General features: G+C 38.0%; 1 protein-coding gene across 1 annotated transcript; it reads left to right on the top strand.

The window, feature by feature from the left end:
• Positions 1 to 20484: 20484 nt before the first annotated feature.
• QRFPR (pyroglutamylated RFamide peptide receptor) lies at positions 20485 to 65414 on the top strand. Its single transcript, XM_080796837.1, has 6 exons — positions 20485 to 20979; positions 55470 to 55628; positions 58363 to 58424; positions 62398 to 62633; positions 63809 to 63906; positions 64656 to 65414. The coding sequence occupies exons 1-6, from the start codon at positions 20640 to 20642 to the stop codon at positions 64994 to 64996; spliced, it is 1236 nt and encodes a 411-aa protein (XP_080652963.1). The 5' UTR covers positions 20485 to 20639; the 3' UTR covers positions 64997 to 65414.
• The last annotated feature ends 6675 nt before the right edge of the window (positions 65415 to 72089 follow it).

The following is a 72089-nucleotide window of genomic DNA, read 5'->3' as shown; positions in this document are numbered from 1 at the left end:
GGTCTTTTTCACCAGACCATGTAAGTGCTGTGCATATCATAAGATTGGCTGGTTCAGGTCATTTTGGGAATTTTCTACTAAAGAAATTTAAAGTCAAGATAAACTGTAAATGAAAGTAAGAAATGTCGAAGATAAGAACTCACCACAGTTTCTCTTTAAAAGTCAGTTATGTTGGAAGCATCTGTCTGCAGAATGAACTTCAAAGGAGTGTGCAGGATCAAGATATGAAATAGGTAGAACTGGGTGTTCTACTTTGCTGGGCTCTAGAGTTTTCTTGATGGTTTTGGGCATCCTTCAAGGCCAATACAATTGGGCTCTCTATGGTTGCTTAGAAATATGGAAAACACTGGCAGTGTTTGAAAATGCTCTAGTTTCTATACAGTCTATTCCTCATCTCATGAAGTTACTCAAAATTATCTCAAATTAGAATTGTACTATGTGTTCAGAATCAATTTCAGCCATAAACTAATTTAGACAGAAGTTAAAGAAGTTCAATACAATGCATCTGGTTATTTTCTTTGCCTACAGGGAATTCTTTTAGGGGCAGGGACGAGGCTGGAGAAAAGAATCTGTTTAGGTCACAGGGCCTGATCCTGCCTCTCCCACTTACTCCAAGAATCCCATGCTGATCAGAACCATCTGGGTTGACTCTGCTAGAGCTCAGGACAACAGAGAGCAAGTTAGGGGTCACTATGAAGGACCAGTCTTAGGTGGGTAAAAGGAAATAGAAAAGAAAGTTGAGAAAGGAGTAAATACACAGAGCCCTTGGGATTGTCATCCACAAAGGGACCTCATTGGCATCCTTAGTGACTGGAGATCTCCAGTGTGGAGGACTGGACACTGAGTGCTAAGAAAACTTATAGAACCGGTAATGTAATAGTAATAGCAAGAATTCACTTTACTATAACAGAAATTAAGATACCTTCATTTTTCCTGTGCTTGCCTGATTACTTTTTCTTACAAAGAGCTCAAAATCTGGTAATTTTGGGGGTGAGTGTAGATGTAGGTGCATGCGGGGTTTCTTAAGGATATAAACCTGGCCATGCCTTGACTTCCCAGATTGGACATCAAGAAACTTGAATTTTTCTGATTTGTATTCATCTTCAGAGATTCATTGGTCTGAACCCAGAACATTTCAAAGACTGATACCTTGGTGATCTAGAAATTCTAACCCCCTAGGACGATGTGGTCCCAATCACAATTTATTTTTCTTGGTGGTAGACACTGATCAAGACCTGTAATTGAAAGAACAGTTTCTGCCAAGAGCATTCCCAACACCAGAAAACTGAACAGCATAGGCTTCTGTAACTTCATGCCTCTTTTCCAGACTATAAAAAAGCTGAACAACAAACACAAAAAAGAGACAAGTAAACTAGCAAATCAGCCAAAGACTGAATAGAGTTTTGAGGATGAATTGCATGAATCTCAAAGTGCTGTATGGTATTCTGGAAAATCATGGGAGTTAATTTTATAGCTAATTTCCTGATAAGAGAATAATAGGCAAATTATGTCCTGAGAGTCTTAAATGACTTCACTTACATCCCAATATCCTCTGAGTGGCCGTTGTAATACAGTCCTAATTCAGGCAGAAATAATCCTAGCAAAACAGGTTTCTGAAAGAATCACTGCTTATCTTTTCTATTTCTGAAAGCCAGAATTGGAAATTTAATGATCAGATAGGATGTTCCTGGTTCAGGTGTCTCAATGTAAACCCAGAAGGGAATTTCTAATTTGAGGCTGGATGAAGATTTACTTATTTAAGAAGCAAGCAATTATGGCACTGTGAAGGCATTTTTCTAGGCAGCTTATAAATACAAATTTCTTTGATTTTCATAAGAGCTTTTTGAGAAAAGGTACTTTTACGGTTTCTTTTCACAGATGAAGTGAAACACAGATGCCCAAGTTTCCCCAGAGGGTACACACAGAGTCAGGGTCTGGGAAGTCTGATCAGCTGTGTTGGGCTGCCTCACCTGGACTTGCTGAGTGTAGAGGTGTTTTGTGGTGGGAATTATACATTTAATCATATACATGATATACAAGAAGGTTACACAGTAGGTGTGGGGGCCTCCACCACCTCATTAAAGAGCTTCACTAAATGCCACAGGTTTTTTGTTGCTGTTGGGTTTTTTTTTAGATTTTATTTGACAGAGATCACAAGCAGGCAGAGAGGCAGGCAGAGAGAGGAGGAAGCAGGCTCCCCACTGAGCAGAGAGCCCGATGCAGGGCTCCATCCAGGGCCCTGAGATCATGACCTGAGCCGAAGGCAGAGGCTTTAGCCCACTGAGCCATCCAGGCGCCCCAATGCCTCAGATTTTGACCAATGCCTCAGATTTTGACCAATGCAGTGGAAGGGTTTTCTTCTGACAGTGCCTGTCCTAAGCACTTCAGAGTTCCTCATATAAATCAGAGAACTTCTTGGCTTTCTGTTCCAGATTTGGTCTTGAAGCAGGATGTAATCTATTTCCTTGGAAAGTGTTGCTTCTTTCCAAAACACTCTACAAAATTCTGGGCTAGCTGCTTTGCTTGCCAAACTCAGTAATTCTGCAGCTTCCTAAGCCTCTAACCTGAGCATCGCATAACCATATGCTATTTCATGGCTGTGGTTACTTCGCAGTCATCAGGTTCTGCTGGGCTAATGGGTGACAAAGGCACTTCCATCTCCCTTCAACCAAAAGAACAATTTGCTATGCAGACTCTGAGATAGAAAGAGATTTCCCATTCCGTGACATGCAGACATTTCCTGGAAAAGGTAGCATGGGTAATGATTTTTAGAGAAGAGCCTCAGAAGTGGCCTTGGGGGGAGAATTTCTATTTAAACCAATAGTATATGGGCTACATGATCATTACACTCTTGTCAGAACACCAGCAAGTAGGTGTTACCCTCATCCCAAAACAACCCACAGGAGTAATAAAGGCTTCTGGGTATGGTCATTGTGTATAGTCTTTGCATGCGTACGCACACACAGGAGAGAGGGCTTTTCCCCTTTGTGGCTTCCCTGACAAAGCATCCGATTCAATGAATCCCTTGCTCCAACAATTTGACAGTTTATTGCTTTACATGATTTTTATGGTCATTCTCATAGTAGGAGAATCCATAAAACAAGCACTTGTGGACCCTGTGCTATCATGTCCCAAATTTGGGCCACAAGCTTCATAAGTTCCGGTTGGGTCTAGATCTATAGTTTGATTACCTATCATTCATGAATAGATTAGACTCATTTGCTGTAAGAGTGATTTAATTAAACACAACACTCACTACTTAAAGCAACAGAGTTCTGTAGATTAGTGGTTCTCCAAACCATCTAGCCATTAGAAACATCTAGGGAGCTTTTACACTAAGACCCATGCTGCCTCCAAATCACTTACACCAGTATCACAGGGGTTGGGATCCAGGTGTCGTACATTTTGAAGTCCCCCAGGAGATTCCAATATATGTAGTTGAGCTTGGGAACTACTGATTTACAGGGAGATTTTTAAAAATATTATTTAACAAAACTTACCATAATAGAGAACACTTGGTACATTGTACCTGATACATACTAGGCACTGCTGTAAGCATTTTATGAATATAAACTCAATTCTCATTGAGACCCTATGATTTTTATTACCTCTGTGTCAGTCGATGAAAAGAAGGGCCAGAAGTCAAGTGATTTGATCAAAGTCACCCACATCGTTAAGTGGCACAGTAATGATTTTTGCTCCGTCAAGTTGCCTCTTAACCCTTAAATTATTCTGCCTATTTTTTATATTTTTAAATAGAGCAGTTGTACAATGGAGGCAGCAAACACACATAGGCACACTCCTGAGTGCTTTTTACAGACAGAAACACATTGATGGTGATGAAAACTTCCTTCATGAATGCCAGCCTTATTAGTAACTGCCTGATCTAGTTTTTATTGTTCTAGTCCCAGAACAAACCTCTTTTCCCAATGTTTATGTAACTGAAATTAAATCCTATATCCCATACCAGGGTCTTCAGCTTAAAAATCATTTATTGATATTGGCAAACATGTATGGCCATGAAAATCTCATTCATATAGTCCCGCCTTTCATGCTCTTAAGCAAACAAGTGATTCTCCCCTCCCCCCCAACAAATAAATGAACTTCTTGCTCTCACTGGAGTCGCACTGTCACAGAACGTAATGAGTGTTCCCCCAGAAACTCCCGTGTTGTGGGGCATTCTTAAGCCATATTCATTGTCTCTCAAACATTCCTGATTTACCCCCTTTCAGCTTTCTGGACACCCAGGGGCAGCACAGAAACAAACTGCTCATGAACCCCCAAATCCAGGGAGAACTTACCTTCCTCTGGTGTACAGCAGCAGGAGGAAGAGAGGTGTTCTCGCAGCCTTAGGCCTCAAGAAGAGGGGGAAAGCCTCCTTCTCCCTGAAACCTATTTCTCCTCTGCCTTCTAACGATCAGCAGAGCCTTGCTGAGATGAGGCCCTTGAGGACTTGCAGCTGGAGCCACTTAAGAGCAGCTTCTGCCATCTGAGCCTGGGTGGGGGCCTGGAACCTTTCATCCATGAGGAGCGGCAGAAGGTCACTCAGAAGTTGCCATATCCACAGTCATTGATCATAGTCTGGCCTTAAATCCACCCTCAAATAGGCTGTTGACTTACTTCTGGGATCACATCTTTCTAAGTTTTTTTGTTTGTTTGTTTTTGTTTTGTTAGTTTTTTTGGTAAATGCTTGTGCTTATCTTTTTTTTTAAAGATTTTTTTTTATTTGACAGAGATCACAAGTAGGCAGAGAGGAATGCAGAGAGAGAGAGGAGGAAGCAGTTTTTTTTTTTTTTAATTTCTTTTCAGCGTAACAGTATTCATTGTTTTTGCACCACACCCAGTGCTCCATGCAATATGTGCCCTCCTTAACACCCACCACCTGGATCCCCCAACCTTCCACCCCCCGCCCCTTCAAAACCCTGAGGTTGTTTTTCAGAGTCCATAGTCTCTCATGGTTCACCTCCCCTTCCAGCTTCCCTCAACTCCCTTCTCCACTCCAACTCCCCACACCCTCCATGTTTTTTGTTGTGCTCCACAAATAAGTGAAACCATATGATACTTGACTCTCTCTGCTTGACTTATTTCACTCAGCATAATCTCTTCCAGTCCCGTCCATGGTGCTACAAAAGTTGCGTATTCATCCTTTCTGATGGAGGCATAATACTCCATAGTGTATATGGACCACATCTTCCTTATCCATTCGTCTGTTGAAGGGCATCTTGTTTCTTTCCACAGTTTGGCGACCGTGGCCATTGCTGCTATAAACATTGGGGTACAGATGGCCCTTCTTTTCACTACATCTGTATCTTTGGGGTAAATACCCAGTAGTGCAATTGCAGGGTCATAGGGTAGCTCTATTTTTAATTTCTTGAAGAATCTCCACACTGTTCTCCAAAGTGGCTGCACCAACTTGCATTCCCACCAACAGTGTAAGAGGGTTCCCCTTTCTCCACATCCTCTCCAACACACGTTGTTTCTATCTTAGTTTTAAGAACTGGGTCTCTGTTTTTCTGTTCTGTATACTTTCCTTCACATTCCAGTCTCTGATGCAGGCCCTGTCCTGAGATAATGGCCCTTTCTTATTCCTTTGCAGCTTTCCAGGTTTGTAGTCCATCCCGCAGCCTGGACTGGTCAGCCAGATATTGCTGATACCCACAGGCTGCTCTCACGGTCCTCGGCCTCTTGCCAGGCCCCTCCGAATGTATTTGCCAATCTCCACAGATGTTTTTTGCTTTCCTGCCAACTGCTGAGACTTGTCCCAGTGACTTTTTCTGCCCCTGAGGTTCTGGTGCGCTTCTGTTTGCTGATCTCCTTTTAGACTGACCCATCCCATGTGCCATTTGAGCTTGAGGTTTGGCAGGCTTCTTTCCCCCTGGAGATGGGGTTTCTGATAAATTATTTATACCCACATGGAATTTGTTTTTACTGAGCTATGTCGCAAGATCCTAGCAGTTTTTCCCACCTGTCTCAGGATGGCTGGCACAGATGGATCCTTAATGAATGGGGCCAGGTTCTTCTTAGTAAAACATTTAAAAACCACATCCAGGGATGCCTGGGTGGTTCAGTTGGTTAAGTATCTAACTCTTGATTTCAGCTCAGGTCATGATCTCTCAGGGTCATGAGATCAAGCCCCACTGGTGAACTCCATGCTGGGCGTGAAGCCTGCTTAAGATCCTCTCTGCCCCTCCCCATCCCCTGTTCTTGCATTCTCTCTCTCTCTCTCTTTAAAACAAAGACCAAAAAACCCACATCCAAACAGGACACTTCTGTAAGCAGGCGCCCAGTAGTTTCGTAGGGCATCATTCTTACCCACACACCATTCCTCAACCTCTCCTGCCATCATTGTCCAACCTCCACCCCAACCTCAGCCTCCCCTTACTCCTGTACCTCCCTCCTCATATCCACTATCCATCAGTTTCAATATCCATTCTTCAGGCTGTGGCTGTATATTAGATTCACCTGAATTACTTTAATTAAATCAGAATCTCTGCAGACAGGTCCTGGGCAGTGGAGGTTACAAGCTCCTCAGATGATTCTAAAGTATCTGTAAGCCTGGGCGCCTGGGTGGCTCAGTGGGTTAAAGCCTCTGCCTTCGGCTCAGGTCATGATCCTAGGGTCCTGGGATCGAGTCCCACATCGGGCTCTCTGCTCGGCAGGGAGCCTGCTTCCCCCTCCTCTCTCTGCCTGCCTCTCTGCCTACTTGTGATCTGTCTCTCTGTCAAATAAATAAAAAAAAAAAAAAAAAAGTATCTGTAAGCCTGACTTAGCAAAATTTAGGCTTCTGTTCTTTTACATGTATGAAGAACAAAACGCTCCGTCACCCAGAATTGCACTGTATCCAGTTTATAATTTTAGTCCTGATATATAACATAGCATATAGCATATCTTAGAAACAATGTATATTTGATGAATAAATAAATAAATATTCTGAAATGTGTTTGATGTTTTCCTATGGCTGAAGCTTATGATTCCTGTTCACTAAACCCAAGTGGCTAGAAAATTTAAACCAATACATTCTACACGTGTTTTCAACTAATTATAAAAATTTTAGATTTTGACATTCCTGATTGCTCTACTTTTTAAAATTTAATATATGTAAATATATATATATATTCATTGTAGTAAAAATTTAAAGATGCTTATAACCAAAACAACGTAACTAAAAAACACCTATACTTGTACAACCCAGAAATAACCACTGTTAATCCTTTATTCTCTCCCCACTTACTATGTACATACATTCCCGCATATATTAGACTGAATCATACCTTGCTCAATCCCTAATATATCGTGTTTAATCTTAGTTTTATTAAAATATAATTTATAGACAAGTGAGCTAAACATTAGGGAGGTTAAAACATAAATGTCAAAGTTCCCTAAAAAGCCCCTAAAACCTTTCTAGTATTCAGTTACTCTTGTGTTCCACTAGTCGTCAAATCCTTAAATAACTTTTGTGTTTGTAAAATCTAAAATGTTACTCTCCAGTAACTATAGATGGGAACAAAAAAAAAGGTTTTCATGAAAATGAAAATATTTCCTGAGGGTTTTGAGGCTTAAACTCATAACATTCCTTCAAACCTGTGCTTTTTAAACTTTGACAGAAAAAAATCACAATAATGTTTAGCAATCACTTTTTTAAGGGACTATATTAAACAATTTACATGAGCTATTTTGTTTTCTGGTTCTCCATAGAAGGGTTCAGTAGGTGTTAAAATCTCCAGATCATAGTCAAGAAAACAGGCTTAGTTTGGTTAAGAAAATCATGTGACTTCTGCAGCTCCTAAGCAACAGAGCTGAGACTCATGGATAAATAACGTCATTCTATGTCCCGTGTTCTGCTGTTACTAACCATACAAAAAAATATGTAGAGCTGTGACAAAATTGATTTTACTATAAACCCGTGCTGATTATCTCCCTACCTTTATTATCTCCCTCTAGAATTTAACTGGCCTCAAATTTATTGTTTAAAATCCCCATTTTCCTTCTGGAAAAGTTGAGAATTTACCCATGTGTAGTCTACACCATGTTTCTTTGTCTTCTGATTTCCTCAAGATCTTCAGTCCTTCTTCCACCACTCTGGTTGTCAGCTAGTCCTCCTTGTACTGTACGCATACAGATCTGTTGCTGACTCCATGCAGAATTGGATGGATCCACTCGAACAGTAGAACAACACAGCTGAGCCCTTTAACTTTTCATAACGAATTCACTAATTAGTGGATGCCTTGTATCCAGAGCACATGGATCTCTTTTCAATCAATAGCAGAGATTACCTCATTTATCTCAATTTAGAGCCATTTCCTGTAGAGCTGCTAGTTAAAGCCTGACAAATCAATTGATATTCAGGACTGATAGTTTATGAGTCAGGAGTGGTTACATATTCCTTAAGCTTTCTCTTATTGAGTCAAATCACCAGAAAGTAGCATACCTACATTCTGGCTCTCCATACAAATCACTTTATAGGACTGTGACTCGAATTATGCTATTAGCTTGCCTCAAGTTTGCTATTACAAACGGCTATGTGCAGAATGAGGAGGGCACGTATTGCATGGAGCACCGGGTGTGGTGCATAAACAATGAATCTTGGAACACTGAAAAAATAAAATTTAAAAAATAGGATAGCAAAAAAATAAAAATTAAAAATATTAAAAAAAAAGAATGATCACTGTTATTGAAGACACCGTGCATTATGTATGTTGATGTTTCTTATATAAAGACTAATATGGTAAATTTCTCCCAGTGTTCAGAGCCAGAAAAAGGTTGGTCTCTTCTGACATACCAATATGCTTCTTTTCTTTCTTAGGTAGTGAGGACTGCTGTACTCCTTTATATTTTTCATTTGGCCCTGACTCTCTAGTTGTCAGGAAGCTGACAGCTAAACATTTTATTCACCTGCTATAGCTTCCGATACTCTAGATTTGCTGGTATGAATAGCTGCTTGGCTTTTCTCGTTACCAGCCTCATGCCTCCATACCCTCCCTCTCCTTTTTCTTCTGTCTTAATAAGTTTTCAGCTTTTTGTTTGGTAGTAAAGGCAGTATGGGCTTAAGAGTCTGACCTCCAGGAATTTTGAAAAACAGACTAATAGTTTTTAACTGTGTGACCTTGAGCAAGCTTCATAATATTCTCTATGCCTCCCATTTTCACTATAAAATGAGGATAATAGAAACACTTGCCTCGTATGGTTGTGAAAATTCTTCAATGATAAAGTATGTTTCGAATGCTGTTATTAATGTGATTTTTTCCCTTTTTAAAAAAATCCTGGGGGTGCCTGGGTAGCTCAGTTGGTTAAGTGTCCGATTCTTGGTTTCAGCTCAGGTTGTGATCGTGAGATTGAGCCCTCCAGCCTCAGCATGGAGTTTGATTAAGATTCTCTCTCCCTTTCCCTCTGCCTCTCCCTGCTGCTCTCAGTCTCTCATTATCTCTCTCTCTCTCTCTCTCAAATAAATAAATATTTAAAAAATAAATAAAATAAAAATAAATAAATAAAATAAAACATTGTGATCAAATGTAAATAACATAAAATGTAGTATCTTAACCAATTTGAAGTGTACAATTTAATAGTGTTAAGTACATTCACATTGTTGTGCAACCAATCTCCAGAACTCCTTACTTCTTGTAAAACTGAAATTCTTACCCATTAAACAACAGTAATCGGTTCCCTCCTACCACTAACTGCTGGCAACCACCATTCTACCTTCCATCTTCACGAATTTAACTACTCTGAGTACCTCAGATAAGTGGAACCATACAGTATTCATCTTTTTGTAACTAGCTTATTTCACTAAGCATAATGTTTCCAGGTTCATTCATGTTGTAGCATGCATGTGCTTCCTTCTTTTTCAAGGCTGAATAATATTCCATGGCATGTATATACCACATTTTGTTTATTCTTCCATTGATGGGCACTTGAGTTGCTTCCGCCTTTTTGCTATAGTTTTTTTCATTCATCTGTTTGTGTTTTTTAAAGATTTTATTTATTTGACAGAGAGAGAACACAGTGGGGGAGCAGCAGAGGGAGAGAGAGAAGCAGGCTCCCTGTTGAGCAAGGAGCCCCAGGTGGGGCTGGATCCTGGGACCCTCAGATCATGACCTGAGCCGAAGGCAGACTTAACTGGGCCACCCAGGAGCCTACAACTTTTGGCTATTGTGAAAAATGCTGCTATAAACATGGGTGTATAAATATATTTTTGAGTCCCTGATTTTAATTCTTTGGGGTATAGACCCAGAAGTGGAATATCTGGATCATATGGTAATTCTATTTTTAATTTTTTGAGAATTATCATTCTGTTTTCTATAGTGTCTGCACCATTTTACACTTGCACCAACAGTGCACAAGGGTTCTGGTTTCTTTACATTCTTTGCCAATACCTGTTATCTCCTGTTTTTGTTTCTTTTTTTTTTTTTTTAAATAATAACCATTCTAATAAGTGTAAGGTGGTAGCTCATTGTGATTTTAATTGATTTCTCTAATGATTAGTGGTGTTGGGAATCTTTTCATGTGCTTTTTGGACATTCGTATATCTTCTTTGAAGAAATGTCCACTCAAATCTTTTGCCCATTTATTAATCAAGTTGTTTTTTTGTTGAGTTGTAGGAGTTCTTTATACATTCTGGATATGAACCACTTATCAGATATATGATTTAAAAATATTTCCTCTCATTCTGTACATTGATTGCATTTTCACTCTGTTGATTGTGTCCTCTGATGCACAGGTTTTGTTTTTTTTTGATGCACAGTTTTTAATTTTGTTGTAGTCTTATTTATTTTTATTTTTGATACATGTGCTTTTTGTGTCGTATCCAAGAAATTGTTGCCAAATCTAGTGTTCTTTAGATTTCTCCCTGTCTTCTTCTAAGAGTTCTATAGTTTTTGTTCTTATACTTTTGATTCATTTTAGTTAATTTTTATATATAGCATGAGTCTAGTCTTTGTCATGTGACATTCAGTTTTACCAGTTATTTTGTTGAAAAAATTTCCCTTTCCCCACTGAATGGTCTTGACATCCTTGTTGAAATTATTTGGCACATATGTGAGAGTTACTTCTGGGCTCTCTATTCTATCCCATTGGTCTATATGTCTGTCTTTATGCAAGTATAACCCTTTTTTGATTAATGTAGCTTCATACTAAATTTTCAAATTGGAGGTCTGAGACCTCTCACTTTGTTCTTCTTTTTCAGGATTGTTTCAGATATAGGGTCGATTTTTCTATTTCTCAAAACAAAAGAGGAATTTTGACAGGGTTTGCATAAAGTCTGTCAATCACTTTGGGTAGTATTGACATCTTAACAGTATTTAGTCCATGAACACAGGATGTTTTTCTATTTATTTGTGTCTTCTTTCATTGCTCTCAGCAACATTTTGTAGTTTTCAGTTTCCCTGGTTCAGTATATCCTTAAGTATTTTCTTCTTCTTGATGATCTTGTACATCAAATTTTTAATTGTTTTCTTAATTTCCTTTTAGATTGTTCATTACTAGTGTATAAGAATAGAACACAACTGGTTTTTGTGTATTGATTTTTTGTGTATGGAATGGTTAAGGACGATTTTTTTTTAAGGCATAAGGTATCTCTGATTTTCTTTTAAGATAGTTAATATGGATATAAAAATATCCAATATATATAATTAAATGATCTTATTTCCAAATTAGTGGACCTACCTTTTACTTACTCAACTTCTTGCTTTCAACTTAGAAAAAGCCCTTTCTCTGTTTCTGTCTTTCTGTTTCTCTTTTTCTTTTTTGCTGTAAACACTTTTTACAAAAATTAGTTTATTGTAGGCCTTCCCAAGACCACTTCTGTTAGGTATAATCAAATGAAATTCCTGCTCATAATCAAATGAATTTCAGCTCGGTAGTAGAGTTCAGCATATTGATAATATGAATCCGTATAATATTCTGGGCCTGCTTTTTTTGTTTTTTTTCTCATTGTGATACTCTGCTACTATGTTGTGAGAAATTTAAATTGTGGAGCTGCTCAGCCCTCTTTCATCAGTTTCTATTTTAAAAATTCAGACCAAGAGATCATAGGGATCTTTCTAAATATCATTAACTGGGTTCTAGAAGCCTAGAATTCCCCTCTGACTGTATGCAGCATGTCCTACCTCACCTCGTACTGGTAGTTGACAACAGCAATCTTCTGAGCAAGCTTTCTGTCTCTCTCACATCGCCATCAACTCTTTCCACATTGGCCAGAAGTAAGAACGGAATACCGGTTCTTCCAGATACCTCTTCCTTCTGGGTGACAAAATTCTCAGCCTGGTGAAGAAAACATTTACTACATATTATGCTTTTAGACTGCTTATACCTTTAACCTATGTCTAGTTAATCCCTCATCTCTAACAATTTTGTAATCTTTTCTAAAAAAGACTTGATTATTACACCCTCTGTCTGGTAAGATAAATTAGAACATTCCATGAAAGTGTTGCTTGCTTCTTCTTTTACATTTATCCAATTCCTTTCTGTTGTGGTTCCTACCCTAAAGGGGAGAGAGCTCTTCAATTCTTTCCCTTCACTGGGTCATCTGGTGTTTTTTGTTTGTTTATTTTTTAAGGGGACCTCTTTCACTACTATCTTCTAGTCATGGGTATCAGAAGCCAACCCTACATTTCCTGCTTTATATTTCTCAGCATTCCCTGTTTCTGGCATAATAATTTCTACATCAGTGCCTTTGCAGAGGCTGTTCTCTCAGTGTGAAATGAGTAGTCTTTCTTTCATCTCTACCTTTTCTTCTAGGCGCAAGTCACACTCTGTTTTCTCTATGCAGCATTTGTTGATCTGTCTTGCTTGAATTTCTAGAACGTTTCTTTTCTGTATATGGGTCTGACTTTTACAACCTTTCTTTGGGCTATGCATATTTGTGTCCATCCTGCCTCTTTAACAAAATCAGGGGTTGGCAAACTTTTTCTGCAAAGGGTCAGTTTGTAAATATCTGCTTTGAGGGCCGTACAGTCTCTATTGCAAATATGCAGTTCTTCCATTATAACATGAAATCAGCCATAGGCAATATGTAAACAATGAACATGGTTGTATTCCAGTTAAATTTATTTTTATAGACATTAAAATTTAAATTTCATACAGTTTACTGTCATGAAATATGTTCTTCTTATGATTATTTTTCAATCATTTGAAAATGTAAAAATCATTCTGTGCTAATGGGCTGTACAAAAGCAAGTAGTAAACCATGTTCGGCCTGGGCTGTAGTTTGCTGACCTCTGAACTAGATTGTGAGCTGCCCAAAGGGTGGCTATATTTTATGGCCCTGTGTGCAGATTACAATGCTCTCTGTCCATCAGGAGTTGCCTCCTTAGAACAGGGACTGGGTCTTTTTCTACACCACACTCTCAATGATAAGTTCAGTGCCTAGTATATCACAAACATCCAAAAAAGTTACTGAATAGAGGAATAAATATTAATTTACTTTTTCAGTTTTCTGGAAGTAAGCAGAGATCTGATAGAGTGGTCCACAAAGAGTTTGTGGGGTTAGGATGGAGAAGAAAGTGAGGAACACTGGGACTGCCTATGAGATCAGACTTGGGTTGCCTTAAATAAGGATAATTTCACATGGATGGGGACTGGAAGTGGATGGCTGAGATGGAGTGGGTTGAGAGGATGGGGTGTGAGGGTTGAAGAGGTGTGGATAAGTGATGGAAACGAAGGCTCGTGCAATATTAATAAAGAGAATAAAACAGAGAGAGAGTTTGATATTTTAAAGTTGAACTTTATCTTTCTCCATATTTAGCTCTAATTCAACTCTAACATCAATCATATATTATTTCAATTAAAATTCTTTGTGGGTCTTTTCAATACATCCCAGGGAGCCACTGAGAGAGTTAATCTTTCCTTTTCATACCCCTCTGATTCTCTACTACCCCTTCACCTATTTTGAAGAGTGCTGCATAGGCCTAGGGCTGAGGCAGCCAGGTCAGTACTACTGCTGTCCAGAGTAACATGTGTCTACATAGTATCAGGGATTGAATATGGTGACATCAGGCTCACTTCAGCCTCTAAGAGATCCTGAGACTTCTTCTATGAATCACCTAGAGTTAGAATTGGTGTGCAGCTGCGTTGCTAGCCTTCCTTGATCCCAACAACAAAGACCCAGGAGAGGGAGGGCTTATCCTCCATCTCTGCGGTTTCTGCACCATCTGAGGGCTGCCTGCTGTGACCCAAACCTTCAACCCACAGCCCAGAGAACCAGGCTCACAAATGTGGACTATTATTCCGATAAGAGGTTTAGGTGGGTTACAATCATCAGGACATCTTTTGGTATGCTTCCCTTCAATAGTTACAATGTTACCTTTCATTTATCATTGTATTTTTGAATTCCAGCCATTTTGTATATAATATCATAACATTGTTGCTTGTTTTTAAAAATTGGCATAACAACATTCCCAGACATTTGCATTAATATGTGGTAGATGCCAGGGCTGGGTTTAGATAATGCCAGGTGTGTGTCGGCATGTGGATTTCTGAATATTCATATTCTGAGTTTTTATATTTCTCAGTTTGTATGTTATCTTGAAAGTTAATGAGAGAGAACAATAACTACAAGATTTCTATCAAATGAAGGAAAGAATTGAGGCAAAATTAGAAAAATTGGAAGTGTCTTAGTCTGTTTATGCCATCATAACAAAATACCTAGACAATGTTACTTAAACAACAAGAATTTATTTCCTCAGATTTCTGGAGGCTAGAAAGTCCAAGATCAAGGTTTTAGCTAATTTAGTTTCTGGCGAAAACTCTCTTCCTGACTTTTAGATGACCACCTGCTCACTGTGTGCTCATCTGGTCTTGATGCATGCACATGAAGAGAAAGATATCTCTCTTTTTCTCCTCTTGTAAGACCACTAGTTCTATCGTATTAGGGCCTCATCTCTATGACCTCATTTAACCTAATTACCTCTAAATATTCTGTCTCCAAATATAGACACATTTCGGGGGGTGAGAGTAGGGAGAACACAATTTAGTCCATAACAATAAGTGTACATTATAATACTTATATTATTATTTGAATGTAAAAGATGGGAAGGCAGTGGTGTTGGGGGAGGGATATAATGAAACAAAATTTTCCATAAAATTTCATTACAGCTTTCTCAGTGTCTGGAGATATCACCTTGAATTGGCAAAACTTCTGTTGCAAAATGGGCAGGAGAGTACTCTAAAGCAAATTTATAAATTCTTATATTTCTGGACTTCCACCCTTGCCTGGAAGTAATGCAGGGTATCTTCTATTCCCCTGATAGATGGATGTTGGTAGATGTCAACAAAAAGAGAATTAAATTAGATTCAGAGTCTCATAACATAATACCTCCAATTTCCAGTTTTAAGGAAAAAAATAATCTTTATATCAATAACTGGCAATATTTCAACTTAATGCAAAAAGAATGACATGAACACTGAGCTGTTAGGGATGTTAGAATTATCTGATAAGAATTTTAGGGGCTCCTGACCGGTTCAGTTAATAGAGCATTCAATTCTTGATCTTAGGGTTGTGAGTTCAAGCCCCATGTTTGGTATAGAGATTGCTTGAAAATAAAACCTTAAAAAAAAAAAAAAAGAAATTTAAAGCAGTCATCATGAAAATGCTTCAACAAGCAATTATAAGCACATTTTAAGCAAGCAAAAGGAAAAAGAGAAAAAAAAAGAAAAAAGAAAAAGTGTCAGTAATGAAATAGAAGACACATTAAAAAAAATGGAAATTTTAGTACCAAAAATAACACAATAACCAAAAGGCAAAACTGAGTAAATGGGCTCAACAGCAGAATAGAGAGGGAAGAGGAAAGAATCAATGAACTTTTAGAAATGTAGAAATTATCCAATTTGAATAACAGAGAAAATAGACAACCCCCCCCCAAAAAAGATAAAGAAAAAAAAAGGATAAAACAGAACCTCAGGAACCTGTGGGATTATAACAAAAGATTTAGCCTTCATGTTATCCCAAGTCCTGGAAGAAGAGGAGAAAGAGGTCGGGGTTGAAAAAAAAAGTGAAGAAATAATGACTTAAAATTCCCCCAATATGGCAAAAGACATAAACTTACAGATTCAATAAGCTCAGCAAATCTCAAATAAAAGAGGTCTAAAGAAATCAATATCAAGACATAACTAAACTTCTGAAAACTCAAGATAGTAAAAAAGTTTTGAGAATAATGAGAGAGAAATGACAACTTACCTATTGGGAAAAACAATTTGAATGATAGTGAATTTTGCCAGAAACCATAAATGACAGAAGGAAGTGGCAAAGGCTTTGTCAATGCTGAATAAAACAAAAGAAAGCAAAAAACCCCCCAAAAACCAACCAACCAACCAACCAACAAACAAAAACACAAAAAAACCCCACACTAACAACAAAAATACTATCAATTTAAAATTCTGTAACCAGTAAAAATATTCTTCAAGAATGAATGAGAAATCAATACATTCTCAGAGAAAGGAAAAACTAAGAGAATTAATTGCTAGCAGACCTACCTGAAAAAGAATGGTTAAGGATGTTCTTTATACAGAAAGGAAAGGATAAATAAAGGGATCTGGGAATATCAATGAGAAAAAGAGATTGGTAGAAGGAGGAAAAATATGAGTAAAATAAAATAGATTTTTCTTCTCCAGAGTTTCCTAAATTATTTTTAATAGTTGAAGCTAAAATTAGAATACTGATTAATGTGTTTCTAAATTTATGTACAGGCAATACTTGAGATACCACCCCACACCAATCAGAAGGGCTGGAATTATCAAGTTAGGAAACAACAAATGTTGGGGAGGATGTAGAGAAAGGGGAACCCACTTACACTGTTGGTGGGAATGCCAGCTGGTACAGCCACTTTGGAAAACAGTATAAAGGTTCTGCAAGAAGTTAAAAATAGAACTACCCAGGACCCAACAATTGCACTACTAAGTATTTATCCCAAAGACACAAACGTAGTGATCCAAAGGGGCACCTGCACCCCAATGTTTATAATAGCAATGTCCATGATAGCCAAACTATGGAGTGAGCCTAGATGTCCATCAATGGATGAATGGACAAAGATGATGTGATATATATATATATATATGGAGAGAGACACAGAGAGAGAGGAATATTACTGTATTACTCAGCAATCAGAAAAGATGAAATCTTACCATTTTCATTGATGTGGATGGAACTGGAGGATATAAAGTTGAGTGAAATAAGTCAATCAGAGAAAGAATTATCATATGATTCACTCATATGAAGACTATATGAAACAGCCCAGAGGATCATAGGGGAAAGGAAGGAAAAAAAAAAAAGGAATGGGAAGAAATCAAGAGGGAGACAAATCATGAGAGACTCTTAACTATAAGAAAGAAACTGAGGGTTGCCGGAGGGGAGGTGGGTAGGGGGATGGCGTACTGGGTGACGGACATTAGGAGGAAATTTGATGTGATGAGCATAGGGTATTATATACAACTGATGAATTACTGAACTCTGCATCTGAAACTAATGATATTCTGTATGTTGGCTAATTGAATTTAAATTAAAAAAAAAAAAAAAGCTCTGTGTCAGGACCTAGAATCAAAGACCAAATATTAGAATAAAAAATGCTTCTAGTGCTCTTATCACTTAGGAAATTACAAGAATTTCAGGAGCTCTGTGCCAGGAACTGGAGGCAGAGAGCTATATATATTTTCTGTTATTTTAGAATACCAAAACCCAACAGAGATAGTGAAAAAAGGGAAAGTCATGGACCCGTATCACTCATGAAGATAGACATGAAAATTCTTCAAAAAATAGTAGAGTTCAACAATATGTAAACAATTATATACTGTGACAAAATAGGGTTTATTTCAGATATTCAAGGCTGGTTCAATACTCAGAGTCAACCAATGAGATCTACATTAACAGGATGAAAGAAAACAACAACAGAAAGACACGATCATTTTAACTGGTGCAGAAAAAATGTTTGACAGAATTCAACATCACTTATGATAAGGTCACTCAACAAATTAAGAATAGAGGGGAATATCCTCAAATTGATAAAGAACACCTACAGCTAACATCACCTTAGTGATGAAAGACTTCGTAGTGAAAGACTGAATGTTTCCCCTCTGAGACTGAGGATAAAGAAAAGATGCCCATTCTCCTCACTGTCATTTAACATAGTACTGGAAGCTTCTGCCATTGCAATAAGGCAAGAAAAGGAAATTTAAGTCATACAAATCAGAAAGGAAGAAAAAAATTGCCCTTCTATTCAAATACTATGATTGTCTATGTAGGCAATCTCAAGAAATTTACAACAAAAACAACAACAAAATCTCCTAAAACTAATAAGTGAATTCAGCAACATGATAGGTTTTGAGATCTAGATACAAATAAATCACATTTCTATAGTAATGAATACATAGAACTAAAAATTAGAAATATGATACTGTGCACAAATACTTAAAAAAGATGTACTTAAGTGCAAATCTAACAAACATATACAGGACTTATATACTGAAAACTGAAAAGTGCTGAAAAGAGAAGTAAAAGAAGGCCTAAATATATGGTTTGGAAGATTCATCAGAGTAAAGATATTGATTTTTATCAAAATCCCAGCAAGGATTTTTTGTGGACATAAATAAATTTATTGTAAGATTTGAAAAGGCTTTAGGATATCTAAAATAATTTTGAAAAAGAAGAATATAGTGGGACAAATTGCTCTATCAGATTTGAAGACTTACATAACTACAGTATTCAAGATTGTATGGTATTGGAGTAGATAGCCATATAGATCAACACATGGAACAGAAAACAAAACCTAAGATGAAAAATGCAAAATTATAAAATTTTTAGAAAAAGACATAGAAGAAATATGGGGGACATAGGATTTGATGAAAAGTTATTAGACTGACATCAAAAGTACAATCAATAAAAAATTGGTAAATATAACTAATTAAAAATTAAAAATTTTGATTTGTGAGAGCCCCTGTTGAAAGGATAAATAACAAGAAACAGATTAGAAGAAAATATTTGCAAACCACTTATTTGACACAAGATTGGTATCTAGAATATAAAAAGAACCGTCAAAACTAATAGCAAATAAACCAAATAGTTCAATTAGAAAATAGGCAAAATACCTGAAAAGACATTTCACTGAAGAAAATACTAAGCAAATAAGCACACGAGAAGATGTTCATCATTAACTATTAGGGAAATGAAAATTAAGGCTGAAGGAAATATCACTACACACTTATTAGAACGGCTAAACAACTAATGGCAGTGTCAAATGGTGGTAAGCATGCGTAGAAACTGAATCTCTCCTATGTTGCTACAGAAAATGTATAATGGTACAGTCACATTGGAAGGTAATTTGGAAGTTTCTTCAAAATCAAAAGATATAAACCATAGACTCAACAGTCAAACTTCTTGGCATTTCCCAGAGAAATAAATATGTTTGCTCACACAAAAACCTGTATATGATTCTTCATAGCAGCTTTATTTACAATAACCCCAAACTGGAAGCAAGCATAATGCCTACTAAACATGAATGGTTAAACAAAGGGTGATGCATCCTCAGCAATAGAAAGGAACAAGTATTGATATACTTAACAACTTGGGTGGATCGGAATAGCAATAGCATTATGCTTGAGTGGGAAAAAATACCAAAAGGTATTATAATGTGTGATTCTGTTTATATAACCTTTTGTCAAAAGTACAGCGATGGAGGACAGATGAGTAATTGCCAGGACTTTAGGCCTGGGGTGGGAGGTGGGACTTGGTATGACTACAGACGTAGCAGGAGGAAGATCATTGTGGTGATAGAATCTTTTTCTCTCCTGGTTTTGGCGATGGTTACAGGAATCTACACTTGGGACGAAATGACATAGACTTTACACACACACTGTACCTATGACAAATTCCTGGGTTTGTGTTGGACCATAATTAAGTAAGATGTAATCAATGGGAGAAACGGAGAAACTAGATAAGGGATACTTGGGACCTGCCTGTACTATCCTTGCAATTTCCTGTGTGCTGTAATTATTGTTGAAAATGCAGAAAAAAATTAAAATAATCCTATTTCGCCTTGGGTAGCTGTGGCGCCCATTACTTCGTCAGAGGAGAAGCCTATACTCGGTTTTAAATATAAGCATGACCTGGGGTAGAAGAAAGTCGCTTGTGCAGCGCAATGTGGTGAGCCAAAGAGGTGTTTTCCAGGCCCAGAGGCTGTGGGAGGCGGCGTCCGCGCCCCTGAAGCTGGGAGGGGAGTGGCGCGCCGCAGAGTTCCAGCCCCTCCCTCCGCCGCTCTTGGAGCCAGTGCGGTGCGCCAGAAGGCAGGAGAGGCAGAAGCGCTGGGACTCTTGAGTGCCGTTCCAGCATTCCCGACCGCCCCCAGCCCCTCACCTTAGAGAAGAACAAGAGAACTTTCTTTGAACTGCGAACATTTTTGGTTAATGGGATAGTCTCCCAGGCTTTGGCTTCCCGCCTCTTGATTGCGGGTTTGATCCCGCGCTGCTTTCCTTCTCCCGAAGAGGGGTGAAGTCGGAGTCTTTTAGCGCGCAAGAGTCTGGAACAGAGGCTGTCCTGGCCTCCGAGGGTGAAGCGGCCGTCTGCCCCGTCTCCTCGCAGCCCCCACCCCACCGCTTCTCGGTGCTCTTGGGGGGCGGTGGGTGGCCTGGCTGTAGCGGACGGCGCTCCAGGAGCACGCGGCATGCAATCACTCAACATTACGCGGGAGCAGTTCTCCCGGCTACTACGGGACCACAACATGACCCGCGAGCAGTTCATCGCGCGGTATGGGCTTCGGCCCCTGGTCTACACCCCGGAGCTGCCCGGGCGCGCCAAGCTGGCCTTAGTGCTCACCGGCGTGCTCATCTTTGCTCTAGCACTCTTTGGCAACTCACTGGTGGTCTACGTAGTGACCCGCAGCAAAGCCATGCGCACGGTCACCAACATCTTTATCTGCTCCTTGGCGCTCAGCGACCTGCTCATCGCCTTCTTCTGCATCCCGGTCACCATGCTCCAGAACATCTCTGACACCTGGCTGGGGGGTGAGTCCACGTCCGCACCTTCTTCCCTAATCCCCCAGCCTTCCACGGGATTCTCCCCGCCCCTTTGTTCCTTACATTTCTCTCTCTACCAAAAGAATCCAGAGCTCTTTCTTAGAACTTCCTCGCCTGCGCTCGCTTGGAGAGTTTTTTGCTGCTTGATTCGGTGCAACGCTTCTTCTCCTTGTCGCTTAACGACACTGGTTTCTTTGCATTGCCCGGAGGACCACGGGGAAAGGGAGGGAAAACTGAATGGGAAGAAATCCGAGAGGGAGACAATCCATGAGAGACTCTGGATCCCGGGAACCAAACTGAGAGATGGGATGGGGGGCAGGTGGGAGGATGGGATAACCGGGTGATGGGTATGAAGAAGGGCAGGTGTGGTGATGAGAACTGGGTTGTTAAACGCAACTAATGAGTCCTTGAACGCTACATCAAAAACTAATGATGTACTATATGCTGGCTAATTGAACATAATAAAATAAAATTTTAAAAGACACAGGAAAATGCTAGGAAAAGTACAAGGCAGTGAGTTGGGGAGTCGCATTGCTCACCAGTTATTTTAGCTCCTTTTTCCATAATTACCAGGATTTTTTCTGTTTTTTAAGTAAAATAAAAATATTTCAAAAATAAAAATACCGATATCCACTCATCCTCCCAACTTACAGTCTCACTCCACAGATGCCTCTGTGGCTTCCAAACAGGTGTTTGTAGGTATTTGTAGATCCAATTTATCTAGGGACTTAAAACTAATTTTATATATGTGTGTGTATATATATATAATATTTATTATATATTATATGTAATTATTATGTAATTATATATAATAAATATTTAATAGATATATCCCCTGCAAATGGATTTTATATATATATATATATAATACATATATACATATATTATGTGTGTGTATAGTCATTTTTTTCAGATTGGGTAAACAGAATCAAGCAGGGAGAATTAACACAGAAAACATATCTCCCTCCTGACTGATAAAGAAGGAGACATTGATTCCTTCTCCTTCCTTTAAAGGGGAGTGGAAATGGTAGGGAAGCCATTCAGAGTTATTGAGCTGGGATCCCAGTGTAGAGATTGAGAAACACTAGACAGTGCACTTCCCCCAGGTAATCCAGTCTTTCCAGACACAGCTACAGAGCATGCTCTAGTCCATAAACAGTAATGCCTTCTGTTGTCACCAGTGTTTAATGGTGCGTCTTGGAGCTGAACCTCTGGTTGTACCCCCATTGTCATGGATGGGTGCATTCTTGAAACCACATCAAAATTCATAGAAAGTGGCTGCAAATACAGAGAACATGAGAGAAATGAATCATTATGCCTTCAAGCCCTGCCATTTCCATTCCTTTGCTACTTCCTTTTAATCTCACGGAGAGTTTCTTTTAACCTATCATTAACAAGGTGAGCTCTTCAATTTCATTCCCTGGCATTTTTTTCCTATTAATTTACATTGGGCTTATCTTTAGTGCATCAAGAGGCTAGAATCTTTGATTCCCATCTCATCTACAATGTACGTATTTCCAAAACTGCACTAACCATTAGAGAACATAGCACTGACGTGAGAGTGACACATAATGCAGCAAGTGGCAAACCAACTTATGACTTACAACCTTTCTTATGCACTCTGATGAAATCATTGTACTTGGACATTTTAAAGTTGTCCTGTGCAACTAACCCCATAAAATTAACGGGGAAACTTTTGATCATCACATAAACCTAGTTTTTTGAGAAAAGGGCATAAGAGTTTCGATTTCTACATGTTTGTGAAGGCAAATTTATGAAGCATATATGTATTTCTGGATGATTATAGCTCTGTTCGTTAAGGTGAACATAATTTAAAAAGTGGGATATTATACTGGGAATCCAAAGACCTGGGTTCCTATTTTGGCTCTAATACATGTTGATTTAACACATCTGGGCCTCAGTTTTTTGATAAAATATTAGGAATTCTAGATGCTTGGAAGTGAAATGAGGCAGATGTTTAGCCTCTAAGCAAATTGGGAAATCCTGCCTGGGGAAGACTATGGAGTAGATCCTTCCCAAGGATTTTGGTGGGTGGTGTGAAAGTTTTTCTTAAACTTTCTGTTTTCCTTGCTTCCTAGTTCATGGAGCATATTTCACTTTAGCTTCTAAATGCTGAAAAAGGGTAATGCATTGTGTATGTATTTCACATGTTTGAGTGAGGATAAAGTGTATTAGTAAAAGTGCTTTGAAAAAAATTGATTATATCATGAAAGTGTAAGGTATTAATTATGTTAAGAAATGTTTAATTTTAGGTGGCTTATGTTTATCTGGGACTAGATTTATAGAATAAATATTCTTACAAATCAAGTAAGTAATACCGAAATTGAATATCAGGGAAGAGGAAAGAGATTGCAGAGTTTCTGGAGGTAACGATGCAAACAGAATTAACTTGTCCTTTATAGGATAGGATAATAATTTTAAAGCTCCCTTGATAAATTAACAAAAGAGCTTTCAACCCTGGGGATAAAAAGACATTATATGTTTATAAAAAAATTTAAAAATTAATTTAAAAAAGAGCTTTCAAGGGAATGTAATCTAATAGTTCAATGGTAATTCACAATTTATTATTTCATAAGGCTATTGAGGATCTTCTTTAAGGCAAAGCATTCTACCTTGGTAATACAAAAAAAAAAAAAAGGAATAAAGCTAATCTAATCCCTTTTTGGACCTCTGAAAATAGGAAATATCCTCAAATGAACAAATACAGGATGTAATAGAACAGGATCCACTCTGCTGTGGGAGTATAAAAGTCAGGAAGGTTTCTCCAAAGAGGGGACTTTTGAGCTACTTATTGAAGAATGATTCAGATTGGTTTCAGCAGAGAAAGAAGGATGGAGTGTGTTCCAGGAACAGGGGTCAATCCAAAGTTTGGAGGAAAGAACGAAGGTGATGAATTCCAAGAACACTGTGTAGGTCATTTCAAGTATATAGTTTATATGTGAGGGATGGTGGGAAATGAGACAGAAAGGTAGGATAGTGCAACTGGGGAGGGAAAAGTATCAGTTATGCTAGACTTAAATATGATTACTCCTCAAATTCCTCCAGGGTGAAGGAGGAAATATAAAGGAAGCAGTGGAAACCACTGGGAGGCAACAGTGGCAGGACCCCTGGAGGCGGGACTGTGTGCCCTGAATTGTCAAATCTTTTGTTCTTGCTGCTGTTACTGCCCTTCTTCTTCTTCTTTTCTTTTCTTTTCTTTTCTTTTCTTTTCTTTTCTTTTCTTTTCTTTTCTTTCTTTCTTTTTTTTTTTTAACTCCAGAGAAGCTGGAAAAGTGGAATTTTGGAATTTTATGATCCTGGCATTTAGTTCAAATTAAAATAAATAAATAAAATGCAGTTGGGTAAAAGAAAACCTCCCTGGGGGTTTGGCCACAAATAATTCATGGACCTCCAGTTTGTGACTTTTCTTCAAAGTCTCCCCCTCAAACATTTCTGACAGAGGTAGGGCTATAAATGACTATTTTCTTCTTCTTTTTCTAGTCCACTTATCTCCCTTGCTAGGGACCAACGTTGCCTGTTGAGTCAAAGCCTGCATTGGACAAGATCTCCAGGTGATTCATAAGCACATGAAAATTTGAGAAGCACCACTATAAGTAATGATTCTCAGACCTGGCTACACAGAGAACCTCCTGAGGGGATTTAAAAATGTTCTGTGCCAGCCCGTGTCCAAACTAGTTACATCTGATTCTCTGGAACCAGCTTGCAGACTTAAAGAGACCATTGTGCACATCTCTACCCTGTTCCCCATTCACAGACGTCATGTTATTGGCTTGAAATCAGTCATGACAGGAATATTTACATTGTGGATGTCAGCAGCAAAAACTGTCTTTTAAAAAAACAAAACAAAACCATACAGTTGTTTTCCAGCATACCACTGATCAAAGACTTTGAGTTTCCTTTGGTACAGTGATGGCACCATAAATGACAGGTGCAACAAAGTGTATCCGTAAACATTTAGTTTAAGTGAATTACACTCAATTTAGAAGGAGATCTAAATTCAGCATCTAAGTGTTGGTCAGCATTGATGCAAGTGTATATGCAATTCTTGTATATGTCGGCATATGCCAACACTCTTTGACCCACTAGTTGATTTACTCCCACACTATTCCCCAGAACATCCAACACAGAGCTAGCAGGAATGGGGATTCTCTTCCCACAAGAACAGTAAATAGCATTTGTTTATGGTTTTTTAAAATCACTAATATGAGGATGGAGTTGTGTTGTTATAGCAATTAGGAGTCAGGCTTTGGAAGTTCTGTGTGCATTCTGCTTACAAATCTATCTGATCAAACTCTAGCAGTCAACTTGCCCATTGTACTCTTGGGGCCATGGAATTTACCTCTCCTTATCTGCAATCTGTTCTTCCTCATTTTGTCTCTTTTTTCCTCCTCCTTTAATCTCTTTCTTTGAAATATATACATGCTCCTCCAAATTCACTGCCTGAATATGTTATTTTTTTCAACTAAATTCCACAAAATAGATTTTGCTTCTCAACAATGCTCCAGAACACTTTTCTCTTTCTTTATATTCTACCCTTTGATGGTTCTTGTAATTCCTCTTAGTTTTTGAGTGTGTGTCCACTGAAGCCTAGCGTGCGATTTCGTCTTTCATCACCCATTTCTGCATAGAGGCTCCAACCAGGACTGTCCTTTCTTTGCTGATAATTCTGAAATCAGTATCTAATTATCTTAAGCCGTAATCCCCCTGATCTGAGACTGGGCATTTACACACAGATCTCTTATTAGCATCCAACATTCTCTCACCCTACCTTATCTCTCTGCCCAGGGTCTAAACTATTATCATTAATAGTCTGAGTCATTTTTGTATTCAGCTCTTTCTGGATATCTGTTGTTTGCGCTGGGATATTAAAGGTGTAGAGAAAGCTGAGTCCTTATGGAATTGGCAGGTTTCAGTTAGAGCAAGACGGGGAATGTGGCACTTAAAGAAAAAATGGAGAAGGCAGGGGATTTTGTTGTCAGAGTTTCAGAGTGCACTGTGGGGAAAGCACAGGGGAAGTGTTTGGGAACTGGAGGCTTGGATCAGAATGGGGATGTTTAGAGCCTCGATTGGGTCCAGGGGCAAGGGATGGTCTAGGAGAATGGGATTCATGGTGACTCAGGTAAACGTGAATTTACAAAATACGGGAGGATTAATTCTGAAGAATTCCCAGAAGGAGGTAGAATATCAGATCTCATTCTAGCCTCTTTATTGCTCTCAGCATTAATGAATTGAGATGGGGAAGGGCTTGATGGCCTTGTGGGAGCCACAGGACTCTCTGCCTGCTTTTATCCTGTTGTGGGTAGGGTCACAGCCAGGGGAAGGGAAGATCTCCCTAGGTGCATCCAGAGCTCTCTGCACCTCCCTGCGATCCTGCTGTGGGCACTGAAAAGAATTTTCTAAGGATGACTGGTAAATTGACTAAAAGCAATTACAGAAAAGGAGTTCCCAAAATAGCCTAAGTAATGGCAGCCTCATTGGGAGAAGGGCACTTTCACATCTACTTACTATACCTGAAGACTGCTTGCTTGGGTAAGAAAATGCAAAAACTCATTTTCTCAGCGGCTGATAGGAAAATTCCGCCTAGAGCAGTGGCTCTCAGTCTTGCCAACACATAGAATCGCTCAGGGAGTTTTTAAAATGATGCCTGGTTTCTACCCTGGGAGATTCTGATTTAATTGGTCTGAGTACCCAGGTATTGGATTTTCAGAAGTTCCCCAATAACATAATTTGTAGCCAAGGTTGAGAATCACTGATGTAGGGCAAATGCTGACAATGCCAAGATGTGGGCTGTTGTGACGATGAAAACAGATAAAGGAGGCCAGGTGCTTCCGGAGCACAGCGCCTGCCACATACACCAGCTCAAGGTTGCTCTGCAGTGTAGGGGAAAATATTGCCATCGGAGTTACAGTGCTTGGAAAATCCACACATAAGTTGTATAAAATGAAGCTTGACATGGAACTTTGAGGCGATTTTCCCATTATACTCCATCAATTACGTCTCTACAAAAGCCCTAAAGTTTTTTGGAGTCTGTTGAGGTGGATTTAGAAAGAAGCCGAAAATGATTAAAATGTCGGGATACCTGACATACGACCAAAGACTGAAAGAATTATTCTGTCATCTGGAGAATAAGACTCTAGTTTTATTATTATTTTTTTAAGATTTTATTAATTTATTTGACAGACAGAGAACACAAGTAGGCAGGGAGGCAGGCAGAGAGAGAGGAAGAAGCAGGCTCCCTGCTGAGCAGAGAGCCCAATGCGGGGCTCGATCCAAGGACCCTGGGATCATGACCTGAGCTGAAGGCAGAGGCTTTAACCCAATGAGCCACCCAGGTGCCCCCAAACTCTAGTTTTAAATGAGCACACCCCCACAGCAAGGTTTTCAGTCCGAGTTACCCAGAGCCTTGGTGGCTGGTGTGGGCAGGTGTGGAGCAGGCAGGCTCCCAGGCTTCACCAAAACAGCTCCCTTCTTTCTTTTTAATAAATAGGATTTTCCATTAGATTTCATATTTGTAGAAAAGGATTTTACTGGAATGAAGTTTGAAGGAAAGGAGGGTAGGAAAGAAAAAAACACTCACTGTATACCACACAAAAAATTTAGGTGAGGGGAGCCTGGATGGCTTACTTGGTTGAGTGTCCAACTCTTGATTTTGGCTCAGGTCATGATCTCAGGGTCATGAAATTGAGTCCCACTGAGCATGGAGTCTGCTTGAGAATCTCTCTCCCTCTGCCCCTTCCTTGGCTCTCATGTTCTTTCTCTAAATAAATAAATAAAACCTTAAAAAAAATTAGGCGAGTTTTTAGAGATTTCAACCTGATAAATTCTGAAATGGGTTATTAAAGGAAGTTGTTGGGGTGCCTGGTGGCTCAGTCGAAGTGTCTGCCTCTGGCTCCAGACATGATCCTGGGTTCAAACCACCCCCTCACTACTATCCTCCTCATCTGGCTCCCTGCTCGGCGGGGAGCCTGCTTCTTCCTCTCCCTGTGCACTCTCTCTGTCTCTGTCTCGCTCGCTCAAATAAATAAATTTTAAAAAATTTTAAAAAGGAGGTTGTTGAATTATGTGGTGAAAAGATCTTAATTTGGGGGGCCAGCTCAGAGCAGAGGGATTAGAATGGAACATCTTCAGGTCTACTTTATTATTTGATTAGTGGTTAGAAAATACCACTTACAATAATAATTTTCCCTTTTCTATAACATTTTAGAAACCTCAGTGTTCCTGGGGGAAACTAAATATGGTGAAACTGATGTAAAATCAACAGTATCATGGGACTTTAAAAAAAAAAAAAAAAAAAAAAACCTTTAAACAGGAATGATGAAAGCTGCTGACAAAGAATAGACTCACTGAAGTAAAGAAGTATAAAAAAATAAAAGAACTAAGTCAAAGAGAAGGCCCAACGACAGTAGTTTGGAAGTCAAATAAAAAATTGTGCCATAGGGCCAGCCTTTGGGTGGTCTCCTCTTGAATCAATTATGTGCACACTTTAAGAAGAAAAGATGCCAGGGTCAAGAAATTTACTAAGTTTTCTCAGGAGGCTGGAAGGTGGTCCTATCAGCAATGGGATTTGTATGAGTCTCTCTACCTAGGACAGCAATATTTTACAGTTAAGATAAGGACACAAAGAATTTGGCAATGAGAAAATTTGAAAAATTTCATTGTATACTTAGAAAGCATAAAAAAAATTCCCTCTTTCATTTGCTTTCCTAGAACATAGCTTAGCATGTTCTTTAACCAGTGATTGGTTTATTAAGATTCTTGTTTGCAAACAGAGAAGCCTGTCTAAAACTAACTTAAGAAAAGGTGAGGGGGGATATTCTGTCTCATGGAACTAAAAAACTCAGGATTAGGTCCAGCTTCAGGCATAGCTGAATCTAGGTCTCCCAACAGTGACTCCAGGGCTCTGCCATTCTCCCCGTCTGTGCCCAGCCTCACTTCCTTCTGTAGTGCAGTTTCATTCTTGGGTTATTTTTGTCAGGTATTATGAAAGATGGTCCTGGAACTATTGGCTCATGTTTTCTTTAAAACTCCCCATTTCAGGGGTGCCTGGTGGCTCAGTCAGTTAAGCATCCAAATCTTGGTTTTTGCTCAGGTCATGAACTCAAGGTTCTGGGATCGAGCCTCATGTCCAGCTCCACACTCAGAATGGAGTTTGTTTGAGACATTCTCTCCTTCTCCCTCTGCCCTTTCCCCTTCTCTCTCTTTCTCTAAAATGAATAAATAAACCTTTCTTTAAAAAGAACTCCCTGTTTCAACCCAAATATGTATTCACAGGTAATTTTGTTATTTCATTTCCTATATTAAAATTAAGGATTGATTTCTAATGATTAATTCTGAAGTACTCAAGTGTTTAGTGTTTTTATCTACCTAGGCAAAACTAGATTTGCTCTTCGTGTGGCTGTGTTCTGAGAATATACATCATCTATAGTACCAGAAAGATTGCAGATTATTAAGGAGTAGTGGAATTCTCCTTATGATATAATGTGTTCTCATAACCTGGGAGAGATAAAAGAGATAGTTTGGTGCAGTGAAAATGAATATATACTCTAGAATGGACAATATTGGGTTCTAATACTGTTGCACCATTTATGACCCATAGGTTTCTGAATTAGCTATTAACTACACTTCCTTGCATTCTGTTTGCCCCTATTAGGAGACCAAGAGAAGTTATAAAATTATATATGATGTTGCTCCCCAGTGGCCAATGTAGCAGCAGAAACTACAACAAAGATGCAAGATTTACATCATGCTGTAGTTTATAAAAAATATTAATGGATACCCAGTTCTTATGATTTCCTATTGTATTTCAGTATGAAGTATGCAATATTTACACATTTCCATCTATAAAACCTTTCATCTAAAAAACTTGAAACACGCATGCGTTCAATGCATGCTTAAAAATATAGTGAAAAAACTCTTTGTAAAATTGAGAGGCATTTAATATCTGCAGTGTTCTTTGCAGGTCGGCAAACGCCGTGTTTCACGTTGGGACAGTCTTTTTATTTCTCTTTTTATGGTTTCCCCATCTGTAAATTTGGGAAAAGCTATGCCTACCTTATAAGGCTGCTGGGAGAATGAATGACGCTGTGTGTAAAGGATCTGGCACATAGTGGGTAGCCTATAGAAGGAAGCAGACTGTTGTTTACAGCTGCGAAGTATTACTATTTAAAATGTTAGGTGTGTTCGTATGTACAGGATGACAGAGTTTAAAAAAACTGTAATTGCAATATTAATTTATCAAAGACATATGTATGCATTTATATGAAACCACTATAAATAACCCTATCCATATAATTTATTTTTGTTAATAAAGTCTTGAATAACTGTCATGAAAATATTTACTCCTTTCCTCAAACAATGAAAATTCAAACTAATCATTTGTACTCAGAAAACAGAAAAGAGTATTTGCTTTCTTTTATTTTAGAAGCAATTATACATCCAGAAAAGAGGCTGAAGTGGTCAAAGATTTGTTGGGGCTGTTGTAGATTCTGTAGTTGCTTGCCAGGCTCGGGGTTTTTCCCAGGACACTGCAGGCTGGGAGGCACAAGGTTACCACATTAGTATTAAAACAGAGCCGTCCCACTGACCCCTGCCCTGGTCTTGTAATGCACCTCCTTTCGGCACACTCCCCATCCCACTCCCCCCAGGCGAACCTCGGCGGCCAGTTACCTTGCGAACATTATTGCTGCCTGGTTCATGGCCTGAAAAAGGCTCATGATGGCCCCTCAGTGTGGCCATCATAGTCAGGGTGCAACAGTGACATCAGTTCCATGACAGCTGTCCTTTGACAGCTCTAGAGTGCTGGCACAGATTGTTGGGATCTGGGCAGTTCTGGCTGCCAGAGCCTCACTTGCACTGCAGAGAAATGGAAATAATAATATCAAAACGACCACCAAACTCCTAGGGCTCACTATGTGAGAAGTATATTATCATCCCCGTTTTACAGAGGAGAAAATGGAGGCACAAAAAGATGGGGTTAGTACACCAGTTATCTCTTTCTCATTGCAAATTACTCAAACCCTTGTAGATTAAAGAAACCACTGTTTTGTTTTTGTTTTTGCTCGTGATTCAGTTGTCGGTGGCTTAGCCATTCGGCTTGTCTCTTCTTGCAGTCCTTTTGCTAGTCTCCCCTGGGGGCACTCACGAGACCGGACGTTCTTCTGGCAGCGTGATGGAGGCTCACCGTTTTAGATGACCTCAGCAGCGACAGGCTATCTCTGTTCCATGTGGTTCCCTTCTTCAGCAGGATAGTTCACAATTCTTTAGGTGGAAGCACCGTGTTCCAAAAGAGTGAGAGCAGAAGCTTCAAAACCTCTTGCCCAGGATTGGAAGTTGCACCGGTGTCCCTTCTGTGATTAAAGCAAATCACGTCATCAGTGGGGAAGGAGTCTCTCCACTTGGCAAAGTCACATTGATGGGGGCTGGGGGAGCTTGCAGACAGTGACAGGGGAAATTGGGGCCTTTTTTTTTTTTTTAATTAATCTATCACATTTAGGACAGTGCTCATACTCATATAAATAGGAAATGCTGCTGCCAGGACTTGAGGGCAAGAGCTATGCTTCTGTGTTGGGCTTTTCACCACAGCAGCCCTGCTGGAACAGGGCATGATTGTTCTTTCTGCAATGCATTGTCTCATCCCCTGCTTCTGCCCCGTATGTGCACAGTGCTGCCTGCACAGTTAGACCACAGATACTTATTTCTGGGACCTGGAGGACAAAGTTATGAAATGAAAAGTTGTTCTGGTCTTTTCCCCCCCAAACCTTCCTGAGAATGGATTCCTCTCCATTGACTCTCAGTGGCTCTGGCCACCTGTCTACTGACGCTTGCAACCTTAACACACACCTATTCACAGAAGTCCATATTGACTCGGGTTTAGAAGTCCTGTCAAGCTAGTCTACAGACTGAGCAACATGCTTGGCTTTTTAAAACTTTTCCTTTACTGCATCATCTATAAACACTGAAGAATTTATTTTTATGAGAAGGAATTTTATTGGGTCAAAATCTAATCTAAGTATCAATATAAACCTGATCGAAGCAGTGATTTCCTCAGCGGGCCCGAGGAAAAGACAGTGAAAATGTATTTTAAAAGGATAGTTTTATTTAAAAAAAAAAAAAAAAGCAGGGTGATGAAACCTTGGAAATTGGTACTGATCTAATGCTTAAAACAGATTATATGAAGACATAATGAAATAAAACTTCACTTTGGGCAAGATGTAGGTCCTGTTAAAATTTTTTATTACCTATAAATAAATCCTTAGGTATAAAATACACATCTTCACACTGTGTTTGCAAGATGCATAAACAGCTGGTTAATTCAGTGAGCACACTTTTCAAATTTGATTTTCAGTATTGAGGAAATAATACATGTGAATTTTATGACTTTGAAGATACAATCTGTTTGTCTGTTTTTATCTCCTCCACTAGAATATAAGCTCCATAAGGTCAAAGACTTGATCTCTCTTGTATATCCACCACTTAATTGCATAGCTATTGCTAGGTTATATGGTAGGTTCTCAATAAATATTTTTTGAATTATTAAAGTTTATCACCTTATTTGACATTATCTTAATATTTGAGGCTTTTAAGAAATCAGTTGTATTTATTTTTGTGACATACAGAAGAATGAGATTGTATTTATCTTCATGTCTGCTTTTTTGGTTGCAAGGAACAAAGATTCAATTTACTTCAAGTAATTGGAGCTATGGCAAGCCTGTTTTGTAGCAGTGAAGAAGAGGGGGATCCCTTGAATTTAAGGACAGTAACAGGTAGGTCTCATGGAAATTGAAGGGGGATCTGAAGCAGCAGCTGTGTGGAGCTCAGCATGAAGAATCCATGAATCTCCAGGGCTAGGCCAAAAATACGACTTTGCTCCACTCCTCCAATGGACAAAGGCTTGCTCACTCCGTCCGATTGCTTTTTACTGCCATAGTGTTCAGTCGTTCAATTTGTTCAGTCTTTCTCCTATCGTATATCTTCCACCTTCTGCTTTATGCTCTTAGACAGCCGAATAAATCCTAACGCTCCAAGTGTCAAATTCAAAGAGGCTTAGTTCGGTGACTAAGTAGTGTAAAATAATTTTGATCTTTACTTATATGTCTCAAAGAAATTTTAAAAGATTTTAATTCATTACTCGCAAGACTCTCTCTTAAAACCCCGTTCTTCCATTTCATTTAGGTCTTTACTATTACACTTAATAGTGTTCCACAGAACTTTTTTACCTTGCAAAGATCACATGTCCTTTCAGGCCACCCCAGACAGTAGACACAATGTTGCCACACTAGTATTAATACAAAGCCTGACTCAAATACTGACTCACACCCCCGTCTTGTAATGCTGGACTTCAAGGTCTCTCAACTTCCCCGTCCCACCCCAAGGAAACCTCCGCTGACTATGAACATTTGCTTCAGTTCCTTGTGGACATTCTTACTGCCTCCTTCTTTCCCTCCATCCTCATCAGTCTCTCTCCTTCACTGTTCTCCCTATTTCTAATCCTTCTCTCCCCTTCTCTCTCTGTCTCTCTCCCTCCACATCTCACCTCTTCTCTCTCTCTCTTCAAATCTCAGTCTTATTTATGCCAATTTCCCATCCTGATATCTGACCCAAATTACTCCACACAGTCTGGTTAATAAAATGGCCGAGAGAGGGAACTATCCAGCAGGTGTGTCTTTTAGTTAAGGAGAGAAGGAAAGGCTGGAGGAGAGAAAGAAGCTAGGAAAACTCATACACTGATTTTATCCCTGTTTTATTTGTTTGTCTTTAGATTTTTTACTTTCTCACACCCCTTGTAGCCCCCACTCTTACTAATGTTTTTTTCTGAAGAAAAGATTCACAGCAGCCATACGCTCAGTTTTGAAGAGGGTAAAAACACTTTCTTGATGTGTTAAAAATCGAATAGAAACAGAAAGAAGAAAAGGGCAATCTACGCATAGATGAGGGCAATAGTAAGCAGTAAGGAGAATAAGACAGAATTACATCAAATTGGGTACTTAGAACATCCAACCTCATCAGTTGGGGAAACCCCATGGAGACAGCCACATTGGAGTCTGGATTGAGAGGCCTGGGCGGAGTGTCCTCCCTTCAGGTGAGACTTCCAACTGACTATCCCCAAAAGGGCCGTATTTACGGGGCAAATGAAGGTGAACATTTGTTTGCCTGTGTGCTGTTCGGAGTGGCTGCATTTCTGTGTTACCACATCTTTACTTCTTCAAGGAGCCTGGGCTAGGTGTGCAGATCCCATCCTGCGGGGACAGGCCAGCTTGGAGCCAGAAGGCGTGTTAGGCAAGATTTACAGCTCTTGGCATCCAGACCAGGAGGGCCAGTTCTGACCTGGAGGCCAGCTAATGTCAACCAACCAGGTTCCCAAGGACACTCATGCGGCGTAAGTCTCACAAACAGCATTCTTTAACCTGCCTGCACATATGCAAGTCGAAGTGGTCGGTTATGCAGGACAAATCACAGAAATCTTCATCCCTACAATACAGGCTTTTCTGTATATCCATTGGCTTCATCTCACAGTGCATCCTTATACTCTTCCCTACATCTTAGCCCAAAGACAAGGAATTCGACTGGCTTGGACTTTGGGTTCAATCAACAAAGGGCTAGGAGGAACAGGTGGCTTCATGTGACTGTATAGGACTTCCCCTTCCACAGAGCTGGAGAGAAAGGTCACTGCCTTAGCCCGGAAGGATTGGGCTGGGGTAAGATGTAGTTTGGGCTCCTTCATTAGGAAATCCCTAGAGGCTCCAAAACGCACTAGGCTGGCATGGATTGCAGAGAGGTTAATTGACTAATTAATTTATTTTAAATTATCTGTGAAATTCTCAAATTTTTGGAAGAACAGTTCTCTGTAATATGTTTTCAATGTTATTTCATTAACAATGATGAGAATTTTAAGTCAGCTAAGTATGAACCTTGGTTATAAATTGGCTTTGCTTTATAGCCTTGTCAGACTTCATTTTCAATGGTCTTTCTTGTAGTAAACAAGTCGAAGAAAGATTTTTTTCCTGTATTTAAGTAACTCTGTACACCTGTGCCTTTTTTTCTCTCCCTGGAAAAAGGTATATATCAAAAAGGAAATAAAAAAAAAAAAAAACTTTCAAGAAGGGAGAGAACTGGGGAAAAAAACACCCACACTTTTCTAATATAGTCAGAAAATCTTGACTTACAGATGTTACTGACAGATGGGAAACTGACTATTTGAGAATGGAATTTGATTATCTTCCATTAAAAACCTTCAGGAAAACTCTTAACAGAAGAAGAATTATTAAGTGAGAGGCGTGCAAGTCAAAATTCTATATAGAGCTAGTTGGGTTCCGCATGGCTTTTATACATCCTTTCCCCCATGTTTTCAGCTCTAGGTAGTAGCAATGTCGAGTACAGCAGACAATTGAAGTTATTAATTTCTTTCAAGTTTCTCACATAAAGAGATAAATTTTAAAAAATGGCTGCTTCTCCGGTAACTGAAAGATACACTATTTGGGGACAAACTGTACTGGTTCCTTTAATTTGAAAAGGGAAAAGAAACTCCTTGTTAGAGAAGCAGCCTAAGAGAAGGAGAGGCTGCTCCTTTGCTAGAACAGTTCTGCTGGCACAGTAAGTCACGAGGTCAAGTAGTCATAGGACCCACTTGTGGCCCAGTTACCTCGGTAACAAGAATGTTTGTGTCAGGAAATCGTGTTCCCTAGGAGCAAAACAGTCTTCGATATACTGTGTATTTTCTTGCAACTTAGAATCTACTTCGTAGACCGGCAGCATCAGTATCACCTCGAACCTTGTTAGAAACAGTCTCAGACTCCATCCCAGACCTACTGAATCAGAATCTGTATTTTAATGAAATTACCAGTGTGGGCCCTATGGGGAAGGAAGTTTGAGGCTGGTTTATAAATATACCATTGCTGTGTTGCACTTTTGCTTCTGATGAACACAGGATAGGTTACTTTGACCAATAATGAAAGGCTACTTATTAGCAAATAGATTGGCTAAATAGTTCTCTTTAGTTATCTATTATACCACAGAGGCAGTTACTACAGTAACCAGAACTTGTGTCATTTCAGCTTATTTTTCCAAATCATCATTATACTGAGAAGGGCACAGAATTTAATACACAGTCAATTTACTTGTGGGCTTGATTTATTGATGACAAAAATCAAACTGACCAAAATCAAATGGGTGAAAATTTCCTGAGTAAATAAGCTTTCATGGAATGGATTACTCTGGTTTTCAAAAATTACAGTTTTCCTTAATAAAGGTCTAGGTTATTGAATGCTTTTTCTCCTTTCTGTAGCCAATGTCTGGGTTTTCAGAGTGAAGTCAGTGGGATTTTATTGTTAAAGTATATTCTTTACATGTTGAAAGAATTTTCCATCTGTTCATTTACTCATGCATTTACTCATCCAACTGATATTTATTGAATAGAGTAGTATGCCAGCCACTATGTTGAACTTGAGAGACAAGGGTGAACAGTACATGGTGTAGATATTGTAAAGATTAGAGAGACATCAGTCTTCCTGGAAAATATAAGTATTTCTGTAGGCCTGGACTTTAGCATTCAAAGGCAGAGTGGTGAGAGATGAAACTGGAGGGAAAGGAAGACAGATCATGAAGAGCTTTCTACTGCTGTGTTAAGGAGTTTGAAGGTCATTTTGGAGCACAGACATCTCTGTTCTGGGGCAGTGAATTTCAAAGTAGGAGTTACAATGTCTTAATGAATCAGGAAATTATTTGGTGCGTCAGGATTAGCAATTGAGAAAAAAAAACAAATACATTAGAATACAGAATATCAAAGAACATTTACATGGTAAAACTTTAGGTTGTGTGTATACATATATATGTGTGTGTATATATATGTATATGTGTATATGTGTGTATATGTATATAAATACATATATTTCTGTGTGTGTGTGTGTATATATATATACACACACACACATATCCAGAAAGAAATAACTTTATGGGTGTGTATGTGTATGTGTATGTGTAATGGAAAGGTACTTCTTATTATTGTGGGTTTTGGTTAAATTCACTGTTGGAAAGGGAGTTGGGTTAGAGCAAGTACAGTTGACCATAAACAGGTTAAACCCAACAGGACTCAGCAATGCCATGACTGGGGCCTATTGCTACACAGTGACTAAACTTCCTTTCAGCCAACTCTCACAACTGGGTTACTGGGTTACTAAGCTAGAGAAATTGATGGTGCGATTTATAAGGAACACAGATAATTGAAAAATTGATTTACATGTGGTTAGTTGCTAATAAACTAGTAAGTCTTTTATTCATCTTGGAATGTGCGGGTATAAATGAGACTGCGACAAAGGAGAACTGTTTAGATTAGATTATGGCAGAAGACACAACTGGTGGCTGAGTGGAAGAATGGTTATCTTACATATGATTTTTGCCTAGGGCCTCCTAGCTCTTTGTTTTTTATTACTGTAATAAAAACAGAGTTTTTGTGGGGAAAGAAAAGTATCATGTACTCTTTCTGGATACTATATTTCAATTTTTAGACTGTGTGAAGTTGGAGATCAAAAAATTATAGCATAGGAGCCCCACTATTCAAATAAATTTTAGAAAAACATTACTCCAGGGGCACCTGGGTGGCTCAATTGGTTAAGCAGCAACCTTCAGCTCAGGTCACATTCTCTCAGTTGAGGGCCCTGGGATCCAGACCCGTGTCAGGCTCCCTGCTCAGCAGGGAGTCTGCCTCTCCTTCTGCCCCTCCCCACCCACTCGTGCTCTCGCTCTCTAAAATAAATAAAATTAAATAAATAAATAAATAAATAATAAAATCTTTAAAAAAAGAAAAGAGAAGAAAAACATTACCTCAATAAGATTTGAAAAACTAGTGTTACAAAAACAAGGTGGGAAAGGAATAGAAAATGTGAAGAATGTATATTCGTCACATTTGTATATTATCAGATGTATATTACCAGAATTGGCTCACATAGTTATGGAGGCTGAAGAGTCCCACAGCCTGTTGCCTGCAAGCTGGAACCCAGGCAAACCCCTGGGGGTGGTGGTTCAAAGACCTGAGAGCCAGAGATTCTAGTCTAAGTCTGAATGGCTGAGAACCAGGTACCTCCAGAGTAGAAGATCAATTACTCATCTCAAGCAGTCAGGCAGAGAGCAAATTTAACCTTCCTCTCTGCATTTTGTTCTATTTAGGCTCTCAACAGATTATAGATAATGCCCACTCATGTGGGGAGTGCCATCTGCTTTATTCAGCTAACCAATTCAAATGCTAATCTCTTTTGGAAACACCCTCACAGACACAACCCGAGATATTGCTTAACCAGCTATGTGGGCATCCCATGACCCAGTCAAGCTGACATCAAATTAACTATATAACAAGAATTCATCTATATTCTGTCTTTCATTCATTCATGCATTTGTTCATTCATTCACCCCTAGGTCATATACCACTTAAGACTTTTTGAATACAGAGAAAGACAAAACAAACACACCCATCTGTTCTTCATGGAAAGAGAGCAGACGTTAATATCCCTCAAATAAACACTTAATTACAAAGTAGCATTCCAAACAATTCAGTTTCAATACAGTCAAGGATAAAGGAGTCAAAATATTTAAAAACCAAAAGCAAAATGTTGAACTAAAGTTGATTGAGAAATGACAAAAGAAAAATATGTATTAAAGCAATATAGGCAAGTAATAATTAGAATGCTGTCTATTGCTTTTTGCTTTTAAACCCTAATGTTTAACCTGGGCTCCTTTAATTCTATTATTTGAAAGTCTAATTATTGCCATTAGTGGGGATGAAAAAAAGACCAATTCAGTTATTTTTCTAAAATAGTATTTGTAGCTATTAGAGTAATGAAAATTAGAAGAAAAATATCAGAAGACACACAATTTTACTGTACTGAATTTTTTTTCCGGCACAAATATATACCCAAAAGATTGTTCTTGTAAAGTAATTGAAGGAAGCACTCTGAGCAGAACTGCAGAGTTAGTATGAGTTTTGGCTCCATAAGGAAAAACCTCAATGTTTTTCATCTCTAAGGCTCCACTCATTCTAAATCAAAGTCTTTTGGGGGACCACTCCAGCCCATGTGAATAGGGAATGTCAGTTGTCTTTCACTCTGCCACATTCTTAAATATGTAAAGGCAACTAAGGATTCATAGATAGTTTGAAGAAGGTTTGCAGAATAAAAGGGAACAATAGAGATAAATGAAACTAGAAGAAATAGGTTATTAATAGATAAATTCAGAAATAAAACTCCAAGTAGTATTTTCATATTTACAGACATATCCTGAAAAATGTTTCCTCATTTCATATTTTCCCAGTAGAATTAGTATTTGTTTTGTTTTGTTTTGTTTTTGTTTTTAAGTAGGGTGTAGAACCTAATGCAGGGCTTGAGCTCATGACCCTAAGATGGAGGCCTGAGCTGAGATCAAGAATCAGATGTTTAACCACCCGTGTCGCCCAGGTGCCCTTATTTGTTTTTAAGTCTCAAGCTTCGACAATAAATGTGTCATTCAGTACCATAATATTTAAGCTGATGTTTACATAAGAAAAACTTATGTCCCCCAAATTAATAAAACACTTTAAACAAAATAATACATAGAAAAATTCATTTTTTAAAAGATTGTATTTATTTATTTGACGGAGAGATAGAGAGAGTACACAAGAAGGCAGAGTGGCAGACAGAGGCAGAGGGAGAAGCTGGCTCTCCACTGAGCAGGGAGCCCAGTGTAGGGCTCAATCCCAGGACCCTGGGATCATGACCTGAGCTGAAGACAGCTGCTTAACCAACTGAGCCACCCAGGCGCCCCTACATAGAAAAATTCTTGAGCTATATTCCAAATATAGTTGGTAGAACATAAAAAACAAATAGATGTTTTGAAAAGGATGTCTAGTGTCCACAAAGGGATGTGTGTGCCACATGTTGCTGACACTGAGAGAAGCATTACATCATTTTATACATTCTTTGCAACTGAGCCATTCTTCGCAACTCTTTGTTAACTCTTGCAGAGAAGTCTGGCTTTGAGAAGACATGAGTGAAGATGTTGAAGAATTCTTTAAATGTCATGCTTACAAATTACAAGTACTGAACTTGTTTAGAACATCATATAGGGGACACCTGAGTGTCTCAGTCCATTGGGCATTTCCCTTCAGCGCAGGTAGTGATCCCAGGGTTCTAGGATCAAGCCCCTTATGGGGCTTCCTATACAACAGAGAGCCTGCTTCTCTCTCTCCCTCTGCTCCTCCCCCTGCTTGTTCTCCTTCTTTCTCTCTCTGTCAAATAAATAAATAAATAATTTTTTTAAAAAGAATATCAGCTGGAAAAGTTAATTATTACGGTAACATAGAAAGCATATAATTAAACCACTAGATATTACTTGCTGAAAAAAATTTGTGGGCTATACAATACAATGATAGTAATTATCTCTGAAGGAAGTGGAGATATTATTGCTTGATATTTCTTATAGCACAATGCAAAGAATTCTATAAACATGAACTAGAAGAGAGTAAATAAAGCTCCATTCTGTAGTTTTTCATCCTAAAGTGTCATCTGCCTCCCTGAAAATCCACTTAGCACTCCCTACTTCAGTACAAGGGCAATAAAGAATCTGTAAGCTTCTGAGTTTCATAGTTTGCCTGAAATAGTACCTTTGCAACCCATTTACCCATGACATCACTTTACACTACCAATGACAATGATTATACCTCAACACCCCTCCCCTTTCAAGTTTCCAGGCTGTTCCTTTCTTCATAAGTAACAGGATATCCAAGGTATTTGTCTCCTTGTTGTGGCAAATTTTACCTTCACTTTTCTAATATATTTATTAATGTTTGCTATTTGCTATGCCTTGGAAAAGAAATATTTATGACACACCATGAAAATGCTGCATATAGAGCAGCATACATACAAACCATTTGATAACAACCATTCTGTTTTTGTTTCAAGAGCATTATTTTAAATATTTTATATAGTAAATGATGGTTTTACTGTGTTTTAGTTGCAAGTTACAGTCAAAATGTATTAGGAGTTTAATTTGGCTTTTTATGTAATGAGAAATAGGCTACCAGTGCACATTTCACACAGAATGTCTTCTTTTCATGAATGAGTTACTAATGTTGAATGGGAGATGTCTGGTTTTAAGGAGATACTGACTTCATAAATCACGAGAAGCATCTCTGAAAATAAACACTTTTGAGAATAAGAAAAAGTTCTTAAAAGTGAAAATACGACTGTTGAATTAATATGTAAATTATAAGAGCTAGAAGACAAAGACAAGAGAATCTCCATAATATGAGCAAATAGACAAAGAGAATTAATAAAGCAAAAAAATCATATAAACAAAGGTAGTAAGCATAGGAAGATCGATCCAGGAATTCCAAAATCTGATTAATAGAAGTTCCACAAAAAAATGCACAAAAGAAAGCACAGAAATAAATGAGTTAGAAGTCTCAAAATTCAAAAGGTGCACACAGGCCAAACAGAAAGAGTAAAAAATGAATTATGCTTCAACATTTTCCTACAATATCTCAGAATACCAATTACAAAGAGGTCAATAAATCTTCTAGATAGTAAAGGAGGACTTGTAAGGGACAAAAAAAAAAAAACCAGATGGACAATCTTTACATTCATTCTAAAAGTCAATAAAGCAAGGTCTTCAATATTCCAAAGAAAGGTGATATTGAATTCCAAGTCATATTATAGCCATTTTCAGATATGCAAGAACTTAAAGAGCTTACTTCAAAATCATTACTTTGAAGAAATTACTTGAAAAAATTTTCATGAAACATAAGAAATAAGAAGTCATGAAATTAAAGAAACAGTGGAAAAGGAATCCAAAAAAAATAAATTTTAAGATAACAGCTATACAGCAGTCTTTAAAAAAAAACCAACAAATTAAAAACTTCAGTCATTAAAATTGGAAGTCAGTAAGGGCACCTGGGTGACACAGTCAGTTAACCATCTGACTCTTGGTTTTGGCTCAGCTTGTGATCTTAGCTTTGATTCACGAGCTTGAGGCCCACATCAGGCTAAACAGAGTCTGCTTGAGATTCTCTCTCCCTCTCCGATGTCCCTCTCACTCATGCTCTCTCTCTCTCTAAAATAAATGAATAAATCAAAAAAAATAATCTTCTAGAAGAATCTTAAAAGAACAAATATTGATGAAGTCCCAATAATTCATTTTTGCTTTTGTTTCCCTAGTCTCAGGAAACATCTAGTAAGAAATTACTATGCCCGATATTAGAAAGGTTATGCCTGTGTTCTCCTCTAGGATTTTGATGGTTTTCTGTCTCACATTTAATTAGGTCTTTCATCCATTTTGAGTTTATTTTTATGTATGGTGTAAGAAAGTGGTCTAGTTTCATTCTTTTGCATGTTGCTATCTAGTTTTCCCAACACCATTTGTAATTGATTTGCAGTAAATATGTTAATGTGAAAAGTTGAGATATAATAATAAAAATGATGAGGATGCCAGTGATGGTGATGATCATAGCAATAAATATAGCTAACGTTAATGAATGCACTTTCACATAGTGCCAGGCACTATCCTAAGCACATTGTACTTATTATTTCATTTAATCTTCTAACAGCTATATAGGATGAGTACTATTATCATCACCTAATTTAAAGATAAGAAAACCTAAGACACAAAGAAGTAAGATAATTTGCTTTAGGTTTCATAGTTAACTAATGGTAGATCCAGGATCTAAATGTAGGCAGTAGTTCCAAAGCTCATACGATAAACCCCTAGACTGTGTTGAAAGAAGGTACATGTTTCTTCTTCCAACTAGAAAAAAATGCAATAAAAAACTCCAGGGAAAATTAAATAAACAAAATTCTTCTGCAAGAAAGTTATGGCCCAGATTAAAATATGGCATACTTTAGAGCAATAAGTAAATTAATAAGGATCTTAATTATAAAATCAGAGAAAGAGAAATGTATTTACATTACAACATACATATTGGCTTTGTCATTATAGTATTTAGTCATGATAATGAAAATGTTGCTTATAGTTTTAATCTTTTATAATTAAAATGTAGGTCAAGTCCAGAAGACTTAATATGGCTATGAAACAGAATGAAAAGCTATCCTGGTTGATTAATTAAATGTAAAGGCAAGCTGCTAGAAGTTTGAAGGAAGAAGAGGGAAGAAAAGGAGGAAGAAGGTGAGGTATCACTATCTTGCAATGTGGGGAAGAAGATAAACTGTTGGAAGTTGGTAGGCCAGTGAATAGGGGTTTAAGTATATTACTCTATGAGTCTAAGATAGAGGAAACTACATGCAAGAATTTAGGAAATAATCTCCCAAAACCTTTCCAAAGAAGTTATTGAAGAGTGCTATTATAAGAAAATTAAAAGCTCTGGGGAGAGGGAATAAGAGGTGATAAAAGTGAACCAAAAGTTTATCTATCCCAGAAGAAAGTCAATATATATCATGGTAAAATCCATGAAGAAATGCTATCTAAAACAACTTGTTTTCAAGATGTGAAGTTACCTGGTAGAAGAATTAAAAACAAGTAGATGTTGGAGATAGCAGGTGAGCAAGGGTGAATAGAGACCTATTCTTTTAAATTGTAGCCCTTCTGATTTTAAACCATATGCTCATAATTCTGTGATTTAAAAGACATTTTTGGGGGTGCCTGGGTGGCTTAGTCAGTTAAGCATCTGCCTTCAGCTCAGGTCATGATCCTGGGATCCTGGGATCAAACCCCAAATTGGGTGCCCTGCTAGGTGGGAAGTCTGCTGTCTCTCTCTCTCTGCCCCTCCTCCTCCCTTCCCCCATTGGTGCTCTCTCTCTCTTGCTTGGTCACTCTCAAATAAATAAAATCTAAAAAAAAATTTTTAGAAAGACATTTTTAAAAAGAAAGTGACCAAATAATACTTTGCAGCTGAAACTCTCCCAAAATGAAGTCTCCAGGCCCAGATACTTACACTGGAGAATTCTATGGGACATTTAAAGAATTAATGCTACTTTTACACAAACTCTTCAGAAAATGTAAGCTGAAGAAACAATTATTAATTCATTTTATGAGGCCTTTATAACACTGATAAATCAACCAGAGAGAGACAGTACAATAAAGGGAGAACTGCAGACTGCTATCTTTCATGAACTTAGATACAAAAATCCTTACTATGTTAGCAGATAGAATCCAACAACATAAAAAAGGATAATTAAGTGGGATTTATCCTACTTATATAAGGCTGACTTAGTATTGACTCAGAATTTATTAAAATAATCAATGTAATCTACCATAGCTAGTCAATGTAATTAGCTAAAGAAGAAAAATCATATAATCCTAGCAATTGGCAGAGGAAAAACATTTTACAAAATCCAGTACCATTCATGATAAAAATTCACAGCAAGTTGGAAATAGAAACTTCCTCGACTTGATAAAGAAAATGTAAAATGTAAAATATAAAAACGTACAATTAACACCATATTTAATGGTAAAAGACTGAATACTTTTGTTCTAAGATTGGGAACAGGGTAAGGATGTTTGTTCTTACCCCTCTTATGTAACATAGCTCTCAAAATTCAAGCCACTGCACAAAGACAAAGAAAGGAAATCTAAGACATGCACTTTGGAAAGAAAGAAATAATACAATCTTTATTTTCAGATGACATTATTTTCTATACAGAAAATCCCAAGGAATCTAGTGAAAACTCCCATAATAAGTGAATTCAGCAAGGTCACAGTATACAAGATCAGTGTACAAAACTTAGTGGTATTTCTACATATTAACAAGTAACATTCAGAAACTAAAATGAAAAATACAACGCTACTTATAATTAATCCAAAGAAAATGAAATACTTAGGTATACTACAAAACAAAACATACAGGTCTTATAGCCTGAAAATTATAAAATGCTGATAAAGGAAGTCAGAGAATACATAAGTAAATGGAGAGACATACTATGTTTATGGATTGGAAGACTCAACATATTAAAGATGCTTGTCTGGCTTTGGGATCAAGGTAATTCTAGCCTCATAGAATGAGTTGGAAGTTTTCCTTCCATTTCTATTTTTTGGAACAGTTTCAGAAGAATAGTATTCTTTCTTTCTTTCTTTAAATTTTATTTTATTTTTTTCAGTGTTCCAAGAGAAATTGCTTATGCACCACACCCAGTGCTCCATGCAATACGTGCCTTCCTTAATACCCACCACCAGGCTTACCCATTCCCCCACACCCCTCCCTTCCAAAAACCTCGGTTTGTTTCTCAAAGTCCACAGTCTTTCATCTCCCCCTCCAATTTTCCCCAATTCACTTTTCCTTTACTTCTCCTAATGTCCTCCATGTTATTCCTTATGCTCCACAAGTAAGTGAATGTCTAAACTGCTCAGAGCAATCTACATTTTCAGTTCCATCCCAACCAAAATCCCACCGGCACTTTTCAAAGTGCTGGGACAAACAATCCTAAAATTTGTATGGAACCAGAAAAGACCCCGAATTGCTAAGGAAATGTTGAAAAAGAAAACAAAGGTGGGGGCATAACATTGCCTGATTTAAAGCTTTACTACAAAGCTGTGATCTCCAAGACAGCATGGTACTGGCACAAAAACAGACACATAGACCAGTGGAACAGAGTAAAGAGTCCAGATATGGACCTGCAACTCTATGGTCAGATAATCTTCATCAAAACAAGAAAAAATATCCATGGAAAAAAGATAGTCTCTTCAATAAATGGTGCTGGGAAAATTAAACAGCTATGTAAAGAAGAGTGAAACTCGAGCATTCTCTTACACTATACACAAAGATAAACTCTAAATGAATAAAAAACCTCAATGTGAGGCACGAATCTATCAAAATCCTAGAGGAGAACATAAGCAGTAACCTCTTCAACATTGGCCATGGCAACTTCTTTCAAGACATGTCTCCAAAGGCAAAAGAAACAAAAGTGAAAATGAACTTTTGGGACTTCATCAAGATCAAAAGTTTCTACACAGCAAAGGAAACAGTCAACAATACAAAGAAGCAACCCAAAGAATGAAAGGAGATATTTGCAAATGACACTACAGACAAAAGGCTGATATCCAAGATCTATAAAGAACTCCTCAAACTCAACACCCAAAAAACAGATAATCACGTCAAAAAATGGGCAGAAGACATGAACAGACACTTCTCCAAAGAAGACATACAAATGGCTAACAGGCACATGAAAAAATGTTCATCATCATTAGCCATCAGGGACATTCAAACCAAAACCACATTAAGATACCACTTTATACCAGTTTGAATGGCCAAAATTATCAAGACAGGAAACAACAAGTGTTGGAGAGGATGTGGAGAAAGGGGAACCCTTTTACACTGTTGGTGGGAATGCAAGTTGGTGCAGCCACTTTGGAAAACAGTGTGGAGGTTCCTTAAGAAATTAAAAATAGAGCTACCCTATGACCCTGTAATTGCACCACTGGGTATTTTCCCCAAAGATACAGATATAGTGAAAAGAAGGGTCATATATACCCCAATGTTCATAGCAGCAATGGCCACAATCACCAAATTGTAGAGAGAGCTGTGATGCCCTTCAACAGATGAATGGATAAAGATGTGGTTCATATATACAATGGAATATTACACCTCCATCAAAAGGATGAATACCCAACTTTTGTATCAATATGGATAGTACTGGAGGAGATTATTAATTCTTTTTTAAATGTTTGGTAGGCCTCCACTGGAAGGCCATCTAGCCTTGGACTCTTATTTGTTGGGAGATTTTTGAAATCTCTTTTTGAAATTTCTTTCCTGGTTATTTGTTTAGATTTTCTATTTCTTCTTGTTTTAATTTGGTAGTATATATGTTTCTAGAAATTCATCCATTTTTTTCCAGGTTGCCTAATTTGTTGACGTATAATTGCTCATAATATTATCTTATAATTGTTTGTATTTCTGTGGTGTTCATTGTGATCACTCCTCTTTAATACATGATTTTATTTATTTGGATCCTTCTTTTTTCTTTTTGATACGTCTGGCTAGGGAGTTATCAATTCTTGTTAATTCTTTCAATGATCTAGCTCCTTGTTTCATTGATTGGCTCTACTGTTGTTTATTTGTTTTATTTCTAGATCATTGATTTAAGCTCTGATCTTTATTATTTGCCTTCTCCTGCTGAATTTAGGCTTTATTTGCTATTCTTTTTCCAGGTCCTTTAGTTGTAAGTTTAGGTTGGGTTTTTGAGACGTTTCTTGCTCCTTTTTTATTTGCTTCTGTGTATTTTAAAAATTATTCTTTAATTTCCTGGCTGACCCATTCATTCTTTAGTAGGCTATTCTTTAACCTCCATGTATTTGTGGTTCTTCCAAGTTTTTTCTTGTGATTGATTTCAAGTTTCATAGCATTGTGGTCTGAAAATATGCATGGTATGATCTCAATCTTTTCATACCAGTTGAGTCCTGTTTTGTGATCTAGTATGTGATCTATTCTGGAGAATGTTCCATGTGCACTTGGAAAGAATGTGTATTCTGTTGCTTTAGGAGGAAATGCTGTGAATATGTCTGTTAAGTCCACCTGGTCCAGTGTGTCATCCAAAGCCCTTGTTTCCTTGTTGATCTGCTTAGATAATCTGTCCATTGCTGTGAGTGGTGTGTTAAAGTCCCCTACTATTATTGTATTATTATCAGTAAGTTTCTCTAAGTTTGTTATTAATTGTTTTATATATTTGGCTGCCCCCAGTTAGGAGCATAAATATTTACAATTGTTAGATATTCTTGTTGGATAGACCCCTTTATTATGACATAATGTCCTTCCATCTCTTATTACAGTCCTTAGTTTAAAATTGAGGTTATCTAAATAAGGATGGCTGCTCCAATTTTCTTTTGATCTCCATTGGCATGATAAATAGTTCTCCACCCTCTCACTTTCAATCTGAAGGTGTCTTTGGATCTAAAGTGAGTCTCTTATAAGCAGCATATTGATGGTTCTTTTTCTTTTTCTTTCTTTCTTTTTTAATCCTTTCTGGTACTCTGTATCTTTTGATTGGGGCACTGAGTCCTTTACATTCAGAGTAATTGTCAAAAGATATGAATTTCCTGCCATTGTGTTACTTATAAAGTCCCTGTAGATTGTCTCCATTTTTGGTCTTTTTTTTTTTTTAAGATTTTATATATTTATTTGACACAGAGAGAGAAAGCACTAGGAAGGGGAGCAGCAGGCATAGGGAGAGGGAGAAGCAGGTTTCCCACTGAGCAGGGAACCTGATGTGGGCCTCAATCCCAGGACCCTGAGATCATGACCTGGGTTGAAAGCAGACATTTAACAGACTGAGCCAAGCAGGCACCCCTTCCCTACCCCCCATCTTCATTGCTTTTGGTATCTCTTTATGCTTAAAGGGTCCCTTGTAATATTTCTTGCAGAGCTGGTTTAGTGCTCATGAATTCCTTTAGTTTTTGTTTGTCTTGGAAACTCTTTATCTCTCCTTCTATTCTGAATAGCAGCCTTGCTGGATTAAGTATTCTTGGCTGCATATTTTTCTCATTTAGCACATTGAATATATCATGCCAATCCTTTCTGGCCTGCCAGGTCTCTGTGGACAGATCTGCTGCCAGCCTTATATGTCTACCCTTGTAGATTAAGGACCTTTTTGTCCCAAGCTGCTTTCAGGATTTCCTCTTTATCTTTGTAATTTGGAAATTTCACTATAATATGTCTTTGTGTTGACCTGTTTTTATTGATTTTTGAGGGGAGTTCTCTGTGCCTTTTGGACTTGAATACCTGTTTGCTCCACCAGATTAGGGAAGTACTCAGCTCTAATTTGTTCAAATAAACCTTTGTCCCTTTTTCCCACTCTTCTTTTTCTGGGATTCCTATAATTTGGATAATTCATTTTATGGAATTGCTGAGTTCCCTGAATCTATCTTTGTGATCTAATAGTTTTCTTTCCCTTTAAGCCCAGCTAGTATCTTTATAATCATTGTTCTGAATTCTAGTTCAGACACCTTACTTATATTGTATTGGTTAAATCCCTTGCTGTGAGTCCTTTTGGGATGAATTTCTCTGTCTTGTTGTTTTGTTAAAAAAAAAAAAAAGAAGAAAGAAAAGGAAAACAACAATAATAACAACAATAAAGGAAACTTCAGGAAGTGTTTCTGGTGTATGCTGTGTGCACTCTGCTGTTGCACTTTGGCTGCTCTTTCCTACTAGTCCACCCTCTAAAGAGTTAGTCCTTCTTTAGAGTGGAGAGTGTTTGGATATTTAACCAGGTGTGTTTTGCTGGTCTTGGAACTAAAGTAACCTTGACAAAAAAGAATACAGTGGGAGGACTCCCTTTAACTGATATTGAAGCTTTCCATGTAGATAAGTAATCAAGACATTATGGTATTGGCAAAGAGAAAGAAAGAGGAATCACACAGAATAGGGAGTTCAAAAATATATCTATACATATAGGCTCAACTGCTTTTGACAAGGGTGCATGTCAATGGAGGAAAGACTTGCCTGTTCAACAATTTTGCTGCAGCAATTGACATTCATAGGCCAAAAGAAACAAACAAAATACACAAGAACTCCTTAATTCTCACAACTTATATTAAAATTTTCTCAAAATGGATCATATACTTAAAGGTAAATGCATAAACAATGAATTCTGTTACACTGAAAAGAAGTTAATAAAAAAGGAAAATGCAAACTATAAAACTTATAGAAAAAAAATGAGAAAACCTTCAGGATTGGACACAGAGTTCTTAAAGTTCTTAACTAACACCAAAAGTGCAATGCATAAAAGGGAAAATTAATAAACTCACCTCATCAAAATTAAACACTTACTCTGTCAAAGTCCTGGTGAAGAGATGAAAAGATAAGCTAAACTGGAAGAAAATACTTGTAAAGCATATATCTTTTGTCTGACAAAGGACTAGCATCTAGATCATATTAAGTACTCTTTTTTTTTTTCTTTGAAAGAGAAAGAGTAAGTGAGAGGGAGAGCAGGCATGAGCAGGAGGAGGGGAAGAAGCCAATACAGGGCTCAATCCTAGGACCCTAGAATCATGACCTGAGCTGAAGGCAGTAGCTTAAATAACTGAGCCACCCAGATGTCCCCATATTAAGTACTCTTAAACCTTAGTTGTAAAAGGACAGTTCAATTAGAAAATGGACAGCAAAAGATATGAAAGGAATTTTATCTAAGAGAATAATACGGACACACATGAAGACATGAAACACATGAAAACATGTTCAGTATTATTAGAAATAAAGGAAATGAAAAAAAAATGCTAACACTCCGTAGCTATTAGAGTGACTAAAATTTTAAAAAATGGCTAATCTAAATATTGACAAGAATATGAAGAAACTGGGGTGTCTGGGTGGCACATTTGATTCTTGGTTTCTGTTCAGTTCATGTTCTCAGGGTTGTGGGATTTTGTCCCATGTCAGTTTCCATACTCAGCACAGAGTCTGCTTTAGATTCTCTCTCCCTCTCTCTCTGTCCTTCTGACCTGTGCACTCCCTCACTCTCTCTCTCTTTCTCTTTCAAATAAATAAATAGGTCTTGACCAAAAAAAAAGAATATGAAGAAACTGGGTACATCATACTTTGCCAATGGGAATGTAAAATGATACAGTCGCTTTGGAGAATAGTTTGACAGTTTCTTATAAGTGTAAACATGCAATTATCATACAACCTGGAAATTACATTCTTGACATTTGTCGCAGAAGAATGAAGACTTGCATTCACACCAAAACCTGTACACAAATATTCATAACTATTTTATTTGTAGTAGTAAAAAACTGAAGTAGCCCAGATGTTTCCAATGAATGAGTGATTAAACAAACTGGGGAATATTTGTAAGCAGTACAAAGGAATAAACTATTGATACATGCAAAGACTTGGATGAGTGTCCAGGGGATTGTGCTGAAAGAAAAAAAAGGACAGTCCCAAGAGATTATCTATTATGCTACTCAATTTATGTAACATTTGTGAAATTTTAAAATTTTACAAATGGAAGATGGATTAAAAATGGAAGATTGTCTGTAGTTAGCGACAGGGATGGGCAGAGGCAGGAGGGGCTTGGGTGTGCTTATAAAAGGGCAGCAGGAGGGTGTTGGAATTGTTTAGTGTCTTGGCTGTTGTGGCAAATACCTAAATTTACACAAGTAATTAAGTCATATAGAACACACAACACATACACACACAGAAAGGACTTAAAGTAAAGCTGGAAAATCTGAATATAATCAGCAGATCGTATTAATGTCTGTATCTTGGTAGTAATATTTTGCTGTAATTTTGCAAAATGTTACCATTGGGGGAAACTGGAAAAACTACACAAGGAATATCTCTGTATTATTTTTTACAACTGCACATGAATCTATAATTATCTCATAAAAATTTCAATTAATAAAAAGAAAGAAAAAATGAAAAATAAATCAAAGAATGTCTGTCACAGTGATTGTTATATACCAAACAATCCTCTTTTATCTCAGGCAGCATTATTTCAGTCATGTAAACCCAATAATCCCCAAGGGTTCTGTACCTCTGAGTTGAGAATCTCCTCAAGCAATAGGCAGCACCTACAGGGAATACCTGTGTGTGCCCCGTCCTAGGAAGGGCCAGAGTGCTCTTAGAGAGATTACCAGAACAAGAAGCTAAAAAAGGAAATGAGGGTTGGAAATTTAATGAAGGACAGAGGAAAAAAAAAAAATCTCTTCAATGCCTATTTCACTTTAGTCTTCTAGACCTTGGAAAAAAATGTACAAATTTAAAAAGAGCATACCAAAAGTGGTTAGAATGAAAATAAAGATCCAAGATAAGAGAATAAATAGGAAAAGAGCATCTATTTATTTATTTTTAAAAAACTCAAAGTTTCAGCCTAAATAAGTACCACCATAACATTGTAGAAACTTGACAGTGTGATCAAGAAAACACTGTCAGTATCTCAATTGGTGTCTCAATTGATTAAGCATCCAGTTCTTGATTTAGGCTCAGGTCATGATCTGATCATGATCATGGGATTGAGCCCTGCATTGGGCTCCAAGTTCAGCCCATGGAGTTTGCTTGAGATGCTCTCTTTCCTTTTCCCTCTGCCCCTCCCTACACTTGCACACTCAAATAAATAAATAAATAATAATAAATAAATAAATAAATAAAATCTTTTTTAAAAAAGAAGAAAACATTGTCCGTAATTTCTTAAAATATTGGTTGAAGAAATGTCAGAAATAATGAGTTGGGCTAATGCTATCTGGGTGCCTTAAAAAGATAAGATGACAGATTATAGAACTAGTACAACTTGGTGCAAAATTATCAAGTGGATTATAAAATAAGATTATTAAACATTTATGAGACAAGAAAACTATGCCACATAGCATGAGTGCATTAAGTTAAGTGGAGGTGACATGGAGAAAAGAACTAGATTCAGATGACCTAGTCACATGCCCTCATCTGTCAATAAACAGCTGTGTGGATATAGGCAAATCACTTGAGTTTTTTGAGCTGCACTATCTTTATCTGGGAAATGTTATAAAACTAGCTGTCCTTTAATGGGTAGTTTAGAATCTATTCACAAAAAATCTGTTAGCTCTAAACATACCAAATTTACCTCAATTCTTTTTTGCAGGTAGTCCGATGATAAAAGAGCTTTCATTTATTTTATTATTTTTTTTAAGATTTTTATTTATTTGACAGAGATCACAAGTAGGCAGAGAGGCAGGCAGAGAGAGAGGAGGAAACAGGCTCCCTGCTGAGCAGAGAACCTGAGGTGGGCCTCAATCCCAGAACCCTGGGATCATGACTGAGCTGAAGGCAGAGGCTTTAACCCACTGAGTCACTCAGGTGCCTCAGAACTTTCATTTATTAAATAACATATCTGTGCTGGTTATTTATGTGATTTTATAAAGCACACTCTCCGGTCTTATGGCAGATGGGTGTTATTAATTCCTTTTTACAAATGATGAAATCAAGGTTCAGAGTGAATTAGGTGACTCAGGATCACAGTGTGTCCTGATAGCACAGAATCAGTTGACCAATTTTCCATGCTGTTATGATAGACAAGATGAATATATTTAAGATGGATAACACTACCATGAGATAAGACTACAGTGAACGTAGTCTATCTACTTATATAAACGTATATAAATATATATACATATAAAACGTATATAACGTATATAAATATAATGTATTTATATACAGTAAATAACATTACTCTAATAATTCTTAGTTGCTTAGATAGTTATATCTAAACTGTGTTGATAATGAGTCTATGTTTATTTCATGGAAAATTTCTTCTGATGTTTCTTTAACCTCAGCCTGTCAAAAAAAATTTTTTTTTATAAACAACTTGGTTAAAAGAATAGAAGAATTCATCAGATTTTAAAACAAAAACAAAAAAAGGAGAAACATTCAGGTGAATAATTTATTCATATATTCCTCTATTCAAGTGTCACATCCAAAACAGGATTTAAGGTAATTTAATTCATTCACAGTGTGATCAGTATTTGAAGAGTGAAATACATTAGAATTGAAAGCAAATTTCTGCACTTAGCATATAAACTATCTTGCTAGATAAGGAAAGCCCTAAACATTGAACAGGGTTGGGATTTGGGAAACTTGAACAGAGGATAAGAGTGAGTGTGATTGACCTTTGGATCGAAATTGGAAGCTTCCAAAAAGGACTAGAAAGGGAATATCTAGAGTGATATCTACATACATTTTTTTCCTTAGTCACAAGATCTTGGATTAACAAAAATTTTCTTTAAAAAAACAATAGTTTTCTATTAGACCAGTTCAATGTATTGCAAGTTGATTTCAAGTGCAATAGAAACCAACCATGTAAAAATAATAACATCAAAGGCTGATGTAAATTTTAGTTACAGTCACAGAAGAGGGTGTTCAGACCCAAGGAGGCAATATAATCTTGCAGTTTCTGCTTTAGCCAGACCGCATCTTGAGGATGGTAGGTTTCCCTCCTTCCTAACCATGTGGTTACTAACAAGAGGAAGTCCTTGGAAGGTGTCTGAGGAATTGAAAGTTTGAAAATCATGTCAAATGAAGAACAGCAGGGACAATCCAAAAAGAAAAGACCAAGAATGACATGAAAGTTTCTTTTGAATATAAGAGTTGATGTTTGGAAAAGATAGTTGGTTAGTTCTGAAACTTTCAGAAAGCAGACTGGAAGAAGCGGGTGGAACTATTAAAAAGCACTTTCTCTAGTGAGAGCCTTTCCAAAGTTGAATGGAGGCACTTCTAAAGGTCAAAAGCTTCCTGGGTTGCTCATCCTCAATTCAGTGAATGTGGGTCGAGAACCTTCTTGTACTTTTTTAAATGCTTGAAATGTATAAGTGAGGAAAAGAGGCAAGAATCCTCACTCTTTGGTGTTTGCATTCTGAAAGGCATGAGGAAGCTTTTAATGAGCCATGAAGCCAATCAATAAATTATGTAGTCTGTTGGAAAGTGAAAGAGTTATGGGAAAAGAGTAAAATAAGACCCGAGGGATGAGAGGAGGTGGAAGGGGAATGGGGCAGACTTTAGTTAAGGATATGCTGTCAGAGCCTATCAGCCTCATTGACGAGGCACTTGAGCAAAGATTTTGGTGAAGGGTGGGAGGCAGTTCTCTGGGGGAAGAATATTCTAAGCAGAAGAAACAACAACAACAACAACAACAACACCCCAAGCATCAGCTTGAGATGGGAGTATGCTGGCCAGGAAGCCTCCTCTGCAGGTATGTTAAGCAGAGCTTGGCGGAGCATCTGTGAGAGAAGCTGAAAAGACAATTTCTGGTTTTGGAGAGAGCTTGGACTCCATGACTTCTGAGGTTTCTTCCAACTATTCATATTCCCTGAGCTTCTGATTATCTGATAATCCAGAGTAATGAGTTTGATAGCCATGAGTGAGATGGATTCAAGAGCAGACACATCAAATCAGGGTTACAAATAAATGGTGAAAGGGCAAGACAGACAGTGTAAACGTTTCAAATGCTGATGATGTATTCACGTATTGCAAGAATATTGTGTAAATCATGCACAGCATGTTTGCAGACCGAATCTTGCCCAGGAGCCACCAGTTTGAGGCCTTTACATGGGAGAAAGTGAAATCAGTTAAGAGTATAATGATGTAAGCCACACATAAGGTTGTGGACAGAAAACCAAAGGAGACTAAAAAATAAAAGAAGAGATTTGAGTCTTTGGTGAGAATTCTTCCTTTGTCATGATTTGACAGGGAACCAAAAAGGAAGAAATAATCAAAGATTACTGTGTGGTTGTGACTCTAGGAGACCGCCTTTGCTCTTTCTTAAGCAAGACTCACGTTCATTTTTTTTCCTGCCTATTATCAACGACCAGATATTTACCTGCCTTTTCATTGTCCTCTTATAGGTAATCACCTATAATTTAGGTACTTAGAGAAAATATTAGCCAGTTCCACCTTTCTCAATTATGTTGAATCTATGATGTAATTATAGTCATAAAACTTGTGAACAGAGGCTCAGAATTAACTAACCGCAACAATTACAGAAACACAGATAAAACTTTCACTCTTGATGTTTGACTGTCCTGTTTCCTTGTTGCAGGTGCCTTCATTTGCAAGATGCTGCCATTCATCCAGTCTACTGCTATCATGACAGAAATTCTCACCATGACCTGCATTGCTGTGGAAAGGCACCAGGGACTTGTGCATCCTTTTAAAATGAAGTGGCAGTACACCAACAGAAGGGCTTTCACCATGCTAGGTGAGGATGTACCAGTGGCAGTATGGCCATTCTTTATTACAGAGCACACAGAATTTCTTCAAAGTGAACTGTGTCGATGAACCAGACAAATAGCTTCTTGTCTAGCTTGTAGGCATCACGGTGTAACTTCAGGATTTCAGACCTCTCCCCATTTACCTAGACCTTCGCTCCTTTTCTCCTTTAGGCCTACCACCCACATTTAAAATTTCGCATTTCAGAGTTAGTTCTTCGGTTCAAGTCTTAACCTTTTAAGCACTACTTTCAGCTAATTTAAGATAACCCTTCAGTGGCATTACCACATTAACACTTGTTAGATTTGTAAACTGTCATCCTCAGGTAAGAGGCCCTTCTTAGAGGAGGTAGATTTTGATATGGGAAGGAAAGGTGCTTTTTAGGAAGGTAGAGAACCGGGGTGCTGCTCAGAGGTGGCCCCAGTGGTGAGGCCACAATAGTAGAAGTTCAGAGGACTCATGAGAACCCTGGGTTTTGAGTGCTAGAGGTACCTGATGAGCACAAATTCCATCCACTTCATAATTTTGCTTCAGGCATTCCTGAATCCTCAGGTTTCTGTAACCATTCCTGAGTGAGCAAGTCATGATGAGCAGGTACCTCTTGATAAGTGGCGAGCTCAAAGTGATGTCCTAAAGCCTAGCATAATAAGATGGAAGAATTTCTCTATCTGATCATTATAACCAAAGCATTTAAAATCTTAATGTGCTTACCAGTGGTTTGAATGTATGACAGTTCACCAATGAGAGGTTGAGGGAGCAACTAATGCGATAACCAAAGAGAAATTTTTACTAATATCTCACTTGTGAGGAATGAGTAAACGTTTATTTCTGCTGTAAGAATTAGCCAGCATGGGAGAGTAGAATTACAGAAAGAACTCCTGAAGGCTTTGCAATGCCAAACTCATTTTACATAGTTTGAAATGAACAGATAAATCAACAGGAAAAATATTCATTAGTTTTAGTTAGTTTCAAATGTATGGCATATCCTCCCTACAAGGAATTCAAAGGCTTCATTGCTTTTAATAATTGACATCTTTCTACCTTCGAAAAATCTGAAAGGTGTGCGTGGGTGTGGAAAGCGGGTGAAAAAAGGAATATGTGGAGGAGGGAAGTTATTAAAAAAGGAAAGAGAAGTAGAGAGTCTAAGGATCTGAAGGCAAAGTCAATAACAGGCAGTCAAGGCAATTTCTACTCGAAAAAGTCATGGGAGACAGAAAGGATTTTAAACCAAGGAGTCTCATCTCCCTATGGGGCTTTCATGCAGTGTTGCCTGACATGTTTCTCTAGCTCTGTTAACACTGGGAACCAGCCCTGTCCTCATGCGCAGTACCTCCTAGCTGAGACTGCCTTGCCCCCAGGACATCAGCAATGACCTCCTAGACTCACTTGCCCACAAGAGTTCACAGATTAGATCAGTAATATAAATCTAACCCTGCCCCTACTATCCCAGAATAGACAGTAGAAACTGAAGGACTGTCAATGAATTAAGCCAATTAGACTCATTTCCTCCAGAATTTCTACTAAAGATTAGAGAAGTGATTGGACTTAAGATAATATGAGATAGTGATTGGACTAGAATAGAATAGATGTGTATGGCAATGTGGAGAGAGATTGATTTGTGAGTCTTAGAACCGTCTTAAATCTTTGACTCTATATAGACAGTGCCAGTTCCTGTGTTTCTTTATAATAAGCCCCGGTTACAGCTTAAGTGAGTCTCAGTTTCTTGAAACCCAAGGCAATAGACTGTTTTCTACTCAATACAGAAAGCACAAGAAAAATTTGAGCTGAAAAAATGCTCTCAGAATTGATGTTGAGTCTCTTGGTTCTGGCCCTATACTAGTCTGTTCAGATTCTCTTTTGTTCCTGGCTAAGGACACATCACTAAAGCAATTCCCTCAACAAAAACATGGTGGATGGGGAATTTGGAAAGAGCACTCTTGTTTCTGATGTTTTAAGTGTTTGTTTTTGTAAATAAGGAAATAATACTCACCTTATGATGCTTGATCAATACCTAGTGAGGGCCAGGAATTATCCTTGGACTCTTGTTTGGGGAAACAAAAGAACAAAACAAGTAAATTGCATTGTCTTTGCCCTCAATAAGCTTAGATGAAGTTGAGAAGAAATGACTAAGGCCAACAAATGACTAGAGGGCACACGGAGACAACAGGGAATTAGCGATCAGCTCTATCTGGAAATGATGGTGACCTTCAAAGTTTCCCTAGAAAAAGTGACATTTGAGTCAAGCCCTGGAAAATGAGTGGTATAAGGTGCCTCTGGGGTGACAGTGTCATAGCACCTCAATGCATTCTGAGATACAGGGACTAAAAGCAAATCTGTACATTCCTCAGTAAAGGATGCTGTTTTGAAGAACATGGACAGAAATGTAAGAGGAGACAGAGGCAAATGAGAGAACCCCAGGAACCAGGTTAAGGGTTTGGGTTTTATCTTGCGGTCACTGAAACACTATTCAGGAGTTTTATTGTTATTGTTTTAAGGAGTTTTAATTAAGAATTTAAAAATGTTTCAGGAAGACTGTTCCACCAGCAATTTTGAAGATGGTGGAAGAGTGGCCATGAGAATGGGTAGACCCCTGCTCTGCTTGAGGGCAAATATGATTGCATATAAGGAGTCTTTATGCTCAGAGCATCTGCTTTATGCATAAGCATACATGTGTTTTGCTTTGCTGTTGGAGCCATATTCTGGTGATTGTAATGTTTTGGCAGGTGTGGTCTGGCTGGTGGCAGTCATCGTTGGATCGCCGATGTGGCATGTGCAACGTCTTGAGGTAGATTGGGACTGGGACTGATAGTCATATTATTGAAAGTTTTCCCAGCCCTCTCAGTGATAATCCAATTTCTTCCCGCAAATTTGTATGATCCCAATTATTTCACTGGAAATTTTTCAAGTGGAATAGAATAGTTTGTTTTAAGATCCTCCCCTCCCCCCATTTATCTAGCTCTCCCTTGATCTTAAATTATTAAGATTTTAATGCTTAAAAGAAAATGAACTAGGGTCACATTCTACATTTTCCTGCAAGCTGAGCATGCCTTTCCTAGTGACCTCCAGTGTCTTGTTACATTTGAAGTGTTCAATGGTTGCTCTGGATTTTTCTTTTATTTTTAAATCACATTAAAAAATTGTCATCAATTATCTGCTTATTAGTTGATTCTCCTTCATAAGTCTTTTTTTATCCATCTCCCATACATTGACAAACTGAAATTTGAGTTGGAGTGTGTGCCAGGATCATCTTATCTGACCTCTCTCCTTCCCTCACACCTTTATTTAATGGGCCCAGCATTGCATGGGGATTCGCAGTGGAGCGAGCATGGTGCTGTTTTTGGTGACCCAGTCTCGCCAATGGGGCATACATACTTCAACGTGTCCTGCATACGTGATCTAGCCCAGGTAGTAGTGTTCAAAGGCAGTAGGGCGTTGTTCACACACCCACTAAGATAATCTTTTAAACCATGTATCCATTTTATACCTTTTTAAATTGACGGAAGCAAACGTGAAACTGGATTGAATGTGCAGTGTCCATTGGCAAGGATAACAAATGAGCTCTCAGGCAAGGGTACATTGAAAACATGACTTGATTTTTTAGGTAACCTGTGTATTGAATGAGCTGGACTCCATAGGTGAGAGCAGAAGGTAATTTTATTCTGTCCATTTCTGCCTATAAAAATGTGACCTAAGGACCTCCCAGTACTCTGACGCAATGTTGTGGATGAAGCCCCGTTACTCTTCCAACCATTCAGAGAGCAAATTCCTCTGGTCACTTTCAGTCACAGCAAAAGTGGGAGGGCACAGATTGCATGGAGCACTGGGTGTGGTGAAAAAACAATGAATACTGTTAAGCTGAAAATAAATAAAAAATTAAAAAAAAAAGTGTTAGTTCTGTGGTTAAATGCCCAGCCCAGTGTCACAATCACATAAATCCATACTTTCAATCAAAGCAAAACAACCCCTTCCCTCAGCTTAAGCTATTTTTAGGTCTAGAATCCTACAGTATGGAAAAGGGACATAATCCGCATCTTCTCCCCTTCCTTACTGTGCATTTCTCCCTTCCCGTTCAGTTGACTGTCTCTGGCTCTTTGGGAGCTGGTGAGAAGGGTGAGGAGAGGAAGGGGCAGGTGTACCCTGATGTCAATGCCCTCTGCCCGTGACTATTGCTCATGATCAACTCTTTACTTGCGGGTTTTTCAAAGATAACATCACTGAGGCTTCTGACTGCTATTCCCTTCTCCAGCAGGCTGTTTATCATGCCCTCTAGCTTCCACACACAACTGTATGTGGCCAGCTCTTTTCTTCAAGGCTGCCCTTATCCCAACAGGAATCCTGTACCAATGGAGTCCTCTCATAAGTGACCCAACCCAGTAGTCATTTGTGGGGTCCATTCCTGGCCCATAGACACAATGGTATTTGTCTGTTTCTTTAAATAAACTTATTTTATCATATGCTCTAAATATAGTTTAAATATGTAACTCATTTAGTTTGTAGAAAATGCATATGAAATTGGCAAAGCCAGTCCTCACTGTCACACCAATCAGCCAAATCAGATTTGCTTTCTGTCAGGAAGAATTATGATTTCATTTTTCATACCAGATAAATCTATTAATATGCATCCCATGACCACCTTCTCACTTCTTAAATTCTACTAGAGAGAGTGTATGTGAGCATGCACAAAGACTGGATTTCTCACGTGGGTGAAACAAAGCACCCCGACATCACCATTTCCACCCACTGAAGTTCTCTTTGCTTTGCTCTCACTGGGCTCTCTCTCAGGAGTGATGTATTTGACAATTTTCAGGGGATGGAAGCAACGAGGTGGTAAAATTAAAATTGTCATCACTTCTGCCCCTTCACTGTATGAAAAATGTAAATTCACAGCATCTCAACATCTGTCAAAACACTTTTTCCTAACGCCAAGCTTTATCCTGAATAGAAATGTGTTTAATACAGGGAAAAGCACAAAGCCCTGTCGTGTATTTATGGTTTCTTGATCATGGTGGCTTCGCTGACATCAGTAATTCAAACCACCTCCTTTTTCAGTGCCTCATAGTAAGACTGTGGTTGGGTAAGAGATCTGGCTTATGTAGCTGGGGAGAAGAGGGATTAGAAATGAGAAACTGGGAATGTAGAGAGAGCACAACACTCGGTTTCAGGCTTCTCCTAGGCAGTGGAATCTTAAAGATTTTATTTATTTACTTTAGAGAGAGCTAGAGAGCATGAGCGGGGAGAAGGGACAGAGGTGCAGGGAGAGAGAGAACCCCAAGCAGACTCCCCACTGGGCACAGAGTCTGACAGGGGTGCTCGATCCCAGGACCCCGAGATCAGGACCTGAGCCAAATAAGAGCCGGACACTTAAAGGCCTGAGCTATCCAGGCACCCCAATGTAGCAGAATTTTAGACAACTGCGCAGTTGCTAGTAGAAGATCTGAAATTGGCTCACTTAAAGCCATCTGCCTGTGCCCTCAGAAAGTGTGTGCTTGTTCCCAGGGCAACAGACACCTATTTGGAGACTGCTGGGGTAGTTTGTGCCTTAACATTGTGCCAGTGTGTTGCCCCTATGGCTGTGCCTTTGTGGGCTCTGCTTACATGGAGTCAGAATGAATTTCACCTTATATCCGGTTCCCAGGGAGTTTGGATCTTGAAATTATTATTCAGTAAGTGTTTTCATCCCTCACTGTATTTGTAAATAACAACCTTGATCAGAGCTCAAATTTTCTTACCTTTGATGAGTATACCAGAAAGCTTGTCCCCAATTCAACTAACAATTGATGATAAAATTTGCAGGAATGAAGGCAAAAATATGTCTAAGACCTAGGTATTCTTCATTTGGAAAGCTCTAAAATGACCAAAATGGCAGTAATTTTGCTAAATTCTCTTTTGTTCTTATTATCCAGTTAAATGACTCTTGAATATGCTTTTCTAAGTTTGTCCTTTATTAACATTTGCTATTATTATTAATACTGCTATTAATAATATTTTGAACTCATGAGTCTGTCAGAAATAATATTAATAAGGAGACATTGTCTTTCTGTAAGATATCTACCTCAATTGAGGTAGATATTATCAGGCTCAGAGCTGAGTCTGAATATTTGTAGATGGACAATAGTTTGAATCTCAATTTCTTACTCATCTCAGAATCTTAAAGCTATCAGTTACATTTCTAAAATCTTTGCAAACAACTTGATCATTCCAATCTGGAATAGCTGTAACAAAATACAAGCTTTCAGTACTATCAATTGAAAGACATCTAATGCCTTGCCAAAATTTGTCTCTTCAACAATTGAGGAAGCAAAATAATGTAACATTAAACTAGCTGGCATGCAAGTACAAAATGTTTTTTTCATACAATACTTTGGTGGTTGTATTTGTAGTGTATTCTCCACCTGGAAAGCAATGTTCTTCATCTGGACTGTATGCATACATACTCTGGTCAAAGAGCATAGCTCTCTTTCACCAAATTGAAAAAAAGTTGTGGGAGATTAAAAAAAAAAATTTAAAAAAAGAGGCTATTGCCCTCAATTCCATTTTAAAATAGAAAAGAAAGTATAAAACCATTAAGAATGTAAGGAATGAAGGAAAAATGACACTTCACAACAAAAGAACAATCAAAAATATTTCTCATTTGAAATATGTCCCCACAGTAAATATGTAAGGATCTGAAAAATGCAGCATTACACTAGAGGTTGACTGCTTTCTGTTCTTTTGATTCTGACTCTGGTTCCTCTAACTGAATTGTTCTTGTATTAAAGATTAAGTATGATTTCTTATATGAAAAAGAACATGTCTGCTGTTTGGAAGAGTGGGCCAGCCCTGCACACCAGAAAATCTATACCACCTTCATCCTTGTCATCCTCTTCCTCCTGCCTCTTTTGCTGATGCTTATCCTGTATAGTAAAATCGGCTATGAACTTTGGATAAAGAAAAGAGTGGGGGATTGCTCAGTGCTTCGAACTATTCATGGAAAAGAAATGTCAAAAATAACCAGGTCCGTTTAATGAAATATTCACCTGTTTCAAATATTTGTAATTAGTTGTGCTTGAAGGAGCAGGTGCTAGAAATCTCTCAATTCCGGGGAAATTTAGCCGAAGTGCCATTTGTAATTCATGTTTAGGGCATGGGCTGACTTTAAACTTTGGAGATTTCAGGTATGGTAGGAGTTTAGAAAATTTGGAAAATTGTTACATTTTCATCTCCATGTCAGTATGACATGGGGGTAAGGGCTGTGGTCTTCTCTTTCCCACCACTCACCAGCCACATGGTGCGGACTAAGCCTCCTGCTTTCCTCCTATGTAGCAGGGAGCTTAACAAAAATCCATCCTCACTTCCTCCTACCCAAAAGTGATGCTCAAATGCATGATATATATATGGAAATCCTTTGGTGGTCAGAGTATGCTATTTACTTTAAGTTATTATTGTTGATATAACACTAAAAGCTTTCTTTTCTGAACATATTCATTAATAAAAAAAACACAATTTACTGATATGGCACTTGTAGTCCATATGGTTTATTTTATAATCTACGTGGAATGGCTATTACAAACAAAAACAAAAACCTTCTAAGGAGTTTTGTGGTTTGGCGAAATTGTCTCATTTTTCAAGTGTGCAGCGACCTCTGGTGCCCAGTTTGTATGACACAATCCTCCCTGTCAGCGCCGGTGCTGGACTATTGAGCACCTTGGGACTTATTGCTGATTTAGCTCTCCCACTTCCTCAGAAGAATGCTCTTCAGTATAAAGTGAATAAGAGCTTAATACTGAAGTTAAGCTGCATAACTTTAAGGCCGCTCTACCCCTTAACAGTTTAAATACCTTACTGGTCATCTGACTTTGCAAGGGACATAAACTTCTCTGTGCCTCAGTTTCTGCATCCATTAAATGGCTTACTGAGAAGATGAATGGTATAATCCACACCAAGTATCTAGCCGAGTGCTTGACCTATTATGAGCACACATCATGAGGGTGTTTACAATATGAGAAATAGGGAAGTCGGTTAAAGCAATGGGAAAAATTGAGAAACAGCCCACAATTAACCTGTCATTAACTTTATTAATATTTGAAAAACTAAGGTTGAGAAATTTAGGCTCAAGCTTTAATAACTTTGATATCAATGTGACAAATTTTCCAAGAAGTTAACTAATACAATGTATCTTTATGGGTCCAGGAAGAAGAAGCGAGCTGTCATTATGATGGTGACAGTGGTGGCTCTCTTTGCTGTGTGCTGGGCACCTTTCCATATTGTTCACATGATGGTTGAATACAGTGAGTGCTTTTCATTCTCATTTGATAGAAGTTTTAGTTCATTTCCTGCTAGAATGGACAATGAATCGTAGAAGTTTATTGTTATTCACTTGGGTAATCAGATATCAAACATTTAATGGGTTTCTTTCATGTTTTCAAGACCACCAGATCATTACATGGTAGATAATTATGTATGACTTTGACCAAATTTTTAATAATTATAGAAGATACAGAAACATGTCTGAGTTTCTTTCATGCCATGCCTCCCGTTCTCCATAAGCCATTCAGACAGTGGAGAAGTGTGACATCCTATGAGTGTTCTCCATGTAGATTAGAATACTGACTTGAACCACATAAATTTAATAACACCTAGGATTTCAGCCAGACCCTCACTGTATTACCTTTGATGATCTGAGACTTAACATAATTCTCAGGTGATGTGTTGCCATAACACAAGCGAACATGTGAATGGTAACTTCTGCTTCCAGTTTACACAAAGCTTAGAATAAAGTAGAAATGCAGTAAGCTCCCTAATATGTGCTGGGCGCCAGGCTGTGCTTGTGAGGCAAGATGCTCTATGAATGAGGACACATCACAGAGCTTATTTTTCTTCTGACATCAGATGGCTCTTCCCAGAATTGTCTTGAGACTTTTGCACCTTTATCCACTTGTCAAAGTGTAAGTGGTCGGTAAAGACAGATGATAAACAGAAATTCTATTTTCTGCTTGTTAGAACATAATGCATTCTAGACTATTAATTTTTATTTCAGGTAATTTTGAAAAGGAATATGACGATGTCACAATCAAGATGATTTTTGCCATAGTGCAAATAATTGGATTTTCCAATTCCATCTGTAATCCCATTGTTTATGCATTTCTGAACGAAAACTTCAAAAAAAATTTTTTATCTGCAGTTTGTTATTGCATAATAAAAGAAACCTTATCTCCATCACGAAAGCATGGAAATTCAGGAATTACAATGATGCAGAAGAAAGCAATGTTGTCCCGGAGAGAGAATCCTGTGGAGGAGACCAAAGGAGAAGCATTCAGTGATGGCAACATTGAAGTCAAATTGTGTGAACAACCAAGGGAGAAAAAATATCTCAAATGACATCTTACCCTGTTCAACTCTGAACTTTCTGAGAATTCTGCTTTAGGCAGCAGACACTAATTATAACAAGGTCTTCATAATTAGTACCATTCATAGCTTAATCAGAAGAGAAAATTTTTATTTTTAATTAACACATAATGTATTATTTGCTTTAGGGGTACCGGTCTGTGAATCATGAGTCTTACACAATTCACAGCACTCACCTTAGCACATACCCTCCCCAATGTCCATAACCCAGCCACCCTAAACCTCCCCCCTCACCCCAACCCTCCAGCAACTCTCAGTTTGTTTCCTGAGTTTAAGAGTCTCTTATGGTTTGTCTTCCTCCCAATCCCATCTGGTTTCATTTTTTCCCTCCCTACTTTCCACAACCCCTGCCCTGCCTCTCAAATTCCTCATATCAAAGAGATCATATGATAATTGTCTTTCTCTGATTGACTTACTTCGCTTAGCATAATACCCTCTAGTTCCATCCATGTCATCGCAAATGGCAAGATTTTGGGTTTTTTGATGGCTGCATAGCATTCCACTATATATATATATATATATACACAACATCTTTATCCGTTCATCTGTTGTTGGACATCTAGGTTCTTTCCATAGTTTGGCTATTGTGGACATTGCTGCTATAAACATTCGGGTGCACATGCCCCTTCAGATCACTACATTTGTATCTTTGGGATAAATACCCAGAAGTGTGATTGCTGGGTTGTAGGGTAGCTCTATTTTCAACTTTTTGAGGAAACTGCATACTGTTTTCCAGAATGACTGCCCCAGCTTGCATTCCTACCAGCAGTGTAGGAGGATTCCCCTTTAGAAGAGAAAATTATTTTGAGCAAATGTTGAAGATTTTTTTTATTCTTGGAATGATAAAAAGAAGTAAATCATTTTTTCATAAAAATATGACAGACATGAAAGCACAGTTTTGAAAAATTAGTAAACTATCCTTCTAGATCATGGATTTAAGAAAAAACTTGTACAGAAATTAATGTTCTTGGGTAGTAGTATCTCCCCCAATGCAGTCCATGTAATATGACTTTAAAAAAAAAGAGATTTATTTATTTTAGAGAGAGAGGTGGGGTGGGGCGCAGAGGGAGAGAATCTCAAGTGGACTCTCCATTGAGCGAGGAGCCCCATGGGGGAACTCCATTCCCCCATGGGGAAACCCATGAGATCATGACCTGAGCCAAAAGCAAAAGTCGGGTGCTTAACCATCTGAGTCACCCAGGCACCCTTGTAATGTGACTTTCTATGTATTGCTAAATTAGATGAGAAAATAACTTTGGAAATTACTCCATCTTTCTTAAGTTAAAAGTTGAATACGGTAATGTAATTTTCAGTGTACTGTTGGAGTTTGGTAATACAGTCTTTTACAAATGAGTTCTGTTCAATAATCATAAAGTCAGAGAAGATGAAGAAGCTGCAAAATGACAGAAGAATGAGATTAAGAGGCAGATGCCCGGGTTTGAGCTACTTACAGGCCTATCAACTACCATAGCCTTGATGACCGGCAAGCCACTGAACCACTTTAAGCCTCTGTATTTTCCCTTGTAAACTGGGGTGACGCCTCTTCTGCCTCGCAGGACCACTGCCAGTGCTTTGTACTCTGAAGCAACCTCAAGTTCTGAAGCATGTTCCAGGCCTCCCCAATCTGTTCCCTTCTGCTTCCCGAGAATGGCCCTCAACCCTGTCAAGCTTTCCACTTCTTCCTGGTTGGTAGATGGTTTCCCTTATCAAAAAAAGGAGATTTCTGTGATCCTCATGTATAGGTTGACTGTAAATATTACATATATATATATAATATATATAAGCTAATCTAACTTTCTCAACTATTTCTATTTTTAAACCCCTTATTTTACCAGAGGGATGAAAGACTGATTGTTATATAGAAGGACTTATAGATGTGGTTAGTAGATGAAAGAAAATCAGCTCCAAGACCATGAGATTTTACTGTGCCCAAGACTGACCCTCAGGAGAGCGAGGCCAGGAAGAACAACAGAGCTCCCCATCCATATCTCTGACCTAAATCTCACTTCAACTTAACCCCTTTTCTTTCCAGTCCTCTCTTATTACCTTCAAATGTCATGGAACTGGTGACCACATCCCAGGGCCTATCACTTTCCCTTTAACATCTGAGATTCCCAAAGTCCTTTCAGAGCCTCTTGGGGCAAGTGTTTCTTCTGCCTCCAGTTTTCCAGCACTTACTCTTTCTGTCAGGAAGAACAGAAAGGAAGGGAAGCTCAAGAAATCTCAGGGTATTTTACTTGTGAAGCTTTAAGGTTTGAGAACCAGAGAACTCAGGCCATTGGGATCTTTCAAAATATAGACATTTAACTTTATAGATGTGTCAATATAAGGGTGAATAAAGAAATAAAAATGAAGCACTGCCTGGTATTAAGAAAAAAATGGCAATATGACACAAAATTAACAAGGTCAAGAGAAGAAAACTGATAATTTGGTTTGGGCTAAAGTGGACTTATTATGGGTTATGTGTGTGCATCTCCTGTTATGACTAGCTACCCTGTGGCGAAACAACAATTGTCATCAAATCATTAAGCCATTAAATATAAATCAGATTCTCTGATTTTGGTTATCCTTATTTAATCAGTAAATATCCATCAGACTCTTCCTAAATTTGATGTACACATGCTCTTAATATAACTTAATGATGAATGGATAAATCAACACTGTTATTGAACATTTAATTATGAAGATTAGAGATTTTTTTAAATTCCTAGACATTGCAGAGCTTGATCTAAAAAATTTAGGTATTAAATTATAATTTAAGTAATTACTCTAAAATTTCCAGACATTCTATGAAAGACTCCCCACCCCACATCACATTAATGCCATTCTAGAAACAAAAATAGAACACCTTTTTTTAAAAAATTGTCCTATAAACATGCAATCTTTTTACTCTGTTATAAAGGTTTCAAAGAGAAAACTGGTCTAATTCATTATTGAGAAACTGTTACAATTTGTCAAAGCAGCTCTCAGTCAGGTCTGGGCACTGAGTCCTGACGAAGCCGTAACACAGCTGACAAGCCCACAAGAGAGTTCACTTTGAATTTGCAAAATCCAAGTCTTCCTTTTGCTTTCCTCTGACTTTGCAGCCCCCTGAGTCTCTTAGGCCCTTTGTCCTCCACTCAGGCACCTGTTTCTCCCCCTATTTTTTTCCTTTGCCTTGGACTGTCACTCATTTTATTCCATCTGATTTCCCCTTAACTTGTGTTTGAAGTGAGAATTGAAAAGGTGTCTTTGGATCTGGGAGGTAGGGATGTGGAGGGGCACAGAAAGCTAGTCATTAAAACCATTCATTAGCATTTGGTAAAATGTCTATGAAGTCAGTGAAAAGATATGCATCACTGTTCAGGCCTCTAAGCCTTTTATTTCATTATGGATCATTACGCCAAAAAGAGTTCTCTACCAAAACAAAAACAAAAGTAAAAAAAAAAAATCACCTCTTTTATCATAGTTGCTATGGATCAGGACATCAGCATTCTGCATGGAAGTTTGACTAAAGACTAATTTCTAAGCCCAAATGTGTTTTAAAAAGAAGAATGAAGTTGCAGGGCCCATACTACCTTGTTTGAAGACCTATTATAAGTTACAATAATCAAAAGAGGGTGGCATTGGTTTAAGGATAAACGTATAAGCAATTGCAAAAGAATAGATACCAGAAGTGGATGCGCATATATATGGACAACTTATTTTGACCAAGGCGGCAATGTAATTTAATGCAACAGACCTTCAAACATTGAAACAGACCCACCCATGAAAAAGTGTAGACTGCCTACACTCTTTTTCTTAGATGTTGTTCTCATTCACTTATTTAATAATATTTTTGGAGTTCCTGCTATGTGTCAGAACTAGACACCCTATTTCCATTTCAAAATCAAGAAAATCCTTTCTACTCTGAACCACATGAGGCTAAACAGTGTTGGCTGGCAAATGAGAGAACAGCGGGAAGAAAGTCATAAAATCAGGTGAATCTATACACTTAAAAAACATGCATAGCTTTATGGGCTTATATCTCAGGCCCTTTGCCCTCTTTTTCATGCAGATTTTTGTTTTCTAGAACTGAGATTATGATTCATCTATGAAAGTAAAAAATCAGAAAGAAACAAGATAAAAGGGAAAAAAAGTATTCCAATTTGTATATTTAGAATCCTGAGAAGACAGGACTTAGTGAAATACTGTGCCAATTCCACTGGTTGCTGGTCACCATGTCAGATTCCTGGGCTGTTTCTATGTTTACAAAACTGTGTTAACTCAGGAAAACCTAGATATGAAGAAACCATTTTTTAAATTTAATTTTATTTTCTCTTTTTTTTTTTTTTTTTTTTTTGAGAGAGAGAGAGAGTCCATGAACACAGGCTTTGGGGAGTGGCAGAGTGAGAGGGAGAAAGAGAATCCCAAGCAGGCTCCATGCTGAGCCTACAAGGCTCAATCTTATGACTCTGAAATCATGATCTGAGCCAAAATCAAGACTCAGATGCTTAACTGACTGAGCCAGGTGCCCTGATACCATTTTTAAAAGGAACCTTTGATGAGCTGGCAAAGGCAGTTTTTAAAAAAGGAGATTTCAATGAAAAAGAGCATCTGGGAAAACTATAATTATAGCTCCTCTTTATAGGAAGTAGACATTTTGAGTGTCAGTTTTTCTCTAGGCTCCGCAGCCTGAATGGGTTCAAAAATAATTAAAGAATTTTTTATTTAAGATAGCAGATTGTGTAAACATACTTATTTTCTCTACTGAAGTCCTACCAGAATGATAACAAAAGAGTAATGAAATGTATAAACCCTCAGCATTGAAGAAAAACAGAGGGTAGTCACTGTGGATGAGAATTTTCAATAAATTTCTTGAAAACAAAGATTAGATGTTGATTATGAACATCATAATCATGAAGAAAAACAGAGGAAGTTTTAGGTTAGGATATACCCAGAGAAGACCAAAGCACGAAGAGGAAAATATTCTCTTTAGCAGAATCCTGAAGAGACTTGGGATATTTTCGATGGTATCTTAGAGGGAGAGTGAGAGAAAAAGATAGGTAAAAAAGGGAAGAATACCTTGATGATTTGTCTACATCCATCCTATTATTCATCATGTACAAAATGGTCATAACAAAAGCGTTTACTTCTCAGTACTTAACACTTCCTCCCCCACCCACAAACACACAGGTTTCCTTTTGAATGATTTTGGAGAACTACAACAGTTGGTGTGACCATTGACAGAAACCACAGGGTTCTGGAGTACCACAGGGTCCTAGTGTAATGAATCCACACCCCAATCACCCTAATCAAAGCCAGCCACTTGCCACCACCTCTTGGCCAGTTCTCATTTCTGCCTCCTTAAAGGATTGTTAGACATTTTAGAACACCCTGAAAAATGAAGGAACGAGACTATGATATAGATAGAATAGTAACTCTAGAATAATCAAATAATTCAAGGTAACAAAAGAAAATCTAGAAATGAATTTAATTAGTGCTATTCTCACAGAAATGAAAGAAGATACCATATTTATAAAACCATCAATAAAGCATGCTACAAAGGGAAAAAATTGGATTAATAAAGCTCTAAAAAATTAAAGATAGACTGCTGAATTTTAAAATAGACAATTTACTCATCTTTATTCACCATACATTTAAGAGGAGCCCAAAAAATTTCCTTCACATGTATTTCCTAGATTATATTTGTATGGCAAACCTCTTGAGGCTATGTCTCATTCAAGGTGTTATCTGGAGACAGATGGCACATTCAAATGGAGTAATTTGAGGTGACATTAATAAAAGGACAATTTACGAAGGAGTGAGCAGGGTGCAGAAAAACAGAAGGGTTGGTGCAGTACCAGCTGCTAATTATAGCAAGGCAGTGTTCCCATCCCTAGGCCTGAAGGGCAGACAAAAAGATTGGGGAAGATGAGCAGGTGGAAGAAGAGGAAGAACAGGAGGGGGAAAAGAAGAAATTGAGAGACAGTGAAAGATTTGTGTGTAGGGAGCCGTCTATTGAAGCTGTAACCATGGGTGGAAGTGTGAGCCAGCCCATGCTACTCCTCATGGCAGGTGCCATGAACACAAACGCACCAACCGGACTCATGCTCCCTCTGATCTGCAAGGGGTCTCCATTCCCCAAAATAGTCAAGAAGCAAAGAAGCCCCCTTGATCCGGGCATGGAGTAGAATGATGCAGGTAGGTGATTCTGGGTGGATAAACAGAAAATATCCAGTACATGAATGCCTGAACATCTTCAGTCACATGTTCATACTTAAATGGTGGTTAGGTAGATATAAAAGTCTAAGTTCTCAGTTCATTTCTTTCACTACATCTAAATCTGTGACGTTTGTTTGATTTCAGTGTAGCTGCTTAGAATTCTGATGTCAGTTTGAGATATCTTCTTTCTCTTTGGCATCTCTTAAAATTTGTTCTTTGACTTAGATCTTGTAAAATTTTATCACCATGTATTTAGATGTGTATTTTTTTTTCCTTTGGTACTCTTTGAGTACTTTCAGTCTGAGGTTTCACATCTATATTTCTGGAAAGCTCTAGTTATTATTTCTTCAAATATTTCCTTCCCTCCCTTTATTTTTGTTTTTGTTTTTCTTAATTCCAGAATTTCTATTCTATGGATTTGACACTGCTACTTCCACTGTCTGTTTCACTTAATTTTTCATTAATGATTTTTTTCATTTCTTTGAAACTTCCTTGATGTCTTCTGGGAGAGTTTCTTAATTTAATATTCTTGCTCAATATTTTTTTTCTTTTTCTCTCTCTACTCTGCCTTTTGATCTTGTCTTATGATATTTTTATTTCAAATTTTATATTTTTCATACACAGCATATCCACTTGATTTTTCATTGTAACTGTTTCTTTTTCATAGCACCAGAATCCTCCTTAAGATTAAAAAAAAATTTAATCAAAGTATAGGTGAGCTCTGTAACATTTTTTGAAGAATATTTATTATGCTACTTTAAAAAGTTTTTATTTATTTATTTATTTATTTGAGAGAGAGAGAGAACGTGTGTGAGTAGGGGGAGGGGCAGAGGGAGAAAGAGAGAGAATCTCAAGCAGACTTAATGCTGAGCACTGAGCACAG

Source organism: Martes martes (assembly GCF_963455335.1).
Source record: "Martes martes genome assembly, chromosome: 2".
Classification (NCBI taxonomy): domain Eukaryota; kingdom Metazoa; phylum Chordata; class Mammalia; order Carnivora; family Mustelidae; genus Martes; species Martes martes.
The sequence above is the reverse complement of the archived record's forward strand: the minus strand, read 5'-3'. Positions and strand labels throughout refer to the sequence as shown.

What these genes read in the sequence shown, in the direction of transcription:
- QRFPR (XM_080796837.1), top strand. Translation starts at nt 20,640, where the DNA reads ATGCAATCACTCAACATTACGCGGGAGCAGTTCTCCCGGCTACTACGG. An exon ending in GGCATGTGCAACGTCTTGAG is followed by an intron (nt 58,425 to 62,397) that starts GTAGATTGGGAC and finishes CTTGTATTAAAG; the next exon opens with ATTAAGTATGATTTCTTATA. An exon ending in GAAATGTCAAAAATAACCAG is followed by an intron (nt 62,634 to 63,808) that starts GTCCGTTTAATG and finishes TTATGGGTCCAG; the next exon opens with GAAGAAGAAGCGAGCTGTCA.